Raw genomic sequence first — 72,089 nt, 5'->3', positions numbered from 1 at the left:
GCACTGCCATGTGCTAAAATGGCACTGTGAAAGCTAAAACCGTGATGGTCTGTGTTAAAGAGATAAGGAAGAACGCATACCTTTTGAAGGGGAGTGCCAGTTTCTTTAAACTAAGTGCCTGACTGATAACACTGTTTGTTTTTGTAGCCTGCTTAGTCCAGATAGTCTTTTCAGTGCTAGATAATCTTTTGAGCTCAGCCAAACCCAAATTCTGAGTAATTTCTTTAATAAAAAATGGGGGAAAAAAGATATGTCAAGACTTCTGAGCTCTGTATTTTGATCCTTCTTGAATGGGGGCAGAAGCAATTTTGCTCTCTTGTTTTTGGGACTGTTCTTCGTTTGTACAAAGAACTGTATGTCTGTTTACTGAACTGGTGAAGGATAAATAATTTTGGCAACAGAACAGGGAAAGACATGGGAAAGGTAATAGTTAATTACTTTGTAATGTGCCTGAAGCAAACAAAGCAACAGGTTTGTGCAGTGGGATTGTTTTCCCCAATGCCAAGTGCAGCTGAGGAAATAGGAATGTACTGAACCAAGTTTGGTCAGGAATATTGCCTCGAGTACACTTTGTCTCCCCCTCCTCACTCTAAGAACTGGTTAATTATTGAGCCTTGGGAGGTACTGTCAGGGTTGGAAAGATGGATGGGCAGAGGAAGAGGTGCCAGAGCTGGGGCTGGGCAAGGAGCTGCTCTGGAAGGCTCTGTCTGGAGCAGAGGGACAGTGCAGGAGCAGGGCAAGTCCATGCTCATCTGTCACTGGCTGCACTGAGGGCAGGCTCAGCTGCTCTGGGTCTTCTGACAGTTCTCTCTCAGCCCTTCTTCCTTCCCAAGGTGAGATTTGTGCTGCTCCATCCCTGTCCCTAACACAGCCCCCTCCTCTCAGCCACATCCTCTGCTCCCTTTCACTCTGCCTGATGCAATCCCTCCCTCATTAAGAAACCACCAAGGTATAGTGGAAACCAGATTGGCGTTTCCCTCTGCCCTTTATTAGCTACAGTCAGAGTTTGTTATCTCTGAGGCTTGCTCCCTTCACCAGTAGCTGCAGTATTTCTTCCTGAAGAGCTGAAGTACTCTAATCAAAAACATTTGAGTATCATGCTGCTGTTTCTGAGTGTCCTCAAAGTGGTCTGCTGGACAGTCATTTAACAGTGACCATTAAATGTTGTGTACTGGGGGAAACAAAGTCACTGCCATATTTCTATGCAAGCACCAGACTGTAGACTGTTAAAGATGCAGAGTTTTTATGGGTGGGGGAATGGTGTAGGGAAGAGACAGGAAGAAAGCATGGTAAGTATCCAACTCCATTCTCTTCCCAAGTGAGAACATGGTATCATCCAAATTGAGATCTTTCAATATTTTTTTTCATATAAATCCTCTGAGGGTGGCAGTTCAGTCTCTCTAAGGCAGCCTATTCTGGGGTGTTACTCTCCTGAACCTGTAAATTATTTTTCTAATGTTTGACCCGAGTTTCCATTTTTGCAGTTCTTTCTCATTATATCCCCGGTGGAAGTGCAAAATATTTTTTCTTTTCTTTGGTTGGTTTTTCTTTTTTTCTTTTATTTTTAAAGTACTTTTTTTCTGGCAGAGCCATGCTGCTCTTCCAGGGTATGCACTAGAAAGTGTTGTGGTGTGTGTGCTGGCTCAGGGAGTGGGTTAGACTGGAGTGACCTCTGGCATGAACAGATAATCTGCTTCAGATGAGCATTGCTGAATTAATGTGTATGGAACAGTGATTCCTGTGCCAATCTGTGATTCCCTGTTCCAAGGGAAGCTGCTACTGCTGTGCCATGTGCACACCTTGTGCATGATGAAATGCCAGACCTTTTGTGTTGTGGATATTCCCTTTGCAAGAGGCTGATGGTAGAACCATAAGAGTGTGTTACTTGAGAAAAAAAATGGACTTTCACAGGACCAGCTGCAGTCATTCAATTGCCAGGAGAACCAGAAGGACCAAATAGCAAAGGATGCTTTGGTCAGTTTCAAGAGAAAAGTCCTTTAGCTGTTCACTGTGACTTGAGATTACCCATACACAGGACAAATTTCTGTGATCCATGGATAAAGCTTTGCCCTGGAATTTTCTCACAGGTCTCAGTCCAGGCTCTTTGACCATTTTATTATGGTTCTGTCACCTTTGAATCAGTAGCCTGTAATCTCCTGAGCCAGGAGCCTGAGACGGCAGCCTGCAGCTCCTCTAGTGCAGCCCTGCAAGCCCTGCCAGCCTGTGATTAATCATCTCAGTTCACACAGTGAGCCAGAGAAAACTGCAGGGACCATCTGAAAACCAAGCACAGAGAGGAAAAGTCAAAATGAAGCTGAGGTAGAAGGTGATCCACAGGCCTGTGTGAAGCTGAGGGAGGGCAGAGAGGCAGAGTGGGTGGCAGGGGTGGGCTCTGTGTCTCCTGCAGCCTGATGCTGAGCCCTGGGGAGCCATGGGAGGGATGATGGCTGAGGAAGGAGGGTGCAGGGCATGGGGACACATACTTGAATGAGATTTTGTTGGCACTCTGCTGGCCTGATTGAGCTCTCACACCTCATGTTGGTCAGCATGTATCAGCTCCACAATGCTGCACCCACCCAAGGATTTTCTGGATCTCTTTGCCAGGCTCCCTTCTCCCAGTGCCAGCACAATATCTATGCACAATATCTCCCATTTCCAGTGGGACTTTGCATCAGTGGCAGGAGGGTCTGGGCAAGCATATTATGGACCTGTGCACAAGACCTGAAATCTGAGGTGGGAAGAGACCTGCAAATAGCAGAGAGAAGGTGCAAACAGGATTGAAAGGATCTGTGATTGGAGGGAACTGGTGATGTGGAGGATAATGGGGCAGATGGAGAACAAAATGGAACAGGCAATAAAACCTTCAAGGTTCTGTGCAGGGCCAGGGGTTGTACTCATTGATTCTTGTGGGTCCCTTCCAATTCAGGATATTCTGAGATTCTGTATAGGAAGTGCCATGAAACTCTGACCCAGACAGAGATGACAGAACCTGCATAAAGCCCCTGCTCATGCAAGTTAAACACAATTGTTTGGACAAATGTGTTCCACCATGAGGAGTTTATTTCAGTAAATGCTTCTGCCTTTATCCCAATTTTAGGACATTGCAGCTCAATTTATGGTGTTGCCAAACTGTGGGCCTTGCTTGTGAAAGGAGCCAGACTGCTTGCCCATAGCCTGACATGGGCTTTGTGGCTAAAGCTGACCCTGTTCCTCTCTCCACTTCTGGCTCCACAGCAAAGTTGTTCTCTCAGCTCAAAGGGATGGGACTGGCCATCAGGCACTGCCCTGCAGTACAGCTCTTACCCGTGTGAGGTGGAGCAGGGTGCTGCCATTGTCACAGACTGTGATATCTCTTCTGTTGAGGTGTGTTTTGTGCTGTCTCTGGCTTCTGAAGCACTTTGGGTACAGTTGGAACCCATTGTGGCCCAACCTGGTGTTCTCTCAGAACAGGAATGTGGCCCTGCCTGGCCATCCTTTAGAGGGCACTGACTGACTGACTGTGGTTCCATCATCTGCTGAATGTGCCCAGGGACTTGCTGCCACTGAGGGAAGGACCATTCCCCTTTCCTGCTCCTTTCTTCTGTTTTACTCAGGGCTTTCTCCCATTCTCCAGCCCATGCTGTCCTGACCACTTCCCTTTTAAGGGCTGGTTTGTTGTAGGGTTGTTTTTTTTATTTTTTGAACTGAGTTTATTTGAGATGTTTTAGTGATTTAGATCTGCTCCCAGAGTCAGAACTGACACAAGATAGCAGCAGGGTGTGTAGCCCAGAGACAAAGGGAAACTGTTCCAGTGCTGATAAAATGCTAAATGGCCTTATGGCCTCCTGTAGAATTATGTAATTTGCAGCAAAGTTCTAGAGAAATAATTAGCACTAATTTTGGTCACTCTGTTTTGCCTAAAAAAGGGGAGAGCAGAAGGAAAGGAGACAGATTTAAGGGATGAGTATTGGTGAAAGGACTGAAGAGAGAGATGATATAACATGAGGGGCTTCAGGTCCTGGGGCTGGGCATGGGAAGAGGATTTCAGTGACTGTCCAGAGCAAGGGGGATTTCACTAAGAGCTGTAAGGGGTGCCTAGGGCAGGATTAAATGTCCAGTATGTCTGGCTTGTGTCCCCTTTGTCCCACAGAAGGGCAGGGCCCAACTGGTGTGGAAAATAGATTATGTGTCTCTAGCTAAGCACCTGGGTCTCTCTGAAGACCTGAATTCCTCTCCCAGTGCTGCCACATTATTGGTGTTAGATAAAACACATTTCAGGGTTTTTTTTATCATGTAAAGTCATCAATTCAGACTCCTAGAACTGCCTCCATCCCTCTTGCCAGGTTTGCACCTTTCCCCTTGGGTTTTATATGAGTCTGCAAAGAAAGAAAGTCAGTGAGCAGAGGAAGAGGAGCACTGGGCTGGAAATGGAGCAGGAGCTCTCCTGCCAACCAAGACAAGCACAAAGCCAAATGACCCATCTGGAGATGGTCCTTGGCCCCTCCGCAGCTGGGGCTGTTCTCCCAGCTGAGAGTGACTCTGCTTCCCCTGCTGCAAGGGAGTCAAACCTGTCCACTTACCTGCCGACCCAAGGGGCAGGTAGCCAAATACCAGATAAAGCAGAATTAGCAAAAGATGTGACAGTATACAAATTCCCCACCCTTCCTAGGCAAGATGACAGTTCACTGCCTTTGACTGGGGAGCTGGAGCAATTGGAAGCAATTGTTATTTTGAGGCGTATGTTGAACTGGGACTGCTTGAGTCTCAGCCATCCCTGCAGAGGAGCAGAGCAAAAGCACTGGCTGCTGGAGCCTGTGGCACATGCTGCCTGCTTGTGAGAGGCATCTGAACATTTTGGTGCTTTTCTGCTTCTAGAAACGTTCAACCTGCTCTAAGCATCAGTGTCCATCCATGGATTGCATGAATCTGCCCAGCTTGTGGGTGTTCTAGTGAGAAATCCCAAATCCTTAGTTCTGGTGGTGTGTTATTCCCATGGAAGCTCACTGGAGAGCATCAGGATGAATGCCTGGTGAGGGCTTCCTGCCCCAGGTGCTGCATTTGGTGGATGCAGTGAGAGAGCCAGGCACTGCTGACTGGGCCCAGAGAAGGGAATTCCCAGTGGTTCATTGTAACATCAGCCTTGCTCCACCTGGGCCAGGACTGGGTGCCAAGGGTGTTGTACAGTGCAGCACAAGCTCTGCTCCACACTGAGCTGATGACTGGGAGAGAAAGGGAGGGCGAGGCATGGCACCAGGGTGTGTATAACCCATCCGAAAAGGGGCTGGAAGAAAAGGAGCATGGAGGGAATTACATCTAGCCCAACATTATAGACTTCACTCAAAACAAGAGCTTCAGAAACATCTCTGATGTTCTCTTTGCTTGGCCTGCATAGTCTGGGGACATCCTGAGTTGTTCTGAGGCAAACCCTTCCATCCTGGTTCCTACTGCACTCACAGGCAGCCTTCCCCCAGATCTGCACTTGCTCTGTACAAGTGACAGCAGCCTCTGAATAAGCAGAGGATGTTAGCCGTCATCCACTGAGGATGTGGCAAAGGCCTATGGACAAGCAATACTTGGAACATTGCTGAATGTTTAATCTTAATACTGGTTAAGATGAAAGATGAACCATTAAAAGGCCAGGAATTTTTAACTACTGTAGAATGAGCACAGTGAAACCCAAAACAAAAGGAAAATGAAATAGAAACAGCTATTAAAAATGTCATTGCATAGGCAATCCAAAGAAATATATAGATGTAGAAAAAAGAATGGTCTTTTCATATACTGCAAGCTGCCAGTTTTTGAAAGCATCATGAAACAAGCTGTTGAGCAGTGGAATGGATAAAACCAGGCTTCCAAAACACAGCTCTGCTGAGCTGCCTGGCCCATTCAATCTCACTGCCAGTGGTGCTGCTGCTGGGCCAGAGGCAGGTGGGGCAGGGGCACCCCAGCTGTGCCCCCGTGCTGAGGGGTGCCTGTGCTGAGTGGCACATCTCATCTGCCACCTGCCAGACCAAGCTCCTGCCAGGCGAGCTCAGCCTCCCTTCCCTGGGCAGGGCTGCTGCTATCTCTTGCTGCTATCTCTTTCTTCTATGCCCAGCTACCAATTTGCAGTAAATTTATCAGAACACCTCTGTATTTGAGGCACCTTGGCCAAATTTCATCAAGGTTACCTAGGGATACTGAGGAAGAAAGCAGGCAGTCAGGCATTGGGATTATACAAGTCTCTTGTCTTTATGAAATGCAGACTGAAAATAAATGCAGAGCTCAGAAGAGTAGGAAATGCCTCTGGCTGTTAGAGAGTGCCAGGGACTGAGACAAGTGCTGTGCTTTGTGCACAGAGGCACCCACAGCACTTCTGCCAAACATGGCACTGAAGTGGGCATGCAGCACCAGAGGGGATGTCCAGCCAGCACAGGGACAGGCATCCCAGTGCAGATCTGCTGCTGGGAATCTGCTGCTGCCCTCTTCTGCTGCCCTCAGCCTGGACTGTGCCTGCTGCATGTGAGCTGTGAGGGCCTTCCACAGGTCAGGTGCCCCGGTGCTGAGAGCAGGGGTGTTCAGGTTCTTCAGTGATCTTGAGTGTGAAAGCCTTGATGAACGTGGACTTGGATTTGGAGAGGCAAAAATGCAAAGCCAAATAACAGGTCTTTGATCACCACAAGGATCTGACTTAGTCATGGATATAGACTGCTTTCTTCTAACTGGCTAGGGGTTTTTTCCCAGGTGTTTTTCACTGTAAGAACAAGTCTGTTTCATCCAGCTGCTCCTTTCAGCTCTGCTGCTGATGTTTTTGTGCTCTCTGCCTGTGCTAGCTGCTGCATGGGCATGAATAAGCAGGTACAGCACATTGGCAGACTCTCAAGGGATCTGCAGCAAACAGGGAGCACGGTGATCCAAAATCATCTTCCATCTCATGCTGGCAAAGAACAAAGCCCAAGGGCACTGATGGCAGCTAGCATAGCTGGGCAGGGAGGGATGGGGAGTTCCAGCTCCTCCATGTCTTTCCTGACATCACTGCCTGTGGGGCTCATGCTGGGTGCTGTTCAGCAGTCCTGTGCTCCCTAGTGCTGCAGCCAGCTTCACCTGGCAGCAGCACAGCTTCCATGGAGTGAAAAGAAGGTTAACAACAGCCTCTGCTTCCTGCAGTAGTGCCACTGCAGCCAGGTTACTGCTCTTCCAAGTGACAGCTGTCACTTGTTCAGCTGATTTTCATAAAAGCAATTCCCTGTCCATCTTCATAAGAGCTGGCTGGCAGCTCAGACTTAACAGCTTCAATTTCTTCCCCGGGGCACAGACAAGATGATGCCAGATTATTATCCAAAAATTTCCCAAATCCAGGAGGAAGTCTTTGCACTGGGAGTCCTGGTGGACAGCAAGCTGTCCATGAGCCAGCAGAGCCCTTGAAGCCAAGAAGACCAAACTTATCCTGGAGTGCATTAGGATAGGGCACCAGGTCGTCAAGGGAGGTGATCCTGTCCCTCTGCTCAACCCTGGTGAGGCCTCACCTGGACTTCTGGGTCCAGTTCTGAGATTTCCAGTTCAAGAAAGACAAGGAAATACTGGAGAGGGTCCAGCAGAGGGTAATGGAGGTGATTCACAGAATCACAGGGTTGGTTAGGGTTGGAAGTTGCCTCTGGAGATCATCTATTGATTAGGGGTTTGGAGCACCTCAGTTATGAGGAAGGGCTGAAGGAGCTGGGCCTGTTTAGCCTGGAAAAGGAAAGGCTGAGGGGGACCTCACCTGCAGGTATCTGAAGGGAGGGTGTCAAGAGGATGGAGCCAGGCTCCTCCTGGTGGTGCCAAGCAACAGGACAAGAGGCAGCAGGAGGAAACTGGTGCACAGCAGGCTCTGTCAGAACATGGGGAGGAATTCCTTGCTGTGAGGGTGACAAAGCACCGGAACAGGCTGCCCAGAGGGGCCCAGAGGGTCTCCTTCTGGAATAATTCAAAAGCTTCCTGGACACAACCCTGAGTCATGTGCTTTGGAGACCCAGCTCATGCACAAGTGGAACTAAATGATCTCCAGTGGTCTCTTCCAACCTTGCCCATTCCGTGATTGTGGGAGGAATCCACAGCTACCCTTGGGCTACAGGAATGTGGAACAGAAAAACAGGGCTGGCTTCCCACGGCTCTTCACTCTCACTTTCTGAGTAATTCTGTCATTTTGAGAGTGGAAACAATCCTGTATTCTGCTCCAGAAAGATCAACCCCAGGAAGGCATGAGTGTCCCAAAACAGACCACTCCACAGGAAATTCTGCAGCTAATTAGCTTTGGCTTTCCTGATTTTCTGTTTAATTTTACATTTGCCTCACTTTTATAGATGAAGCCTTCTGCCACTGTAGCCAAATGGTGGCTGGAGCACCAAAATGAAAGGCTTTCTTTTCTGCATTTTGTTCCCCTGGAAAGGGATTTGCATCCATGCTTTACTCAACGTCCAGTTACTTGTAGCTGGTACTCATCTCTGCTCTTCAGTTTTCCTGCCTATCCCCTTTCCATCTTTGTTCTTATTGCTGGGTCCATGTGAAAGCCAGTATTTTTTAATAGCCAGAATGTACCACTAATTCCCACTGCCAGGGAGCAAACAGGAGCCCTGGCATGTTCTGCTTGGCTTATCAGAAAGCAGGGCTGCATGGTGAGGAGCTGCAGCAGGCAGGAACACACAACTGGTTGTGCAACTCCCTTCCCTGAAGGGGAGAGTTTGCTGTTCCCCAAACAGAGCAAGTCCCAGCAGCCAGCAGCACCCTGTGCTCCTTCCACACTGCTGTGCCCTGGCTGTGCCCTGGGGCAAGAAAACAGGGCAAGGAGATGGCCTGGAGATGCTGAGTCCTGGCCAAGACAGGAGGCTGCCAGCACCCTGTGCAGGCAGGGCACAGATTACAGATCTGGGCCGTGTCCCAGCCCCTCTGAGCAACCTGCAGGAAGTTCTGGGTGCGAGCTGAAGAGCCATGGGGAGAGTGAGCCCAGCTGAGCCCAGCTGAGCCCAACTGCCTGCGGGGGTGAGCCCCTCGCTGGTGTCACTGCCAGGGCTGGGGCTGTGCACTCTGCAGCTCCCCTCTCCCCTGCTCACACCCCTGCACCTGCAAATTGCTTCTCTTCATCTCCCTTTTCCCCCTTTGCAAGATGGTCAGAACAAGAGTCCCATCCAACAGTTTTATGTTCTCTAAGTTATTTTTTAAAATTAAATTATTGTATCATTTCTCACTCAGCCTCCTGAGAGATCCCTAGCTGTTGGCTTGGACCATTTGGAGCCCCTTGGTTGCTGCCCCATTCTCTGCTGGCACAGAAGTTTGTGGCCAGGCTGTGGTTGCAGAACACCAATCACCAGCTCTCAAGAGCCTGGCACAGTTTCCTGTGTCCCAGTCCTTCTCCTGCTAGCAGCCACCATACAGGTTGTTTGAAGCCACAGCCTGTTTTTAATAATTTCCTATTGTAACTGTAGAGATTCTGAAGATTTTTTTCTCAGTCACTGAGGAAATCAGCCTGAAAGACAAACTGGGAGCAGAGGGGTCCCAGCCTGGTCTTATTTGGTGCAGAATGCCCCATGCCTCATCAAGGTGCTGGAGCACATGCTGCCTCCATTTGCTGCTCATGAACTGGATTGTTCTTTGAATCTCCACATGGGGATGATTCCCAGTCTGAAAACCAGTAGGTGTCACACCTTCCTTGTTATGACCTTCACACAGGGGGTGAAGTTTGGCTTGGTTGTGGGGCCAGGAGGGAGTATCTTCACTCAATACAGATCTTAGGCTAGGGACACAGGGTTTGAAGCAGTCAAGTTAGCAAGTTTGAGTCGTAGAATAGAATCAGAGAATAGGTTGTGTTAGAAGGAACCTCTTATAATCATCTTGTCCAGCCCTGCTGCCACAGACAGGGACATCTTCAAGTATATGGGGTTTCTCAGAACTCCAAGCTGACCTTGAATCTTTCCAAGGATGGGGCATCCATTACTTCTCTGCACAACTATTCTAGTGTTTTGCCACCCTCATCATAAAAAAAAAATCTTCATTATATCTTAAATTCCATTCCATGTGCTGAGCTGGGCTTGACCCTACACAAGGTAACACATTTCAGACTACCAAAGCTCCCAAACTGCTGTCCATCAGCTGAGCCATCAATTGTGACTATTGTGCTGTTCATGCTGCCAGTGAAGTGTGCCATTCTGAAACCCAAGATAAAGTGGGACTCACTCAAGAGCACTGGGCTGGGTCTGGATCTCTGTTTGTCCCTTATTACGAGGGTCTTGCAATCAAGTGCTCATGTACATCCATGTCTCCCAACATCTTTGAAAAAATGTGCAAGCAATAGAAAGGTGCTCAGGCTGTTTCCTTCACTATTCTCCATGAGCATAGTTGCACCCCTAACAAAGCTGTCCCAAAACAAATGAGTAGTTGGTGCCTTCTGTTCCCAGCTTTGGTGTGAGCCAGCCCACAGAGGCTCTCCTGGCTCTGCTGGCTCCCTTCCTACCATTCCTTAGTCCACTATCATAGCAGTGGCACAAAGGCTTTCTCCCTGCTGTGGACAGGGATGATCACACCCAGGGCTACATTTATACACCATTACCTCAAGTGTCAGGTAAAAACAGTTACCTTCTCCATCTCTTGCTCTGTGCTTTTCAGCTATTGCACCAGGAAGATCTGTGTTTCTCAGAAGAGCCTGGTTCTCCTCTGCTGTTTTGGCTGGGAACAGGGGGTGGTAGCCTGCCTGCTGCATCCCCATGAGTGCTCAGCCTGGGCCCTGCCCTGCCAGAGGGCTGACAGGGATTTTCTTGCTGTGCCCTGCCCTGTGTGTCACTGTCACCCACTGGGAGCCTGAAGGGGGTGGCCAGAGGCACTGGTGCCAAGATGCAACTCCCAGGCACTACAGCTGCTGCTATTTATAATTTCCCTGGCTGTGCCATGTGGATGGGATAATAGGATAGCTGTTCTGCTAGGCAAGCTGTATTTGTTTTTACCACTGATATATCTTGCTTTGTCATGGTTTCCTTACTTTAATAAGAAGCTATTTTTTTGTTTTGTTTTTAATTAAATGCCTCATGAATTTCTGTGAACAAGGAGGGTGAGGCCCATGTTGGAGCAACTTAAAATGTTTTCAGTGAAATCCAGTGTCACAGAGCAGAGGTGTAGAGACTGGAAACTGATCATGACTCACCACTCCATCCCTCTGAAGAACCACATCCAGAGATGGCAGTGTTTGCCACTTGATGGCTCCTCCTTCATGCATTGTTGGTGGTCTGATCCAGAGGTTACTGGCTCCTTACACTGACTTCTGTGGGAATGTTTTTGTGCTTTTCTGTCCCTTTGCTGGACCAAGGTTGGAGTGCTTCATGTGCCACATGACAGAGCCTGCCAGGTAGACCTGTCTAGTCATTAGTTTCTCTGACAGCAACAAGGTTTGAAACATTTCTCTGAAATCCAGTCACAGTCCAGAAGGGAATGAGATCCTACCTGCAAGAGCTTGCCTGGAGAGCTGAATGGAAAATTATAGCCCTATAACACCATTTACAAAAGACAGGTGCAAGACCTTTTTGGCTAATTAACACTCCCTACCTTGTCTTTTGAAAAGCAGAACTGTAATTTACAGGGAAGCTTGATCCAGAAGCTGGGATCTCAAAAATTGCATGTGTTTCTGTAAACATCTGATTCATGTTGAGGATTTGCTGCTAGTTTCTGCTTCTCTGTATCTCAGGACTGAATGTGGGAGGATGGGCTCTGCTTCCCCTGAAGTCCAAGCTGTGTGTGTCTGACACCTCTCTCATTTCACCTGTACAGCCATTAGTCCAGCTTGAGTCCAGCCCGTGTTTATTGGACAGGCTGAACTCAAGCTGATGGTCACAAGTCTGTGTCCTGAGAGGATCTTTCTCCCAGTGGTGGCAGAGTTCTCCCTGCAGACCTGGGCAGCTTGGCACCCCAAAACAACATGGGTTGGAAAGCCACATTTAGGGTGTGTAACAAAAAAGGAAATTTAAGAAAGCTGTCTCTCCTAACTTGTTGCCCTGTGATGTCTTGCATGCAGGTGACCATAGCAATCCAGAGGAGCTTATTTTTTTAAAAAAAAAGCTGATTACTGCTTTCTTGAGCTCTCCTTCAGCCTCCATTTTTTCACAGCTGATTGTTGTCCCTGTTCTGTGAGTAATGACTCAATGACCCACAGATCTCACTGCCCTTACTGCTCCTCTGGCTTCCTTCCTGTTGCTTCACACCCGTTAGAGGTTTTAGAGAGAAGGTAAAAGCAGAACAGAAAGGCTACCCTTAAATGCTGATCTCCTTTTGCTGATCTCCAAATGGCCATGTTCTGCAACCTTCAGGGAGAAAGGAAGATGTCACCAGGCTTTTAAACTCACTTCATTTTCCTGGCAGCACTGTCCCTCTGCCCAGGGGAAGCTTGCATCTCTTGGGTCTCCTGCCATCCACTTTCTTGTGAACAGGGTGGGGGGCTGCTCTTCTTTCTGTGTCAAAATGTGCAAAGTGATGACTCTTGAGGACAGCTTCTCCTCTAAACCGTGTGGTGCCCTGAAGGAATGTCCAAGATTGCTCCCAGTTGGATAGGAATAACTGCACCAAAATGCCTCAGGCTGCTCCCCCCAGCCCATGGTCCATCCCCTCAGACATGTCCCCAGGGCACTGCCCCTCTCTCTGCAGGCTGCCAGGCTTGCAGGCACCCGTGCCCCTGGGCCAGAGCTGGGCTGGGTGCAGGTGAAGGGGAGGCTGACATTACCCCTCCTGTGGTTCAGGAGGCTCAGCCCAGGGCTCCTGCCTGGCTGGAGCTGCCCTTCAGAGGCCACCAGCTGCATGTCCCTGCACCATCACACTGCTGGGGATGAGAGGGAATGAGGTGTGTGGGAGCAAAGACAGCCCTGAGTGCCGGGAAATCACTGTGTTCATGCTCATAACTCTGCCACCAGTTGTGGCCAGTGAATGTATAACCCCAGAGCCAATTTTTTACTATGCCAGCATGTGAGCTCCTTTTTCAGCAAGATGATGTGGCCCCTGGGAGGCTCCAGCACTGATGAAGCAGCTGTCTTGCTGGATTTCCCCTCCTGCTGCTGATGAAAACCACAGCTTCCTCCCACACCCCTCCAGCCCTGCCCTGTCCTGCTCCCTGGGGTGGCTGGATGCCTGCTCATCTCCCCAGGGCTGCCTCCAGCCCCTGGCAGAAATACCAAGTCCCCACTCCATTTTTGTGCTCCCAATCTCTTGCATCCCCAGGTGAAGGACAAGAAAAAAGCTGTTCCAGATGGTAAGAGCTAAATGCACTGGGAGAAGTCTTGGTGTGGCACGAGGGGAAAGGGTTCAGGGCTCCTGACAGCACCTGGGCACCTTGCTGTTGGTCCTGCACCAAGCAGAGGTGCTGGAGTGATGGGCAGGCACGTGGCAGCTCTCCATCCCTCTTACTTGATGATTTCTTCATGCTGGGTAACCTGGTACCTGGCTATGTTCAGAAGGGTGCTGGTGGCAAACACGTGTGCTCCATCAAGAGTGATGCTGCCTCTCTTCTTCCCAGTGTGGGGACAGTGAGGCCAGATCAATCAATTAGCACTGATTAACGAGGAAGGAAAGGAAAGCTGGCTCAGGTAACATATCCATGCACTCTGAGTACCAGAGCAGAGTGTGCAGGTCAGGGTGCCCCTCAGTCAGGGCCTCAGACACATGGAGTGAGCTGGTCCTGGCTGCTTCTAAGGAGAGAGCAAGCACAAAATCATCAGGGTTGGGCAGGGCTGGCCTTGGGCAGGAAGGGGTAGGGCCCAGGTGCAGAGGGCCAGGGTCAGTGAAGCACAGTCACCCCTCAGGGTGCTGGCTTATAGGGCTGCCTTGGGAACATGCCTTGTCTCAGTTCCCCCTGCTTCTCAGACATTGACACTTCATCACTTTGATTCCTCTTTTTCAGCATCCCAGCCTGCACAGTGGCAAAGGCAGTGCTGCAGCAGCTTCAGGTTTGCTTGGCTGTTTTCAGTGCCATGTGGCTGCTTGGTTGCAGTGCCAAGCCATGGGGCTGCTCTGACCTCAGGTGCTCAGCCCTGCTCCCAGAGAGCAGAGTTGCCTCCTGTCTGTTGAGCTGGTGTCAGATTCACTTTGCCATAGACCCAGGGCTGGGACACTTCTCCTCAGCAGGGAGCTCTGGTGTGCTTTGTCCAGTTGAAATTGGAGGCATTGCTGCTGGGAAGTGCTGCCTGCTTGGGTGAATGGGACCTGTATGCACTCCTGAGGAGGATCATTAAGGAATATGGGAAAATCCACTGTCTGCCCAGACTGAGAGGCCTCTGAATGTTTGTTTGTCCTTCACACCCCAAGCTCTGAGTGCAGCAGCAGCACTCCCTCAGCTCACAGCTTGCATCTGAAGCCTGCAAGTCTTTGGCTACAGTTGCATCTTGCAAGGGAAAAGCAGAGACAGACCTTGTGAAAGTGCCTTTCCCGTAATGGGGCCATCAATGTGAGTTCAGCATTGCTGAATGGGAATAACCTGGTATCTCTTCTGTGCTGCCTTACAAACAGTGCCAAAGTGCTGACTTTTTTATAACACAATATTTTGTCACTTCATTATTAGTGGGAGCAAGACTTACAACCGCTAGGCTTGCAAGCCCTCCTACCTCCAGAGAAGCTGCCTGTACCTGGCACTTAGGCAGAGGCAGCCTGAGAGAGCCCCACAGTGCTCTGCCTTCCCCAGCATAACAGGGGTAAGGCTTGGGAAAGCTGGAAAGAACAACACAGTGTGTTTGCTGCAGTGTTTTAAGCACAAAGACACACCATGCTGTGATTATTTTCCACGTGGATGTGAAGACCTGAAAGATGGTGTAATTTATGGTTATGTTAAAACTGCAATGCATGAGCTGCTAATGTGGCCCACGAACAGCACTGAAGTTTAAGGAGTGCTCAAGGGCAGATTCCTCTTGATCCTCCAATCTGTGTGGCATTTGGTGAGGTCTGCATGGAGATGCATTACTCACCCTCTGCTTTCAGAGGGAGAAATTGCTCTGGGCTTCCCCATGAGTGTCATGGGCCTGAGTGGGTGGGGACTGAGAGCAGGTCACAAGAACAGTCCTTGCAGTGCCATATATCCCTCTGTCAGCCTAATGAAAGCCTAATAATTAGGATTGCCATTCTCTTTATTTTTAATTATGAGGTAGCACTTTATTGTAGTGGGCAAAAGTAACTCTGTAATTAGCTTGTGTGATTACTCAGTTATTAGCCAGTCTCTGATGCTGCAGACACCCAGGAGAACCCTTGGCAGGCTGTCACAGGGCTGTGTGGGTTGGATGGGACCCCTGGCAAATTTCCCCATCCTGCTACTGAGACCATGCACAGACCTGGCAGGGACGAGGACAGCACGAGGCTCCAAGCACGAGGGGATGGCCTTCAGCAGTGAGGAGCTGCCATCCAAAAGAATTTAACTCAGCTTCTCTGGGCTGCTGAGACCTCACCATCCTGCATCAGCAGTGCCCCCAGGGTGGTTTCTTTCACCTGCACAGGTACAGGCTGGATTTCTTTCACCTCAGTCTGGTTTCTTTCACCTGCACAGGTACAGGCTGAATTTCCCAGCTCCCAGGCCCCACTACCCCATGCCCACTGGGAGAGGCTCCTGCCAGAGGGCATTGCTTAGCACTGCAGTGCACAGCAGTATCAAACTGTTGAGGGCATGGGCTGAGAAGCTAATGCATTTATAAAACAAATTACTTAAGACACAAAGAATGAAGGGGTGCAGAGGACTGCTGTGAGCAGCCCTGCGCTTCTCAGCCATCTGAATCCTAGCCTGGGCAGCTTGCACTGGTGCCTGGGTTGCTCCTCCCCAGGGGCAGGAGGTGGCATCACCTCTGCCCAGGCAGGCTGCAGCCTGCCTGCCTTGCTTGGATCTGAAGGACTGAGCAGTTTATGTGCTCACTGCAGTGAGAACCAAAGAATCTTTACTGGGCATGGGGGAGGAGAGTGCAGGGAGCAGCTGGGCATGGGCCTGGCTGCCCGCTGCATGCAGGCTCACAGCTGTGCTGGAAACACCCTGGATGGGCCAAGTTTTCCTTCTGCTGGGCAGATGCAAACGCTGCTCTCAGCTTAGCTGCCACTGCTGCCTGCATCCCACGCTATGCTGGCTTGTGGGGGGTTTCTTGTCCCCTCCTCTCACCCCCGCCGGGTTTGCTGCTTTAGCTGAGCCGTTCGGGGGCCGGCTGGTATTTCAGTCACTGCAGAAATTAGTAACTGATTTATGTAACATCTCGTGGGACTGACTGCAGGGTCTTCACAGAGAGACAACTGAGAACAATATGCCATCACCAGAATGAGAAAAAGGGGCCCAGAGCACACCGCACAGTGAACTGTGGAATCCCGCTGCAAAGCCAGATGCCACCCTGCTGTCGTGGCACCTGTACCTGTGTGCCATGGCCATGTCCTGTTCCACTGCAGCTCAGCTCTGCAGGCCACATTGCCACGTCCTTCCTTGGGCTCACCTGAGCCGATTCTCACCTTGAAAAGGAGTTCCTGGTCTCTTCTGTTTCTCCAGCTGTCAGGCCAGGCCCAGCACAGCACTCAGCACCGGGTGCTGTGTCACCCAGGCCTGCTCAGGCTGGCATCACTCGCAGCAGCACCTCCCCTGCTGCCCCTGCCCAGCAGACACAGGAGCTGGGGTTCAGCAGGACCTGGGTGCTGTAGGCTCTTCCTCCTCCTGGCTCCCTGCTGAGACTTTGTTGTCTGTCTCTCACCTCTGGTCATCAATGCTCATGGTGGGGCAGGAGGGATGGTCACCCCACGCGTGCATGGGCAGAACAATTCTGGGACATCGGACCCTGCAGCTCTCCCTGACTCTCCTGGGGCTGAAGCTTTCAGCTTGGATGGTGCAGGGGTTATTCTGAGCATGCACATGTCCCTGGGCCACTGTCCCTGGTGGCAGACCTGACATCCCCCTGCAGGAATGGAAACCCCACTGGTTCAGCAGCGGCGGGCGGGAGGGCTGAGCAACATGCCAGCATCCCTCTCAGCAGCTGTGATTCAGTAGCAAAGGTAATAACAAAGAAATGCTTGCAAAATAAAAATGCTTTTGATGTGAATAGAAATGTTTATAATAATCTGGATTTTTTTCATGTAAATAAGGCTCAGAAAGTGTGTTTTGTCAAAGTGACACACAGCGAGCTCTAGTAGGTGTACCCATCTCAGCATAAAAGGAACAGAAGCCACTCACTTGATGAACCTGAAAGCTTTCTTAGAATTACAAAAGGAATAAATGATCTTAATCATATTAACTCCTGGGTGGTCGCCTGAGTCTTTGTGAGCCGTATTCATCACATCCCAGTGTAGTTCTAAACTCTCACAAAAGGCAACTTCAGATGATCTCGTGGTCTCCTTTTCAGCGGTGTAAGTTATTGCTAACACCCCAAAGGCTGGGATTTAACTCAACATAAGCGTGTCCATTTCAGCAAACCTCAGCATGGGAAGACAAGTGCTGCTCTCTCCTGGCAGGCTCCCAGGGCCTCTTGCACAGCCTCAGCATCCACCGGGGTCTCACAGCTGGGGAGGGGACCAGGGGCGCTGCAGGAGCTGGGCCTTTCACTTGTGCCATGCAAACAGCTGGACAGGAGAGAGGCCCCTCCTCGTGCCTCCCACAGGTGCCACCCTTCAGGACAGTGGCTCCTGCCCAAGGTCACAGCACAGCATTGGCCAAGCAGCTGCAATCCTAACATCAACTGCTGAAGCTGCTATATCATCATGTTTATAAAGCATGAAAAACAATGTCTGGATTGTACCTTTCCCTTCAGCTGTGTGCTTTCAAAGGCAGTTTCCCAGACTGTCTTGGTCTCAGGTGAGATGTGCCACTAAATTTTTGCCATACTGACATTGATTCAGCAGCTGTTGCCAGTCTTCTTGATCATGAAATGAAAGTTCTTCACCAAAGGACTAATTCAAATGCCAAATGAATTAGGCTTTTTTTATCTTACTGCACAGGTACTTCAGGAATTTAGGAATATTAAGAACCCCTAGAGACTACCTTCTTTTCAGTTACCATGGCTCATCTTGACAAGCAGCAACCCCCTCACTCACAGGCAATGCCAGAGTTTTGGTTTTTGATGAGGCCAGTGGGAACAATCCTGTGGTGTTTCTGGAAGAGGTGCTGGAGTCTGGGCACCTCAGTGTGGTGGGTGAAGTGTTGTGAAGGGCAATGGAAATCAAATTAATCCCCCACTTTCCCTTTCCCATCCCCTTTCCTGCAACCAAGCTGGTAGGAGATGGCAAACACTGTAAAATTCAGTTTATTCACCCAAGATCCTGGCTATGTGTTGTGGAGAGATTATCAAGTGAAAATGCACTAAGAGATGCCCAGTGTTAATGATCCAAACTTGGTCTGATACAGTGTTTGGGTTGTTTCCCTACAAACCTTTCATGGCTTCTGTCTCCAGCTCATGCTTCTGTCTCCAGCTCATGCTGGTTACTGCAGCATGCCCCCAAAATCATAATCCTGCAGCAAATGTTGAGATCTCACGAGCATGTTGTTTTCATTAAGTAACAACACAACATGAGGATGAGATAAACTCTTACGAAAACCCTTTAATATGTATTGTTTATAAACAGAAAGTTCACCTTCCTCTTTCCTTTTGGGGAAAAAAATGGTGAAGCAAAGTGCTTTTTTATTGCCTAACCTAGTTTCTTTTCAGGAATAGAAAAAAACTGTAAACATTTTTAGCCTTGATTTATATCTTACACAGGAGTAGTGTGTACAAGACAGGATCCAGCAGTGAGTGACCTCTGCTTCACACAGGAGTGGCTCATGGATGAATCAGTCTGGCTTAGATCATAAATGCTCCCACAAAATACAGCTTTGCTCCACGGGATGGAGCAGCCGAGTCCCCTGCATGTGGCTGATGCAAGTGGACAGGATCAGGCTCTGCATGCAGGGCTGTGATCACAAAGGGTGGTCCCCAGTCTTGGTGCCAATGCTGTGCCTCATGCCCTCACAATCAGGGATCTCACTACAGAAAACACAGCTTGAGTTTCAGCTCATCAGTTTTCTGAATGTGAAACCACACAAAGAGATGCAGAGGATAATGCAGGGAAAGAAACAGCAGGACTGTAAATCTTACCCTGCAGTGTCAGCTACAACTTTTGCCATGATGCTTTTGCTCTCCATTTGCAGCATGCACTTTCTGCCTTGTTGAGCTTCCAGTACAGTTCCTCTGAAGGACAACAGCAAGGCCTGTGCTGATCTCAGGAACAGCCAGTTCCCTGCCTGGGATCAGTGCAGCATAGCACAAGGACCAGCCTCTGTACCTGCCTGTACCTGCTCCCCCTCCCTCACCTGTGTGGGCCTGCAGGGGCCACCTGGGCTCCTTTCCTTCATTTTGCAGGGGAGAGGAGGTCAGGTCCTGGCAAGCACCACTCCATGCAGGTAGCACCCACATGCTTCAAACAGTTTGGGATTAATGAAAAAATGTGTCGAGGTCCCAATTTGCAGGTTTGCTGAATGCTTTTTCTGCTTGAATTACTTACTCTCAGCGGCACTTGGATTTGCACGTATGACAGGTTGAATCAAAGGTTAATTGTCTGCACAGCTCCTCTGTTTATCTAGAGACTATGATTTTGGCAAGAAACAGCTTCTTGAGGCCCTGGGGTGTCTGTAGGCACATGGGTCACTGCAGGCACCAACCCTGTCAAGGGGTGGCTCTGCTGCCCTCCTGCTTCAGCCACATAAGCACAGAATTGAAAGGAACCTGGAGGATTTTGCAGGAGTTGCTTTAACCATTGCTTGGAAGTGAGGGAATTTGTTATAGAACAGCAGCATTAAGAATCTCCCTGCTCCTCGGATTGTCGTCTCCAGCCCTGCAGAGGGTGCCCTTCCGCAGCGAGCCTGGCACTGAGGGGGCAAGGCTGCACACACACAGCGGAGCAGGCAGGGGCAGGATGCAGAGGGCCGCTCCTCTGACTCCAGCCATCACACACGGCCTCACCTGCCCACCACGGGAGGCAAGGGCATCTCCAGGAGAGGCCCGTGCCTCTTACACACAGCAGTAGTCACCCATGTAGAGGGACCCATTCTGTTCTGTTGGCTTTAGAGGGGGCCACAGGGATTAGCAGCACCCTGCACATTGAAGCTTGCTCCTGGAGACAGGTGGAGGGGACACTCCTGCTCTGCCTTCTCCATCTACAGTACCAAGTCCAAAGGTTAGATGCTTTACAGCTCAGCACCATGGCCTCCTCTGTGGTTTGATGCTGAGGAATACTGTCCAGGGGTCTTTGGGCTCAAAACTGCTCCATTAGTCTGGATGTGTGCTGAAATGTGGAGCCTGACATCTTTCTAGTCCATGACTTACCACACCAGCCACTTGCTGCCATGAGACAGATAATGACTTACCACACCAGCCACTTGCTGCCATGAGACAGATAATGATGCTGTCCTATAACCGAGGCAAAAAGCAAGATTTTGGGTGTTCTGGACAGAAAACATGTTGCTGCTCTACCAGAAGAGCTAGAATTCTTTATTGAATACAAGAAATGAAGTTTCAGTTTGAACTGCCAACAGTGCTCATTTACAGGCACCAAGGCTTTAGTACTTAGGTCTCTGGACATTTCTCCACTGAGGTTACACATAGCAGATGGAGCTGCCAGACAGTAATAGACAGATAAATGAACTTCAGCATTGCGTTCAGCCTCTGGAGGAATTCTGCAGATGCACTCAACAACAGCTGAGTGCACAAGTCCCCAGGGCACATGTTTGCTATGCCCTGTAGAGCCCAGCACACCATTTGCTACCATAATCAACAGCAGAAGCATTTCTTGAGAGATTTTCCTCTTCTTGCAGATAATTCTGCATCCTCTGAGAATTCTGAGAAACAACACACCCTTTTCTCAGTGCTTCTTCCTCAGCCACAGAATAGTCAGACCTCAGGCCTCCTCAGAGGCAGCTGAAGGTGGGTGTCATATACTTTCAACAGTAGCTCTTAAGTAACTACAAAAATACTTGGATTTTCATCAACAACATAAGTAACATTTTCATTTTTTTAAATGTGGATTTTATTTCTTGCTGTAACACACCATAAATTGCATTACGGAGTCTGGTAACTTGTTGATTTGTTATTTTGGTGGGTTTTGTGTTTATCAGATGCATATAGTCTTACAAGAAGGGGTTTCAGTCTATGACACAACTGGAAGCCTTAGCACATGCCACATGATAGAAAAGACATAATTAAAGAGGATCTTGTCAAAAAAAAACCCAGTATCAGAGTCAATTCTGAAGGACTTGCAAGTAAAAGAAAAATGTATCTTCAGAGTGTAACAGACATTTCTTGAATCAAGAGAAGGTCATCTGGCTCATCTCCTGGACATTTCATTTCATCATGAAGAATTCTTAACTGATTGTTTAATTTGTTCCAGAACCTTGTTAGGGAGACTGTGATGTAGCTTTTGCTCCATATGTGACATGGAGTCTCTTCCAAATTCAGCTTACACACCCTCAAAAATATCTGTGATTTTGTATAAGGTTTTAATTGCATCTTGAAGTTCCTTGTTTGAATAGTAAATGCTGTAATTGAACATTTCAATTAAAAAGATCTCTTACATGAGCTTAAGTCAAACCTTGCAGCCCTGCAGACAGAATTCCATTCTTCAGCCAGGGAACAGGAGCAGGAGCAAGGCAATCAGCCACATTGAATTTCTCTGCCAATGTCTCAGGTGTGACCTTTAAGGACAGCTTTTAAGGGCAAAGAAGAGTTTAGGCTCCCTCATTATCATTCCAAAAGAATATAATTTCCTATTATCATCCCAGAACACAGAGAGCAGCAGTGAGGCTCGGTGCGACTGCAGCACAGAGAGCTGGCCCCTCTCTCTGGCTGCCCTTTGTGGGTGAGCTGTGTCCCCTGCAGCCAGCTCTGGAGGCCTGCAGGAATCCATCCAGCTCCTTGGGGTTCATCCCTCAGTGCCTTCCCCAGTGAGGAGGAGCTGACAGGCAGGGGAAGGAGACTGGCCACATTCAACTTCCAGGTTCAAAGGAACTGAATTCCTGAGGACCAGTGTGGAATAGTGCTTCAGTGCAGACAGTGATGGCCATGTCCTTGTGCTTTCCTGCCAGCTCAGGACTGGCTCTCCCCTCCCTGGCTGACTTGTCATTCACACTGTCAGCCTTGGACAGAATGTCCATGTCCCAGACATTAATGACCATAATGCATGAACTGGCTAAGCTGCACAACTGCCTCAGGCATCCTCTGTGCTGGCCTGCTGGGAGGGGAACTCCATGGCTCTGCTGGAATTTGCTCTGTGTTTCAGGGAAGTGAGGCACAGCTGGGGTGCAGCCCTGGGGGCTCTCCTGTGGTCAGCAGCAGGTGCTCAGCACACACACTGCCCACTCCAGGTGCTCATGGAGACCGAGAAGCAGCACAATCTCACAAGAACCAAGAGAATGAGCTCTTGAACTTCTTTGGGGAAGAAGATTCTTCATCCTTTTGCAACAAAATACCATATATACAGAATTACCAGTGAACAGGCAATTCAGTAATTTGCCACCTTGCTTCATCCATTTGATAAAGAGAAATATTGAAATCCAGAGATAGAAAATCCAGATCTTTTTTAGTCTAAAGTTTTTACGGTAAAGTTTCTTTTTAAGTCAACTACTAGGCTAAAACCAGCCCAGCAACTTCTGTTTCTCACCCCTTTGTTATCAATCCCAAGGTATTATAGGATAAAGGAGAAGGTGACTCATGAATCAGGGTGGCTCTTTAGAGGTATGAGGCACAGTCTCACACACAGGAGGCTGTGAACTCATCACAGACTTCATCCAGGTGATCACTGGAAGCCAACCTTCCCCATATACATTTTCTATCACCACCAAATGGCCATCTAGGCATCAATTTTAGATTTTCATCTGACTTCCAGGGGTTTCCCTAATTAAGTGCAGTATGACTAGAAAGCATCCTGGATATCTCCTTTACATTTCCATGGGTTTAGAACATGAGGTACTACAAAAATATTGAATAAGGGACTTTGGAGGTTTTTTCCCTGCTATTATTGTGTTTGTCCCACTGTAGGAACACTGTCCACTGCACCCCAATCATTAGAACTATTTCCTTCCCCCTCCTGAAAATCCATCACCTTCTGCTTTCCAAACCCCACACCTCTCTCCCAATCTGCTGAACGCTGCTGAGCAGCCCCAGGGCTCCCTTAGGCAGTTTGTCTGCCAGGGCAGCTGCTCCTGACAGCAGGAACCAGGGAAGGCAGCTGGGTGGGCAGCAGGCAGGTAGCTCCCACATGATGGCTGCAATTGGCAATGTCAAGTCCAATTTTCATTTTACTTTGCAAGCTTATTCAAAACCTTGGGCCTTGTATACACAGCAGCTTTCAGAGTAGAAAAAGAATTGTTCCTGGTATGTACTGTACCACTGAAACAGCTGCTGCAGCAGAACTCCCCCAGCTGACCAACCCCTCAGGATAATCCTGTTGAGCTCCTGCAGTAATGGAAGAGGAGAAACTGTTGAGTCTGTGATGACATGCCCCAGCACTCATCAGGCACTGGCAGGTTTTTTTAGTGAAGAAAACTCCAAATCAATTAGGCACTCCTTTAAAACTCTTATGTGTGCAGCATTTGGTATCTTCACTCCAACGATGATGTCATTTTTACTGGTTCCTCTAGGACCTTAATTGTGACCTAAATTTCTACTGTGGATAGCAGTACAACCAAAACCAGATTTTCATCAACATCTCATCAGTTTTGTCAGTAACACAGGCCTGATATATGATTAACAGACAAATTTTTAATTTAGAAAAAGGTGTAAAAAAAGAAAAAAAGGTAGAAATCTAACTGTGCTTTTGAAGGTCACATTTAATGACCCTGATCCCATTTTGCATTAAGTCCAGATCATTTTTCTAGGTTGCTCTCTGTCTAAAAATTCTCATGTGTGTGTCCATGTGTGAGCAGCTTGTGAAACACCTCCCAGTTCTACAACATGAAGGTCCCACTGCATGTGCTACTCAAATGGTCCCAGCTCTGAGGGCTGGCCTAGAAGTTGGGTTGTGTAATCTCTTATGTGCTTCAAGGTTCAATTTTTGCTGCCTCACTTCCCTATCTCTCTCAGCACGTCTTCTTCCTTCCTTTTGCTGTAGTCTTGCCATCAGCATTTTCTTTGCTCACCTCACCAAAGTGCCTGTTTGCATTCTTTGGAAAATAACTGTTTATCTTTCAGAATACTTAACACCACAGACTTATCCTCCCTACAACTTAAACATAAACGGTTTCTATAGCCCAGCTGTGCAACCTGCTGTTTTGCTGGGGCTATAACATACAATGAATTTCAAGCATGACAAAAACAGACTGGAAAAAGATGGACAGTCAACGAAATTTGCTATGCAAATGTCAGACTTATTTATACTACTGATAGGCAGCAGGAAGTAAAGTCCATCCTCTTTTCTCAGAAAGTCAAGCTATGCTGGACCTGCTTCATTTTGGAGAAGGAACTTGCACATTGCTGATGTTTGCTGCCTTAGAAAATAGACCTGCATTCTGCTTCCCTGTTACAGGGTAGGCACCTTGCTTCAGTGATTTTCTGCTCTAGTGCAAGAGCCTGTCAGCCCTCCATGTCACTGCTCCTCCACACATGGCACGGTGAGCACATGGAGATGAATGGTCTGGAGTCACACTGCAATGCCTGACATCACTTGGGTGAGAGCTCAGCTGTAAGCACTGAGGAGTTAACCTTCCTCCACCTGGAATGGAACTGTGAAGCTGCATAAAGAAAAACTGCCATGCTTTGCTGAAGTTCAGTGTTTTTACAAAGCTTACTGGAATCCCCTTTGGCCACCCCACGAACATCCTTGGGCCAGAAAAATTCTCATTCATGAAATGCCACTTGCTGGCAATCCAGAGACAGCCTCACTGACCTAGAAGGGTTCTCCAGTTTGTTTGGCAGTAGGAGTGGAATTAGATGTGCTGATGCTAAATGGCTTAGCATTAGCAGCAAAACAGCTTAAATACCCTGTCCCAGAAGGTTAAACTGTAATGAGCCTCTTAAAAAACTCTCAGTGCGATGGGCAAGCACTTGGCTCTGTAGCACAAGGCTGGGGATCAGTCTTCCTCTCCCCTCCTTGTGTGGCTGGCAATACAGCAGCAGAAAGCATCAGAGGAAAACATTTCCAAGTGTTACTTTTGAAACATAAAGAAATAAAATTATCACACTTAGATGTAAAAAAAAATTCTTTCCTCTTTAAGGAAACTAAAAGATGCAACAGTAGGGACTTGGCTTTGCAAATTTACACATTGACAAGCTGACGTGTCTGTCCTACAGGTCACCTGGGGTCCACACCAGTCTGCTAGGATGGCAGCTCAGGTGTATGATATTCAGATTTTATTTGGGTGGCAAGCTCATCTACAGCTAATGCACTGCCAGTGGATGCTTCCAGTACACAGATACCACTTTAGTCACCAAAATATGCTGATTCCTGATTAAATGCTCCAACTTTAAAGCACCACAGTACAGTTTACAAAGGGACCAGGATTAAAAGCACGGAGAAGAAAGACAATAAAGCAAACAAACAGTAAAGGAGTAATTTCTCCCACTCAAACTGATGTTTCCTGCCACACAAGAAGAAAATGTCTGGTCAACAAAATAATTTGCTAAGTTGATTCAGAGGAGCACATCTAGAGTAAGAAAGAAACCACCATAAAACACACTCAACCCTACGAAAGAACAAAACAAAAAGAAGGTCGTCTATGGCTGAAAACACTGTTTTCCAATCCCTTTTCAAAACAAGCCTCAGACATGTAATCCAGGGCATGACATTCTGAAGTTCTGTCCTTGAAAGCTTTTCTTTTTGCCCTCTTCCTCCCAGTCAGGAGTCACACAAAGTAATGAGTTGCAATGAATTACAGCATTCCAGATCTGCATCAAGCAGCTGAGTTAGGGGGAACCTGTTTCAGCCTCCTTCCAGGCTACTTTCAGCCACTACAGTCTGGTAACATCTGGAGGCCTGGCCAGGAGGGCAAAACAACCATCTGAGCAGTGACCTTAAAAGGTTTCTGGAAAAAAAAAAATTTCTGGAAAAAATAAATCTGTAGAACAGCTCTACCAGAAAGTTCTTCAAAGATATCTAAAACTGCCTTGTTTTCTACAGGAACCTTGGGTGTTCCAGAAATGTGGGTTCCTGAGAGGCAAACAAAACTGCATGGCTTGCAGAGTGACCCTCCAAAGCCCTTAGCAACTCCTACTTTCAAGCCATAATTGTTGCTGTGTTTTGCCTGGAACCAGAATCTGAAGTTTTTTGTCCCTAGTTCTAAAAAAGCAATTTGGCGTGTGGCATGACTGACTTGGCTCTACCCTGTATTTCACTGCTAATAACTGTTAGCCCACTGGAAAACCAGAGGTGCATCCCTCACCTAATGGAGATAAGGGATGCCCAGTTAGAGCCTTGCTCCAGGATCCAGGAGTCCTCCCACTCCAGCCAGTGCTGATGGGATGGCTCCTGCCCCTTGTGTCCCTGCTCATCTGTGAAGCAAATCCATACCTCTAGAATATTCTAGATTTGTACAAGAATATAAATTTGTTTGTTTCAAGCACATGGTTAAAGATAGAAGTGCTTTGCATCTACTGAAGCCACACCTCAGCCTTGCTGAGGAGAGAAGGTAATTTGACTCTCAGCTCCCAAGAACTGGTGATAATGTGAAGTGCTGACTCCAGGAAAATCACACCAACCCTGAGACTAAACCAGGAGAGCTGCTTCAGCTTTCCTGCTTTCAGCTGGAAACTGAATTACACAGGACAGAAAGTCTTCAGAACACTTTTTTGTCACTCATCTTTCAGAAGCAGAGTTTGGAGACAGCAGAACACAATGTAAAGAACATTGAATTGAGCTTAATTATCTGTATTCATATTGAAGTTGCGTCTTATCATGAATTATTTCTGTATTTTTCAAAGATCAAGTAGTTGCTATGACACTTTGCACTTGGTAGGTTTAAAAAAGGGTTTTTGTTGTTATTTCAAATCCAGCTACAAGAGGACAAAAAACAAAAAAAGAAAGCAATCCTTAGGTCAAAATGCTTGGGGTCTCACTTATCCCAACTAGCAGCTCCTACTGCTACATCTAACAGGCAATGCCAGTTTTTCAAAGGTTTGGGTAGGCAAAACACCGTTTTTAGTGAAATCCATGGGATTAATGCAAGGTCTCTGAATACAGCTCAAAGGTAACAGTGATTGTTTAGAACAGCTCTCCTCACATGAGTTTTGAGGTACCTTAAAACCATACCAGTAGCAAACAACTCCTCTGTTTAAAGGGCATTTTGAGTAACCATTTTCAGAAAGGCTGAAATTCCCTATATTTCAACAAATTTTAACTGTACTTTGGAAGAAAATAAAACTACTTACCATTAAAAAAAATTCCAAGAGTTGGGAAAAGTGGCTACATCTTGACTTCCAGTAAATTTTCTTGTTCCAAGGGCTGTCTGTCCTTCCTTCCTTCCTTCCATCCTCTGTCCAGAGTCAGGACGCAGCAGCCTGCCAGGAGCTGGCTGAGCTGTGATTCAGTGGCAGTAAGGAATCCTACCCCCCACCCAGTGCCTGCTGCACAGCTGCCTCAGCAGAGGGCAGCCAGCTGAGTCACCTGCCTTGCCACAAGCGCTACCTGGGCTGCCAGGGCTGCTTCTGCAGAGCCCTGCGCTTGCACCTTTAAAGCTTCTGCATGGCCATGTGTCATCCTGGCAGGTTTCCCCATCACAGGGGCACAAGGCTGCCACAGAGCCTTGGCTGCCCCACGTGCAATGGGGGCTTCCCTCCTGTGTTTGCCTGCTCAAGCTGTGCTGCCCAGCCCCTGTCTGGCCCTGTGCAGACAGATCCCACAGGAGGGTGTGCACTGTGTGGTGTTAGTCCTGCACTCAACACTCGTAGCACGTCAGGCCCACAGAAGCATTTTCTGCTCAGCAAAGCAGGAGGCAGCACTGCCACACTTTAGGGGCTTCACAGTCAGAACAAAGCCTGAAAGCACGTGAAACCCCATTTGTAGTCAGAGAAGGCTGATTACACAATACAGGACATTTTTCATCATCACATACTGTGGATCACTTGAGTGGAAGAATGGGGGAAATTAAGGCTCCATGTGAACTTTCTGTGGTATTTAAAAGATCAGCATAACTGCTGAGATCAGAGAAGGCTTTCACCCACTGCACCATTCAGTGACCTATGTAAAGATACCTTCAATATTTTGTGCTCAAAGGCACAAGAGTAAAGTATTCCTTATGCTGTGTTCCACTTGCATGATTACATGTGCTTCTTAATTTTCAGGAATACCTTGATTTCTCCAGGCACATAGAATTACTTCACAGAACCCTGTTACTCAGAACTTTCTTACAGCTGGATAAAGGCTTAAAAATTTTAAAAAGGGGATTTTTCAAGGCACATTGTTTCATCCAGTCTAAGTATTTACCATGCTAGCTGAAAGCCACATCCTTCCAGTAAGGGACGCAGGCAACGTCTTCATTAAAGTATGTCTAAGACAGAACTCACATATGCTGCAGAGCTGTGCTCCTTTCTAAAAGTGGATCAGATATCCCCACCGGAATTTTTTTAGTCATGGTCTGTCAACTTCCCTCCCTTCCATATTGGAATGTAGCCCTTTGTTTTGTAAATGTATGTGATGACTGCTTTTTCCTTTTGACAAGTGCTTTCATGTATTAAAGAAGTCATTGTTACTTTTTCCCTGGTGACTGAGAGATGCACCAAGCTCTCCTCAGAAAGCCTTGTTAACCCCTGCCCTCCACACACTTCCCTTTCTCCTGTTCTTAATTGGATTCTAATTTTTATTATGTACTGTAACAGATTATCACCTTCCATTTCTAGGAATGGTGACTATGTCCCTAACTACTTTTATAAAGGTGTAAAATTATCCTAACCATTTTTTCTACTTATCTTGATCCTTAAATACCAGAATAAAGGCTCAGATGCTTCTGGAAATGGAACATCATGGCCCAAATGCAGTGATGTAATTAAAAATAGAGGAATACCTAATTTGTAAAAGTAAGATCAGTAAATTGCTAAAGTCAATTCCATGTGCAAATGGGTAAGGCCACTGAGTTCATGTTCAGTGAGGTGGTTCAACTGTTTCCTCCAGGTATCAAGATTAACCTGGTAACTTTTAAACCCAGTGAAGTGTATGTAAACCTAGAAAATACTTACACTGTGCTTACAGGTGCAGCTCAGTCAAAAAAAAGCCACATAAGCTTCCCTCCTGTTGACTACTAAGTGTAACATTAATATTTGAATACAATTCCATTACCTTCCAAGATCCTCAGTACTTGACAGGGATATGACACTTTGAAAATCAGTGTCAATTTCTCCCTGTAACTATTTCAGTTTCACACCAAGTATCCACAAATGCTGTAGTTAGTCTGAATACCATGGATGCACACGTCCCTGGGGATGGGGAATGCAAGAGCATCATTGCTTCATCACTCTGGACTTTTCCACCAACTGAACTAATGTCTGAAACCTCTGTACAATACAGAAGCTCCTGCTCAGTTCTCTTTTAAAGACTCAACAGCAGCAAGCAAGAGTTTTCCAAATAAATAAAACTATTCCAAAAGTCAGCTCTTAAAGAAGCTTTTAGCGCCTTTTGCTCTAACTCTGGGGACCATCTATGTTAAGGTATCTCCAGAGCTCCAGTCAAGAACAGACAGAAAGCTCAACCTAAAAGTTCTAAACTAATTAATTAGAACAATCTTAAAATCTGACATGGGGTATTCAATCTCAACTTCCCTAAAATGAACTAAATACCTAAATATGTATTACAAATTTCCATAACAGAAATACAGTTTCATATCGAATTTCTGTCTAGTACTGCCATTCCTCTTAAAGGTGCAGGAAGACAGATGACATGAAATCTACACCCAAGGTAGTTGAAAAGTCCATTCATAAAACTTTTATTCCACTTACATCAACTTAATACACATGTTCTGAACAGTTATGCTTGGATTGTTCATGAAAATTTCATAAGACATTAAACAAAGCTAGCCATCATCTCAAGTTATTTCCCTGTTAACTATTTTTACAGCACATGCATGTTAGGCAAGTATCAAAAAAAAAAATCACAAAAGCAAAAAACCTAAAAAAGTTAAATACATGGGTTTTTGTTTTACTGCTGTGCTCGATATACAGTGTCATTATGAATATCAAGCAATTCATTTTTTACTGCATCTTTACTTGTACATTTGTTCTTAGGTTGCTTAAACCATTTAAATACAAATAAAATGTGTAGCAAAAATAATGAAAGCAACAGCAGGTAACTTTACAAATAATGGAATGTGAACCGTTTCTCTGTCCTTTTCTAGAGAAAGCTGACTGGGTTATCAAACTGCCTTAAGGAACACTTCAGCTGCAATCAAAGATGTACACTTGATTGGAATATTCCACAGATGTCACATGTTCCCCTGACATGCAATATCTATGGGACATCAGTTTCTTCACAGCCATGTGTGCTCCAGCTTGGATATTCAGACTAACTACACCTGTGGCTGCAACATTGATTATCCCTTTTTTCCATCGTGACAGACCAATATGCAAGCAGTCATCTTTGCCTGACATAGAAAGCTGTTTTAACACTGGCCTTGTGGGAAGCCACAATGTACCAAAAGTACTATGCCAAACGTGTAAAACTTGTATAAAAATTTCACAACCCTATATTGGCCACCTCAGATGAAAACAGATAAATTCCCCAAATGTTAACTGGCTCTATTCCCCTAATATTAAACAAAACCACATGGGAAATATAGAAATCCAAATAGAAGTAACATAAACCTGTCAAATCGTAAACAAAAACTATTTGTGGGACAGCATGGATGACAAATGGTCTACTGTTTAAATTTCAGAATGAGGCAGATGGAAATTGGAAGGCTGGTTAATTCTCCCCTCCTTCTCCTGCTTCAGCTTCGTCTCCCTGGGTATCGGATGTCCACAACTGTTTAGGAAAGAAAACAGAGTAACAGGTACATTATTATACATTTATTACTAATAATTAGTAAGTAATTTTTAGAAAGAAGGTCTATGTCTTAATAATAGCAACTTCTAACAGGTTCTACTAAGCACTGTGGAGAAAAATAAGGCACACAGTACCATGAATCCATTTCTTGGCTATGGAAGATGGAAATTCAGTTCTAGGCAACCCAACCCTACACTGCATTTAATGAGCAAGTTTATGAACAGTGAAAACCCAAGTATCAAACTCACAGGGCTCACTGAAATGCAACTAACAAGCAGGCAAGAATCAGGCCTACAGAGCAGGTAAGTGAGAATCAGCAGAACTAACAGCAATTTCTTTCTCCTCAAGCAAGTTTTACATGCCTTTCTGAAGGAAAAGCTTCAGCAAAATTATCTCTCCACATCCAGTGCTACAGCAAATGTTACTTTTTCTTCAGAACAGGCATATGAAGGTTTTCTCTGTTTTTTTAAAAGCCCAAAATATTTCATAAAAGTCTCTATCCCCTGGCTCTGTTCAGTTAGTTGTGCTCCCCTTTAGCAACTTTCAGAACACTGAGCTGCCAACTTGGCGGGCAGGGCAAGGATGGAAGAAAATCAGGCTAAGCATGCACTATGCACAAAATGTTATTTTCAGCTCCATAAAATCATACTAAGGAACCATATATCAAGATTAAGTACCAGCTAAGGAAACTGAGCATCAGTTCCAGAGTAACAGTCAGTGCCAAGAAATTATTTCATGAACCAAATTATCTCCATGCTGGCTGCTTCCAAACTATTCCCAGCCCAATATCATTTGTCATCTCTCACTTTATGGAGTTAGAGAAGCATTAACCAAGTGATTCATGCTCTATAGTATAAGGTGGTAAAATGTAAAACCAACCATTCTCTTCACTGACAGTCCTGTACCAATGAAGTCTTACAGAATGCCTTTATTTTTAAAATCTATCCTCCGAAACATTTCATGCTTTGAGGAGCAGAAGGCAACAATGAAACCTGTACAAGACCAGTAGCCTTGTCATTGCTCTGAACATAATTCATGGCATCTGCACCTACTCTTCCTTGCTGAAGGCATTAAGCAACAAGCTATTTTACTGAAGATAACAGCACACACACCAATAGTCTGCTTCTAGACCTGCCCTGCAATCTTTAGTACATTATTGTATTACTAGATTACCCGAATTCAGTGCTATTCTTGTAAGGAGAATTAATAAGAACAATTCTATCATATTTTATCAGAATTCAGAAATCAGAGGTTTGTATCCTAAATCATCACCCCTAGAATACAGTCACAAGAGTAATTTAGGATGGAAAAGATCTTCAAGATGATGAAGTCCAACCTTTAACACTGCCAAGTCCACCATGTCCCCAAATACTACATCTACACAAATTAAATAATTTCAGGGATGGTGACTCAACACTTCCCTGGGCCACCTTGCTTGACGACCCTTTTAGTGATGAAAATTTGCCTCATGTCCAATCTAAAATGCACATTCATTAACACAAAAGGGCCTGAGTGCTAAGAAAGGGGCATTACTAATTTTACCAATTGAGACACTGAGATCAGTTTAACCAATCTGCTCGGGGTGGGAGGGAAATGCCTAGGAAGGACTGCCTTTTATTTAATAAAAGAAAACAAAATTTCATAACACAGCAAAGAAATTACCTAGCAATTTCAGTAAAACAGATTTTGATGATATGTTAAACAGTCCTCTGAACACTTTTCTGCCTTCAGTCTCCACATAATGAACACTTCTTTAGCCATACAAGACCCGAGGTAAGATAACCAACAACTGAGGAAAGTGCAACTGCACAGAACTGATCAACATGCTAAATCTCTGTCTAAAGCCCACCTACCTCACACTTTCCCACTTGCATAACTAGCAAAACAGACCTTTTTTATATTTATGAAATTCACTGTAGTCTGTCAGTCACACACATATCAAAAGATATTTTCTACCTCAAGTAGTTGTGGATAAACATGGAATCAATGCACTCGTACAGATCACACAAAGCATTTAAGGCAAGACACATCACTCATTTAAGATTATAGAATCTTGCATCTGTTTACAGCTTTCTCCTTGCAATGGAAAGCTCACATCAATTTTCAGACCTACTACCCTAATTCACACACTATAGTAGCTCAGTCTGACTTCTGTTCTTGTGTGAAACAATTTGCTTTCCAACTGCTATGACAATCTTTACATTATTTCTACTGGGAAGTTAGCAATTAAAGTCAGCTTCTCTCCCGTTTCAAAACCGCTCATTCAGAGGGCAGCTCTTGAGCAATCCCACTCAAGGGGATAGTACACAGACACTTGAGAGCAATGCCAACCCTCGATCTGTCTCCAATACAGAGGTTGAGAAATCACTTCCATTTGTTTTGTAAGCAACAAATGGAACAATAACAAGTAGTTTTTGCAGCAGTGTTAAGCTGCCATTCCCATGGAAAAGACTCCAAAACACAAGAGAAATTAAATGTTAGATGCAAAAGCAGAAAGTATGGCAACTCCAGTTTTTTACAACTGCACAATTTTACTTGCAGTTATTTTTAAAGCAGTGCAGCTATTTTGCAAAGGTCTCTGATATCAGAAGCACAAAGTGTTAACAAGGGGCTACATGAGGCAACAATAAATATTTCTTATTTTTTAATTTCTTGCTTGCAGCTCTTCTCCCCACAGATCAAGGAGTGAATTAAGCCATCTAATTACACTCTTGCATGTTTGCTCACATTTAAGTTTCATTTGCTTTAGATGTTTATCTTTGTCAGTTTTAAAGTTCAAAGTACGATAAAAAAATCTCACACGCAAGATGCAGATTTTGATTATTCTGACAACTTACACCACAGCTGTGAGTCCAAGGAGGAAAAAAAAAAATTAATTAAGACAGTTATGTTACAACTGCCATGGAAATAGCCTGGCTAACATCAATTTCCATTTCAGCTTTACCAAAATTAAAGCCAAACAAAAAACCTCTAAACCACAAGTCCTTAAATGGACTCGCTAGCTTTGTTTCCAGTTTTCATGTAGAATCTCTTCCTTGCAGATATTTTAATGCAGAATAAGCAATATGAAATTTGACATAAGCTTTAAGAGGCAAATGAAACTGTATTCTCAAATGCTGCTTAACACTGGGTAGTGGGTTTGATAGTCACAGTTCAGACTCATCATTTAAACATGCTAGATTCCTTGAATAAAATAATCTGGAAAATGTGGTTAATTTGTCAGAAAATCATGTTAATTTTAGTATAGACCAAAAAAAAAAAAATCAACAAAACCAAAAAACAACCAAAGCAAAACAAGAAAAAAAAAAACCCAACAAACTAGGCAGGAAAAATATTTAGCTCAGAAGGATGATGTACTATAGACTTGTTTCTGAGTGACAGACACAGCTCCATGGCCAGGAACAAAAAGGACACCTTCAAGTGCCAGAAGACCAATTCTGTAATCTATTTGCAAACTTTGATGATACTCACTGTCAAATTGTCTCTCAGTAACTGCATTATTAGCGTGCTGTCTTTGTATGACTCTTCACTTAATGTATCAAGTTCAGCAATTGCTTCATCAAAAGCCTAGTGTTATAAAAACAAACAACTCCATTAGCCATGTGACAAAAGGTTATGCAAATAATTTCAAAGGAATTTCCCCCTCTTTGACTTACCGTCTTTGCAAGGGAACAGGCCTTCTCCGGGGAATTGAGAATCTCATAATAGAACACAGAGAAGTTCAGAGCCAGACCTAATCTGATGGGATGTGTTGGTTGCATCTCCTTTTTACTGATTTCAAAAGCTTCTTGATATGCCTGTTGTGATTGCTCCACTATCCCTTTGGGGAAAAAACAAACACAAACAAAACCCACAACAAGTCAGTAATTCATGCACTGTATGCAGGATACAATCAGGACTGTGTTCACACTTGCATGAAGAAACCATGTCAGGAGTGAACACCTGTGAATGAGCACTTCACCTAACAAGTGGCTATTTAATAAAAATTTTATTAAATTACATTTTCAAATTATTAAAAAGGAGGGAAGTTGTTACTGACCAAATTACAGGTTTGAGTCTCTTCCCAATGCCCTGTGACTACTTGTATTTACACGATTGCAGCAGTTTTGTAGCACTGAAGATAAAACCCACCATATACTTGATACAGTACCACAATATCAATGTCTTTAAACACTGCAGTGCATTAGAGAGCCACATTTTAGTCACAGGAAACACTGATGACCTTTGCCTGTCATGCTGAACCCTTTCAGAAACAGACATCTATGAGTCTCCATTCAAACTGCTCGGCAAAGATGGTGTGGCATACCTTAAATCAAATTAAATATGTATTTTTAAAAGCTTCCAACATAGTTCTATTTCCAGTGCAGATATGGAAAGCATTTTTACCTAACTTAGAAGTTCCAGTACCTATAAACTTTGAGGGAGAAAAATTAATAATTTGGGTCCTTTATTTTAGAGATGAATCTCTCGTCACTCTTAACTGGTTCAGTTGTACAAGTTATTAAGACTTGGCAAAAACCAGCAACCACAATGTGTATATGAAGACTGAAGAGCTCAACAACAGTTTCCTTTCTCACTGAAGGCACACGACCTTAGAGCAGGTTCTGCCTGCACAAGTCAGAGATCACGGCCCAACACAGCCCACAGGCTGCAGGGGCCAGGGAGCCGCTGGATGCTGAGCACAAAGGGGCACTTGTTCCTCAGCTCTCCACCAGCATCTGAGAAAAAGGTGGGCAGAAAGTCATCCAATTCAGATGCAAAATGGATTCCAACCCTAACATTTCTGGATCAAACCAGAAATGCATCCAGCCTGATGTCTGCAAGAGTGTAGTCACAGGCATTCAAAAACAAAGAAAGGAATTATAAGGTAGACTCAAAAATACAGCAGGATTTAAGTAAGGAGTTTTCAGACTCCAAGTCTGAAAACAACTGAATACTAATACTCAGGATATGTCTATGCAATCACCATTTGTTCACCTTTAGATAGTTACAAAAAATAAAGCATCACATTGCTCTCTTCCACATGGAAGAGTGAAGACATGCACTGCACAGTTCATCAACAGTGCTCTCTCTGCACTCACCACTAATAATGGAAGGCTCCAGATTAAAGAGATGCCCTAATGTGGAATATATGACCAGAAGCTAGTACATTGCAGTTGAGAAGAACTAGGTTTACTGCAAGTTAAATTTAGAAATTGTGAGAAATATTTAACTCCTCTCACAATGGAAAAGCCTTAGAAAATGGTGCTGTTTATCAAAGGCAAAATAAGAAAAATGAAAAACAACTAACCTCAGGAAATGAAGCTGGGAATTTTATTTTCTAGTAATTTTTCTTTAACATAATTTCAAAGCAAAAAGTGTATTTTTTCTCCCTATTTGAGAAAACAGTTACCTTTTGAGTGACAACTCAGAGCACTTAGTGCATAATTCAACGTATTCTGTTAATTTTTAAATCAGTCACACAGTATTAAAAAGTTTTTAACCTTGAATTCTTTAGGAAGTGCAGCTCCAAAGTTAAAGGATAAAATGGAGTGAGGTACCTGCTTGGCATTCCTGTCTCCTAGACTGCCGTAAGGAAGCCCCAGCCGATAAAATAAACAATGTGGTTTATGAAGATAAAAATCCAATTCCTACTATTGAGAGCTTTATATTGTTGCTGTATTTAGTGCTCCAACTCAAAAGCCATTCTTTCCTACACTATAGTTATCAACTGCTCTTCTTCAAGGTCACAGACAACATACAGGAAAAACACATGACATGAAACACTGGAGGAGGGGGATGAATTGAAAAATTGGAAACCCACCACAAACTGCTCAGCCAGGAGACTGGGTTAAAAAAAAATAAACTTTAAAAGCACTTTAAACAAAGATTTTCACAGTCTAATTTTAGACCCTGTTACTTAATCCTCAACAGAAAGAAACTTTGAGACTCAAAATATTGTACCTCCTATGCATTTGAACAGAGATCACTAAAATTACCAAAGGAAAACATGGTAACTCTGTATAACAGATCTAAAGTACTGGTAACACATACAATTCTGCAGTCATCAGAACTGGCTCAGTTTGCATGCAGTAAACAGCAGAAATCAAATCCAGCCTTACATACTAAGTATGAGGATCTCTGTGTATCTCCCTATTATCCAGCACGCTGGGAAAACTGGGCTTCACTGTGTAATGTGGATATAACACATGCCAGTAAAGATCTATCCCCCTGAAATTATTCCATGTCTGTCTCACATCTCTGCCAGGCTCAATCTAGTGTGAGGTCCCACAGCCGCTGTTCTGCGCACACTGGGGGGTTTAGCCACGGGCTGCAGGTGCTGCTGAGGGCAGAGTGCGGCTGCACAGCCCAGCACTCCTCACCCCTGTGGCTTCCTGCATCCCCAGGGCAGCCCAAGGCAGTCTGACACAGCAGGCTGGCTCTGTGCTGCTCCTCAGGGCACACTACTGCCAGCAGCCCTGAAGTGGCTGCAGCAAACAGCCTGGCACTGTTTGCAGCGAGCTGCATCTTGCTAATGCATTGCTCTCAACTGAAGGGGACTCTGCACGGAAGCAGCAATGCTGTCAGCGTGGCTCCCACCACAGCAGGAAAGGAACTCAAAATGATGAGTACCTAATATTAACTTTTTAAACTAAAATTAGGTGAAAGCAACTTACCTACAATTGTTACAAGCTGCTTACATGAAAATATAAGAAATTTGAGAAAACAGAATACATTTGGACATTAAACTATCATGTTTACAGAAGAAACTTTCCTAACAGTAAGATTAATTTTATTAAACCTTTTCTCCTCCAGGTTGTTTCTAGTATCTTTGCTCATTGAACCTATGCAGACTTCTTATATTCTGTAGAAATGCAGGAGGAATGGCAAGATTAAGTCTAACAGGTAAAACCCCTAAGATTCAGCCAGACAGAAATGCATAAACCAGTGCTTCAGTGGTAAACCAGATACATGCATATGGAAGTTGGAGACAATTTCAAGATTTTGTGCCTCAGTGTTGGTTTTGTGCCTCCATCAGCACGTACGTGAACACTTCTGTAACTCATTTGAAACCCAACAATCTATGATATTCCTTCAGAAAACAGGAAGCCTATTACTAAAGAAATTTACATGCAAATCAGAATTACTCTAAAATGAGGGTTGTGTCACTACCCCACCAAAAACAATCTAACTGGACAATGTTTATCTACAAGGTGACATACAATACCTTTCTTGTCATCTCCGGCAGCAACCTCAGCCAAGTAACGGTAGTAGTCTCCTTTCATTTTCAAATAGAAAACTTTGCTTTCTGCTTGAGAAGCATTGGGGATCAAGAACTTTTCCAACAGAGACTAAAAGGGAAACAAAGAACACAGTGTTTTGAACATATGGTGAACCAACAATTCAATTATATTTCCATTTATTTCAAAGTCAAGACAGCTTTACTTCTTATTTTCTTCACATCCTACATAACACAGTCAGCTAGAGAACGTGTTCTGGATTCCAATTCTAGATTTAAAAAGAATGCTGCATTGTGTGCCTTGATGGGGAGAAGGAGGCTGTGTCAATTTAGCAGATGAGTTTTGTATGAACAAAGGATGGCTTTTTATAAATCACTATACAGAACTCTGGCAGAAATAAGGTAGTCCAAAGACTCTGGGCAGAGGGTACACCATGGAAGAAAGCTTGCATCCCCAAGATACAATAAAAGGATTTGATATCATCAGTCGCCAAATCAGAGACCTAAATATTTTGCATACACAGGCAATAAATAAGCTTCCTTAGCCCAGCTCCCATTAACTTTAATGCTCCACTGGCATTCCCAGCAAGAAACCACAAGGTGAACCTGTATTCTTGCATTTCCAGACAGCTAACAATCTGACATTCAGCTCTGTAGCACTTCTATCTGACTTTATGTGCTGTCCTAACAGGTATTTCCATTATCTTCTAAAGCAAAGTAACTCTCTAGAGTCACTCCACCAAATTCTCCCCATGGGCTGACATTTAAGACCAGGTTTTTCTAGATTATTCTAACTGCTTGTTAACATAGCAAGTTAACATAGTTGAGGCAGTCATGTAATTTAGCAAGAATTCTATTATGATGAAAAAAAAAAATCACTAGCTTCAACACATTCAGTCAAATTAAGGTACAAGCTTGTCAAACTTTGTGATATTGAGTGCATGAAGTCAGACTCTAAAAGAAAAGCCAGTTATTTAAAAGTCAAAAAAGGTACAGCATGCCTGAATAGTCAGAATTCAATCAGAAGCTGTTACATATATTTGGTGAAGGCTATGCAGAGAATAATTTTTAAAAGAGGCTTTAGTACAGATTTTTGGCCATTTTTCCCATATAAATTAGATGAGAGATATTGCAGTTTTGCTTCACTTTTTTAGCTTTTACTTCCAAGGATACCACAGAAACAGAAAAACTAATTTAGTTCCAGCTTACAGAAATGATGGCTGCTTAACAGCACTTTCCTCTCAAGGAATCCATCCAGCCGGTTAAATGAATGTCTCACAGGACACTGCTGGGACAGGCTGCAACCACTGCACTGTGACATGGACACCTGTGGTACCTGCTCTGCCTACCAGCCCAACTATTAAGCTACAGAAAACTGTAATTCACAGAAAGAGCAAGAAGAGCAAGTCTGGTCTTGGTTTTTGTTGTTTTCTTTAATCAAAGTACTGCTAATTCATTTATATAAATAATGAATATTTATTGGTCGACTCAAACTTACATGAAACTCCTCAAAATGAAGCTATCCATCACAGCATCTCTCTCATTTCTATTGCAGCAGACAGATAATAAAGAAATCAGGCTGACAGACATGAAAGTCAGACAAGGTTCAGCCATGCCTATGCTACAATGAGACAAAACCTGTAAGTGGACTTTCTTTAGTGGCTTCAAGATAGTGGATATATTTGTTAACTTTAACATCAGGCCTTTTCAGTACTGAGGGACTTGTATATAGCTTCATTTTATAACCACACAGGGAGACACTGAAAAATCCTGCATGTCCTCACTTCCCATCCAAATGACAGCAGAGACAATTCCTTGGCAACAGAAGGAACTCAACACAAGCCAGTCAGCAGCAGAAGTATTTTTCTGGAGACAGTCAAAAAGGCTGCTGAGCTGCCTCCTGCCAAAGGCACCCTTCTGAGGGCATCCCACCACGCCAGGAGAAGGGTTCAGAGCCAGCTCTGTCCCAGTGAGGCTGGGATGTAGCAGGAGGCCAGCAGCTTTATGGGTCACACACCTCAGCTCTCTGTGACTCCTTACACACTCTGTCCTCACCACTAGAGAGCTTCAGGGTTTGCAGCTACGACATTTTCATGAGTGCCAAGGACCTCCAGTGACAACTACTGAGAACAAGGCTCCTTATCAGTTTTTTCTGTGAGACTTCAATTAAACCAGGTGTGTCAGTTTGAACCGACACTTCTGGCACCGTGGGGAGTTGCCCTTCTTCTGCATCCACCATTAATTGGCCAGACCAAAATATTTTTAGTGACTCCAAACACAGAAATTATTCCTCATCCCTACAGAAGGTAATTTGATTAAAATGTACAGCCCTACTCATTCACACAGCAGGAACGAAGCTCCAAGATTTAAACTTCGCTTAAGATCACAAATGAGGTGAAGTTGTTTGTAAACTGCATGGGTGAATTGCACCAGTAGACAGATAGGAGGGAAGACTACTAATTATCTTTTTAAACAGACCAACACCAGCAGGGCAAAATGAGCTTGAACACTGTAAATCTTGTACTGCAAGAAGTTCTAAAGCCATACTGAATTTCAAAGACTGATGAACTGAGAAAATCCCTTTGAACAGCTATTCACAGAATATAGCCAATGCAGAGACTCCAAGTCAAACTGCGCCGGGAGCTTACTCATATTTGGATGAAAGAGTCTATTCTACACAAACAACACGTAGGACTGGTGTGCCACGTATCTCTGGAAGAATTTTATTTATGCCAAATACTTCATAAACAGCAACAATAAACCCTGCAAGCAGGTGAATATTTAAAAGCTAGCATGTGAAATGATTGAAAGGAGATCCCTACCCTATTATTTATTTGGTCGTATAAATTCAGTTTCTTCTGTTTGTATTAGTCCACATATTTCAGAATCTATTTTCTTTTACTGGCAGAAGTAGACAGAGATCACTCCTTTAAAGTTAGCCTGAAGATTCAGAGTACAGATTTATCCAAAAGAGTGGCTGTGAAAGCATAACCTGCATGGACACAGTACAACTACAGAAAGCCAGACAGGTAAGACCAATGAGGCTACTAACCTTCTATCTGCCAACACAACAGCTTATGGGGAATACTGTTTATCTTGTGGGTTTTTCTAAAAGGTTTAACTGCAAAGCATCTCTGGAGGATACATTTTTTCCACAAGGAGGAATATCTAGGTATTTAAGTTCTGTTGATAGGTTGTTTTTGCACAGCTGATGTAGTACCAGCAATACATGGCCACCTTCTGTCTCCCTTACGAGTTGATAGGGCAGTGTTTATCAGTATAGACCTGATCACCATGCAGGCCACTGAAGCTGGAGCAGCTAGTCCCAGACTGGCTCAGTTAGGTGATCTGCATTTACTGAGCTGATGTGATCTGCATCACTGCAATGCATACAGCACCCTGACAACTGCAGTCCATGCAGCCCATGTCTATTATTAGATTATGTGTAGTTAAGGTCTCATGCTTGTTCATGATGTTCCTTGCTACCATGTGAAACTCCCATCCAGGCTGGATATATACTAACACATGGGCAGTTAATTACAGCATCTGGTAGGAGCAGTTTTCTGAACAAAACTAAACAGTCCCTGCCTTTGAAACCCCCCAAGGAGACAGCAGTAATTGTCAGAGCTTTTAATTTGACAGCAAGAATCTAACTGCTGTGAAACAAACCATACCATAGTAGTCAACTAGGCAGATCCAGCAGCATTTTAGAGCACTTTTCAGCCCAAACCTGCTACACCTTGTACAAGTGCTTCTAGCACTTGTACAAGGTGTAGCAGGTTTGGGCTGAAAAGACTTACTTTCTGTAAGTCTTTTCAGAAAGATTTAATGGGAATTACTTTTTTTAAAAAAAAGGATGTACTAAATCTGACTATCAACTCTTACTAATATGCTGGCTGTTCAAAGATCAGGCTTCAGCACTTCACACCTGCAATTCTGGCCATGAGGAAGCCAACAGCTTTCTGCCTCTCTGCACTGGCCAACAAACACACTCAAACTCAGATGATGTCAGCTGTGCCCACATACCACTGGCAGGATTTGGAACATTCCCTCACCCTCAGCAAGTACTAGAGAAAAGTCTTGGTCTCCAAAGACATACCAGACACTGTCAGCACACAACTTGAATTATCCTGATGGTGAATTCAATCCTGGCTTATTTTAAACATTAACTGGAGAGAGATTGACTTCTTTCATTCTTACACATATTCTACTGCCTGAACAGGATACAGTCAACAGGTGGCAACATGAAGTACATCACATTTTGAGCCACTTTGATGAAAGGCTTTTCATCAAGGCTCCTGTGGTTTTGCAAGATCAAGTCTGAAAGGTTAAGAGTTATCAGACTTAGCAATGTGAAAGAAGCCTAACAAGTAGTTACCAATAAACCCCAATAGCCAACCTTCTCCTAAAATTCTGCCTGCTTCTTACTGCAAGTGGACATGCTTCAGCTGTCCAACTGTGGTGAGCCCTGCAGTTGAAGACTAGAAGCCAACACAAATACTTGAAGAGTCCTTTCCTTGAAGCCTAAAACCACTCTTGTTTTAAAAGCATTTGCATCTTTGGCAAATTACATCTGTGGGCCAGAAATATATTCCCAAATCCACCATAAGAACATAAAATTAATTTTATTTTAATGCTCAGTTTTGCCTTGTTGCTTCTAGTTCAGTGCTTATTTCTCTTTATTAAAGGCTTGGTCTCTGTACATGTTATTGCCTAGAAACTTTAGATAATTATTAATGCACTAGAGATGATTGCATCAACAGCTCGATTTTCTATTTATAGATTTCTCTCTTGACAAGCAGGAAAATAAGAACAGTCATCAGATTCTAGGAAAATGTAGGAGCAATTAGTGGATAATACACAGTTAAAGTACTTGGAATGAGAAGCCTTACTTTTAAATATGGAAAAATTAATTATTGAGATATTGAATTGAATAAAAACACTACAACTATAGGAGAAATAAAAAATATATTATTCTTGCACAAAAGAACCAAGGTGCAGAATGGGAAAACTCAAAAGAGAATACACTGATAAACTTTAGGTACTTTAAATACTATCAGTTCTTCTCTGAAATAATCTGGCTTTTTGCTTACTAAATAAGTAGCCTTTTTTTTTTCATTCAGTATCAAAAGACACCTAACAATAGTTATGCTTTTTCTAATTTTGAGAATGAATTACACAAGAGTACTAGCTGAACTTCAACTCACTTGTCACCCGACCCATGGTATATGACATAGGGATGAAGATGACATGGAAGAACTCTTGTTTTTTAAATTCATGAAGGACAAGAAAAGCTGTCACTATTAGTGGCTGCTGAGGCACTGGAGATCTCTGCTGAAACATCTGCTGAAGAAGGAAAGCAGCCTGCTCCCTGTTCTCAGTACCAGTTATTCTTTCTTCCCATCAAACTGGCTGCCCACAGAAAAAGCAGCAGAAGTTTGAGAAAGGTGACAAGGCTGGCTGGAAGACATGAAGTGAGAAGCACGACCCTCAGCAGGAGCGGAATTCAGAATTTGGGACAATGGATCTTAAAGGGGAAGGGAAGAATTTGACTGTGAGTAATTTGCAGCGTTTATGCAACAGGGGGAGATGTGGAATTGCTAAGAGCAGAAGAAAGGTACACTTGATTTTCAGTTTCACTGTAGTCAATCTGGTGAAGATCTAAAAAGGAAATGAGCAGAGGAAATGAAGTCTGAGTAGCAAGACAGTAACTGAAAAAAGATCTAAAAGGACTAATGGACAGAAGAAAATCCCATATGACAGAAAAAATGGCAAGAAATTTTAGTTTATACAGAAAAGTACTAGTAAACCAGTCTAAATGTGCTCCTTTAGAAAAGAGAACAAAAGCAGCATCACTATGGGCAGGTGAAGGAAACATGGAAGAACTCCCTGAAAAATCATCTTCATGCTGAGACACATGCTGGGAGAGATACAAGTCAGTTGGAAGCAGATGTAGGCACAAAAATGCATACAGGGTGCTTGGCATGGACACACCACTGGTCAGCAAAGCAAGAAGCACACAGCACCTGAGACAATGAGGAGCAGAATCTCAGTTCACACGCTTACAGCCACACATGTAGCTCCCTTTGCAGATCTGCCTTCCCCAACTCAGACCACCATGCCCTTTATTAGCTAGTTTCTTCCACTGTTTTGCTTTCCAATTTGTGTTTATGGCAAGGGAGGCAAGTGTGCCTTATATCAGGATACACTCTTGAGATAATTCAAAAGATTCCTCAGGTGTTTCCTGCCAATCCTTATTGTTTTCTACCAAAGCATGCGTAACAAACATGACAGTGAGGGAATCAAATTCTGAAGCACAGGTAAAAATACCTCCCCAGTTTGGTAACCCACTCTGAGGAAACTCATATGAAAGGCAGCAGCTGTAAAGACACTTAATATAAAAACATTAGGATTGAAGTCTTAATATTTTTGATGCATCGCTATAGATCTTAATAAACAGTTTCCACTGAGGATCAAAGTCAGTATGTAATTTTTACCTGGGCCTTTTTTTCTCAGCACCACCTCATTAAACTGCTTCTTAAATACTGGGGACTTGCATCAAAATAAAATGGTACCAGATGCATCAATCATTATTCCTTTCACAACATCCTCTGTGAAACTTGAGATAATAAAAAACCGAAACCAACTGACTTGGTTAAGAATTTCTGCCCAGGATGTAGGTCTCAGCTACAGCTACTGCAGCTGTACTCCAAACCAGAACATGTCTTGAGACTCCACAGTTTTGGTCTCTAAACAAATACTAATAAAACTCCCCATAAATATGATGCAACACTTTTTATCCTTGCTCAGAAATAGAAGCAGGAGCCATTTATCTTTTAGCAGCTCGCACTCTGAGCAGATTTCAAACCTCCTGAAGCAGAATATGGATTGACTAGGGGTTCACTATACATACAGTGTTAATAAAAACATTCTATCAGGAAAAATGCCATTTTAGCAATGTAAACCTTATCTGCACTAGGAGAAAATGACCAGTTGAAAGATCAGATTACCTTTGTTGAATCTTTTGTAACATAATCACAAAGGGTAATATCCAGAAAAAAATCCTACCACCAACTGAAAACTTTTCTCAGCCTCATGTGAGATGCCTTATAGAATCACAGAATCAAGTAGGTTGGAAAAGACCTCTGAGATCACGGAGTCCAACATATTATATCTGATAAAAAAATTTAAGAATTTACTGTTGGTCTCAGCAGAACATGACTTTTTTATTACTTCCCTTTGAAGAAGCACTGCCAATCTTCTGTCAGTTTTCAAGAAAAATAATCTACTGCACAAAAGTTAACATCCAGTTAAAAAAAAACTTTAAGAAATAATCACAATCTTAATTCTGTTCAATCAACTTCAATAGCACAAGCTTTCCCAAGCTATTTAAAAATGGTAGGTAACTACTGCCTGAATGGACAAGCAGCTTCAGAGGCAGGAGCTGACACGTGCCCACAGCAGAGTACAAGTAAAGTGTTTGAGAACCTGTTTCAGAAACGCGCTCCTGTCACGTGCGGGGTAACGACACAGAAGTTTCCAGATAAAACCAGAGACAGTGCAGCATTTGTCTGTACAGATGTGCAGAGATAATGCACTAACTCTGCTCATATTCTAAATTTTATGTTCCTATCACTAACAGCTTCCACATGCACAAGAAGCTGATACATCAGCAATGCAGTGTTTCTGCTTCTTAGATTTCTAAGCAACCAACCAGTGAAACAAATGCAATTATCAGCTTCACAAAATTGTAAGTACATGCAATGAAGTTCTTCCTTCAGCAGCACAAAGAAGATGAAGAGTTACCTGTCACAGATGACTAAGCTATCAACTTACTTTATTTTGCTGTTTAGAACTGAGTATCAGCAGTAGGTACATAAAGTACTTGAACAATGAAGGCTGCTGTCAAATAAAGCAAGTTGTTACTCTGATGCTTTTGAACAGTATAAGCACTCTGTACCTTTTTACTGTAAATCAAAGCAAATTATTAAACATTAATGCCAAATGACATTAGTACAGCAGGCTAGTGGTTATAATAAAGGTTTCTCCTACTTGCAATAAATGCAAGAGGATGCAGATACATGTACATGTGTTTACACATGTGCAAGCAGAGTTAATGTAAGAAGTAGCTGCATTTATGCAGAGCACCTTAGCTGACTTTATGATAAATGGGAGCATTAAATATATGTGTCAACATTATGGATGCCCTTCTTGCTAAGATTAGAATAAATTAAAAACAACACAAGTAATCTCATATTTAAACTGATCCATGAATGATGATTTAATTAAAGATTCAACAGTTTTGCAACAGTCTAATCACTCACAAAAGTAAAGGAAATTAGTCTAGCTTAGGCACTGCTTTCACTGCAGGCAAATAACAACAACCACCAAAAAAAAACCCAACAAAAACCAAAATAAAAAACCAACAGCCAAAAAACCCCCCAAACCTTAAAGGGTGTAGCTACAATCAGGGAAGTGAGTGAAATAATGAGGTTGATACCAATTGCCTCTGCTTCCTACCTTCAATTCATATGAGCAATGATACCAACCAAACCCTCACTGAAAAAGCCAGGCTTGTAGAGTTAGACAAAAGCTTAAATTATAACCACTCTTCTAAGTCAGCAAATCCTGGCTACATTTTGCTCTGCAATATATAAAAGTTCATTCACAGAAGCATTTGTGAACCAGAGTACTCACATATTTTTACAGATGTCACTAACACATTACCAATAACTATCTTTTAGCGCAAATTTTAACAACTTGAGATGACATCTTGAGTTTTATGTCCAGGTTTGAGCTCCACAGCACAAGCAAAACAAAGATATACTGAAGGGACTATGGGGCTGGAGCCCATGAGGGACAAGGCAAGACAGAGAGATGGGTTTCTGCAGCCCAGAGAATTCCAGCAGATCTTACTGCTGTGTTCAGCTGCCTAGAGACAGTGGAACCAGACTCTTCCTTCAGGTCTACAGTGACATCACGGGAGAGAGCAGACAAGCTGGAACTTGAGAAGCTCTGATTCCACACAAGTATTCTTTCCTTAACAACATGAACAAATATTAAAACAGCCTGTGGAATCTCCATGCTTAAAGATTATAAAAATGTCACTGACAAGGCCTTGAGCAAAATGATCAAACTAGATCTGTTCTGACCAGAGGTGAACACAATGACCTCCCTTCTAACCTCAATTCTTCTGGGCACCTAACTCCCAGATTTCAACACATTAGTCACCCCTTTCTGACTGACATTCCTGCAAATAGAAGGTTCTACAAATGTCTCCCCTTTTTTCTGAAAAAAATGACACAGAACTCAAAGACAAAGTGCAGTAAAAAATAAAAAATTAAGCAAGCCTGAGGGAATCACAGAACTGAAGGTACTGATTTTCAGTCAGAACACAATTTTCTGTTAGCAGCAGATACCATCATAGCAAGAAGGTTGTGTGGTAACCTCAGTCTACGGGTTAGCTGTGCACTTTAACTATCAGGAGGACACACTGAGCATGCAGTGGCTGAGTTTTAAAAAGACAATTCTCACATGTGCATGTCCAAATCATACGGCTTCCTGTAGGAGAGAAGACCAAATTTCCCAACCCTCTCATTAAGAATTATTAAACATTTTATAGAACTTAACAGAGTAACTTATTAGATGTTTGCAGGCAATAGAAAATAGTTCCACAGTAATTTGAGAATAATGGCAATAGGCATTAATTCTGTGGTATGCTCTTTAAAAAGCCATTTAGATGCATTTGGAATGGAATTACACCCCCTTCCCCTAGTGAACTGCAGCCCCATGACAGGTTACTAAACATTCTACTCCCCCTCTCAAGCAACATACATAAAAAAGATATGTAAACCTAAAGTCACTAATCTGAGATACAACTGAACCTTCTGCTCTCACAATTACGACTTCTAAAAAGCAAAGCATCCATAACAAGTGCAAAGAAGTCTCAAGTATGAGCACACAAGGAGTACGTTTTTAGGCTTCTGAGGTGAAATTAGGAAAAAATAATGTAGTGAAGAAAGCAAACAATTCATCTTACTGGACAGTCCTAAACAACACCATTAACCTGCTGCTTTTCTGGCAGGAAAGGAGTGGGCGAAAAGTGCTGAGCAGCACCAATGTGTAACAGTAACTCCAGAAGGCTGAAGGGCAGCCAAGGTTTGCACAAGTTCTCCAGACCTTAACAACTAAAAGGGAAAAGAAATGGTGAAAGGGTGCTTGGGTACTGCCAGAGGAGATGTACTTAGGGTACTGCCAGAGGAGATGTACTTAGGGTATTTCTGCAGTGAACTTGGAGGGGGAAGACTGGGCATTGGGCAAGGACATGGGAACTGTCACATACTGTGCACTTGGAGCACATGCAGGGATGGCTGCAGGATGTGCCAGCCTGGAAGAGTGCAACTGTCTGCAATTATATCCATACTAATGCACAGATAGCCAGTCATATTTTCAACTATTAGTTTACATTTAGCTCATGTAAGAGACTTCCTGAAAGCTACCAGAGCTCTTGAGAACATCTAACATACATGCAGTACAGGGTGTTAGCTATTCAAAGACCTCTCCATTCTTCTCTGTACTTCAGAACCCTTGTTAGCTGAAAAACTCAGCTCACTGCAGATTTAATTTGAATCACTTCAGTTACAACTCACTTCTCTGCTGACGGCAGTTTAAAGAAAATCCACACCTGTTATATTAATAACAATTTTTATTATGGAAATGACAAATCAAAGTTGACTATAGATCATTATACTGGCACTTCAGACAGACCCTCCTTTCTACTATAAAAACTGAAACAGAACTTGAAGCACACACTTAGCTAACATGAGGAAAAGTATTTATCTAAAGCCTAATTTCCTGTATCAATTGGAAATTTTCTATAATACTCAAAGCACTTTTCAGATGCTCAAGTATGGCAATGTACTTCCTTACACAGAGCATCACACACACTGCATTACTACTGAAGAATCTGGAAATATACTCTTCATGGCCACAGTGCAAGGAACTTGTACTACACTCAATGTGTCATAATTATTTGATGTTTACCAGCACTACCAGACCAACTCCAAACTAGAGCTGGTTATATTATGCTTTAATATATTTAAATGCATATCTGACAGAATTGGTGCTGGAACAAGATATTTAAGAGGTCTCTTCTTTGTACAGCAGCACTCTGAGGCTGCAGGAAACAAGGATGAGCTCAACTCTTTTGTAGAGTTGTAGATGTACTACAGGGCAGGCTGAAGAAAAAAGACTCAGGAAGTGGCAAGGATGCAGATGCCGTCTTTTCTTGTTGAAAACAAACATTTGTACCTGACCACATAACTATTAAAACTTTTATCATTGGGCCCAAGAGGGATGAAGCAAGAAAGAAGTTTGTCATTAATTGCTCCTACTCTCTCTGTAAATTAGTAGAAGAGATGGAAACAAAGCCCAGGTGGAGTTTGGTACATTTGGTGTCTATAGGATTAGAGGAGCTATTTCTTCCAGTACACTAGATTTCATTCCAATAAATGAGGGAAGAGAGCGGGAAGCTGCAGAGGAGCCAGCTTTGGCCACACTCTTCTAGTGACAAACACATTCTCTAAATTGCCTTCCTCCCTTCAACACTGAAGTTAGGACTGCAGTCATACTCAGCTGTGATGTAACACCCCTGGGCATTAAACATTACTTAAGACACTAGCAGAAAACTGAAGACACAACAATAGCTCAAATAGAGCCACAGCTTCAATAAAAGATACAGAAGTTGCAGAGCTGCTTTTGTACTCTAATTCATAAGGCTCATGATTAAAAGCTTTGAAAGTTTAACATCTCAGGTCTTATTAAATAATGGTATACATCACACCAATTAAGATTGGGGAAGCCCCACTTTTCACTTCTGTAAACAGTTATAGATTAGATTATGCTGCATAAAAATGACAGAGTTCCTCTGAAAATAACCCCAAAAACTAAACCAAACCCTAGTTCTACATTTGCATGTAGCATTGTACAGACTCCTGTGTTCATGGTAAACAAATAAATCTTACCACAGTTCTTTTTTTTCTCTGTTAAAGCAATAGTCACCCACATTTCTAGGTAAGAATGAACATGCATAGGATACTTCAAGAAAGAAAACAAGAGTATAGTTTTAAACATAAATCTAAATCTTCAAAGCAATTGGCAACATCAAAGGTAGCACATGCCATTTAAAAGTATTTTTATATCCTATCATTTGAATACAAAAGTTGTAATTTTTTTCTTTTTAAATGCCAGTCTAAAAAAGTAGTTTTATTACTGCTAATCACTGCTTAAGGCATTGTTTCTTCTGGACAGTAATTTTTCTTTAATGTATTAAGAAAACTTGGACTGCTGATGTTAAAAATTAGTCAGTCATTAGCTTCTTAAAAATAGTAGCCTGTCAAAGAACAGTAACTTCTTTGAATTTGTATGTCTCATTAAGACAAAGAGAAATTCAAGTCCATTTTGAGATTCACAAGATTTAACAAGATTCTCCACCCATATTCCTCCCCTCCCAGGCACTCTAGTTGCAGCAAACTCAAAAGCTGGGTTTTGTTTTAGTTTCTGTATTTAGCGTGCACAATAAAAGCTAGTTTCACCTTAACGTGGTTCCCATTATCAGACAAAAAAATTAATTGCAAACACTAAATTCTTCTAAGGTTTATAAGCCCAGATTTAATAAAAAGAATTTCTTAAACCAAAATGTAGCTTACAAAAGAATTTCAGACCCTAAACTGTAAGCATCCACCCCACCCCAACTTTCCCATTAGTAAAAAAATTAAAGAAAGAAATAACAACCATTTAGAATGCCAGATTTGATGCCAAATGATCCTCATTTCCTTGGCTTGAATAGATGAGCCACCACTTTACAACGCAAGTACTAGTAAATCAGTTCTTTCCTATGAGTAAGTTCTGCATTTTATTTTCAGAGTAGAAGTTACAAGAGCTATCCTTACACGAGATAAAACATACAAAATTGGGTGTTTTACAATAACCATAGCAGCCAGCCTGAACTGGAAGCCAAGGCTCAGTTATCCATGCTGACTCTTACAAACCCTTAGAGAACCAGCCTTCTAGAAGCTATCACCACCTGTATAATTTAGTTAACTCACACATCAAGCAAAATTTATGCTTCTCATTGATCTTAACATTCACATGGTATCAGACCTTCAGGCACTTAGCTATTTAACATTCCCTCATGCTGCATGTCATTCTGTCACCGGCAGGTGATCCCTTGTCACATATGGCATGACAGCCAGCAGCATCCACAGTGCAGTGGACAACTCTATTGCTGACATACCCTCTACCTCACAAGTGGCTGTAGGACTGAACAGCTGCTCCTTGTGTGCTCACTGAAGCACCACAGGAGTGTGCAGTTGAAAAAAACTGACAATCCGGAATAAGCATTTGGAAGAGGTTTGGATTTCATAAACCAACCTCCCAGTGAAAATACAGTGTTGCTTGCTGTACACATGCACATATTAAGATAACTACAAGTCTCAGAAAATGCCTAACTTGAACACCCTTTGAGTTTGCTACAAAAAAGATTTAAGTTTAAGCAGGTATCACAGCATTTCTACTGCCTCTTCCTGCAAGCAATTTTCTGCACGGCTGAGTCATAACTAACATTACATCATCTTACCCAGGGAGGGGCACAATTTCCGTAGAGTAAGAACTACCTCTTACAACCACAGCAGCATATTAAAATTGCAGAAATTGAAGAGATCTTAGGATACAAATACTGCATTAAAGGGGAAGGGGCACTGGGGGGGAAGAAACCCCCAAACTACACCTGTACACAGTTCAGTCTCAGGGAAATATGTTAACCTTTCATAAATTCTACTACTTTATGTACAATGTTTCTACATGCCTCCAAGTTTATTAGCATTCACAACTATCATTTGTATATAAATAAGCAGCACATTAGAGGGAAAGAAAAACTCAGACATTTTTTTAAACCTTATTGTCAGAAATAGCACAGGAGACCACAGCTTTACTGACAGACTAGAAATAGTCCCAGAGGCCCAACACCATTTACTTTGCAATTCTAAGTAAAAATGGATCAACAGTTTCATTATTTCTCACCAGCACATCATTGCAGATGTCTCTTAGCTCGGTCTCAATTTTCTCTCTGTATTCTCGAGCCATCTGCTGTTTTTTCTCAGCGCCTTCCGTCTTTTGTTCAATACTTGAGACGACTCTCCAGGATGACCTACGGGCTCCTACAACATTTTTATAGGCAACAGAGAGAAGATTCCTCTCTTCATTGGACAACTCAGCTCCTTGCTCAGTCACAGATTTCATGCAACTTGCCATGTCATCATATCTTTCAGCCTGCTCAGCCAGTTTGGCCTTCTGCACCAGCTCATTTTTATCCATGTTGATATTTCTAAAGAGGAAAAATAGTGAGGCATTATTCAGACATTGGTCAAGGACAAAGGCATTTTAACTTCATCAGCAGAGCAACGTGTATTCTCTAGTTTGGAACTGTAAGAAGTACAACTGAAATCCAGCACAGAGGGCATACTAGCAGCACTGGCTGCTCAAACACATGGACACATGGAGTACAGAGTCAGGGCCACTGATTCATCGTGAAAAACTGTAAACTTTCAGAAGTATGTTATTTTAATAAACACAAACAAAAGCATCCAAAGGTGAACCAAAACAAAATAATTTCTATCTTATGCAAAAAAATTATCCTAATTCTTGCCACCACTCTTTCGTAAGACTACATTATCAGTGCAGCAAAATTGACAAAGAAAACATCCAATAGTAAGCTTTCCACAGGAGACAACCCAATAAAGGTTGGACAAAGAATAGCAAGGAACACTCTGAGCCTTAACAGAATTGGTTACATGCAGAGGTACTTCATAGAAACATCTGCAAATTAAATCCCACACTGGATGTTAAGAAGTCACAGTGCAACAAATATCTCAATTGTGAGCTGTACACCTTCCCACAATGCTAACTCCCTTTGCCAAAATGGGAATCCCCATTATGGGATGTTCTGTGTCAGGTATTTCTGCTCGGCCCGGGAGGCTGTACTTTCACAAACAAAAGAAAATTTTACTACTTAAAAATAAGACCTCAACATCAGTATTTCAGATAGCACAACTGTTCAGAAATGCTTCATAATCTCTCCTATCGGCACTTAAAAAAATTTTAAAAAATGGAACTCTGCTAAACAGAGGTATTGAGAATTTCTTTTGACAGAGGAAGAAAAAATACTTCTCCCTGACTCCCCACCCTTCTGTGTATCCTAACTTGATCATTTGGACGAATTGATAATGTGCCTTGCGGATACATTATCCTTTAAAGTTTAACAAGATTATTAAAGCATGAACCAGTTTTGGTCATGAGTACTTTATCCATTTCTGTATGTTCCCCACACCCCAATCAAATATTTTCATTTTTAACCACTTTTGCTATTATACATGACGTTAGGAGAAACAATGGCAGGGCTATGTTCCGTCTTCGGGAATAAATTAAGCACATTTTAACACTGCAGATAACTGCAAGTTTTAACGGCTGCCGTCCCCAGCAGGGAGGCACAAACCGAGCGTTGGCTGCCGAACGAACGCCCGTTGAACAGCTCGCCCACACCGCGCGCCGCGGGGTTAAGGAGCCATTTTAAAGCAACCGTATGGCGGCGATTTACCGCTCGCCGTGACCAGGCCAAACGTACTCGCAATGCCGGCCCCGCCGCCAGCCCTCGGGGCACCGCAGGCTGCCGCGGCAGCATCCCCGGGCGGGCGGGTCGCCTGTCGCCCCCGCGGGCTGGGCGCTGCCGCGGCTCCGGCACGGCGAGCGCGGTGACAGCAGAAAATGGAGCGGCCCGGGGGCGGGCGGAGCGGAGGGCGGGGCGGGCGGGCGGCCCCGGGGCGCTGCGGCCGCCCCTCCCTCCCTCCTTCCCTCCCTGCGCCGCGCCCGCCGCGGGGACACCGAGCGCCGCGCCCGCCGCCTTTGTCACGGCGGGTGGGCGCCGGAGCCCGGCCCGCCCCGATCCCGCTCCCCTCCGCCCAGCGCCCCCGGGGAAGGATGCCGCGTCCCCGCCCCGGAATAGGGAAAGCCCGCGGGTCCATCCCCGGGGGATTCGGCGCGGGGGAGGGGAGCGGCGGAGGAGGAGCCCCCTCCAGTCCCGGGGGAGCCGCCGCTCTCGCCCGGACCCCTCGGCCGGGGCGGGGAGGATGGGCGGAGGATGGGGGGGAAGGCCTGGGCGTTGAGGATGGGGGGGGGGTTGGGGGGGCTAGGCGGAGGGAGGGAAGCGAGAGCGGCCGAGGGGCGGCCGCCCCGACTCCTCCGCGCCCGGGCAGGGCTCCCGGCCGGAGACCACACCCGGTAGCGCCGGCCGCCCGCACCCCGGCCCCCGCCCGGCGGGGGCGGCACTGCCCTCCCTGCGGGCATGGGGTCGCCCTCACCTGTCGCCCCCTCCGCCGGCGATTCCCTCTTTTTCCCCGGCGGAGAAAGGCCCTCGTCGCACCGCGCAGCGGCCCCCGCGACCTGTTCCCTCCCCGCTGAGCCGCGCCGGGGGGAGCAGGGCGATGTCCCCCGGCCGCTCCGCTCAGTGCTCCCAACTGCCGCGAGCCAGAGGAGCCGGTTCTGGGCGGCGGCCCCGTTACCTGTGCGCGGCGGGCGGGCGGGCGGGCACGGGAGCGTCGGTGCGGGCAGGCGGCCGGCGCGGACTGTGCGGCTCTGGCGCTCGCGGCGCTGCAGCCTCGCTCCCTCCCTCCCTCTCCCGGCGCCGCGCACGGGGCGTCTCCGCCAATCACCGCGCCGCTCCGCGCGGGCCGCGCGCCGTCCGTGACGTCAAGCGGCGCCATGGCAACGGAGCGCGAGGGCGCGCGCGAACCTTCCCTTCCCCCTCCGCGGTCACGCCCAGAGCCGGTGGCGGCCCCACCCGCGGGCGCGCGCCTGCACCCCCGCCCCCACCCTCGAGCCGAGCGAGGCGTCCCGGGGCTGACGCGGGTTCGGGTCGCGTTCCGCCCCTCCCCTCCCGCAGCACCGGCCCCAGCCCCACGGGGACACCCCCGCGCCCGCCCGTGGGCGGTGGAGCGGTGCCCGCGCGTGCGGCACGGAGCGGGGGCGGCAGCACCGCCTCCTCGTGCGGCCGCGGGGTGTGCGCGGATGTCACCGCCGCCCCCCGCGCAGCCCGGGCGGGCTCTCCAGGCTTTGTGCCGCCCTGAGTCTCCCCAGTACGCCAGGCGAGCCCCGTGCGTGGCTGGGTGGCCGAGCCCCCAGGGTGGTGGGGGGCCAGGAGTGTCCCGGCACACGCGCGGCTGGGGGACGGCTCCGCATCGAGCCGCACCCCGGAGCCTCATCCTGCACCGGGAGCGCGACCCATGCTGGGGGTAAAAACGAGAGTGCCGGAAGAGGACGGGGATGGCGGCAGGGCCCGGGGAGACCCCCGGGGCTGGCGGATGGGCGCTCGGCGGCTCCGCAGGCGCAGGACGGTCCCTCTGGAAGCCTCTCCCTTGGAAAGGCAAGCGGGCATTTCGGACAGCACCACCCAAACGTTGATGCGAACATGCTGACAGGAGTAGGAAGAGGATTAATAAACATTGCTCTTGTTGGAAATGCTTTTTCAGTTTCTGAAAAGCCCACCCTGTTTCCTAAAGGTCTTGGGAGTCAGCATTCACTTGTCCCCTCACTGAACAGCATGCCCCAGGCTGAATCCTTGCTCAAGTATGCAGTGTCCTGACCTCTCCTGCTTTCTCCTGGGCTCTGGGATCAGCACTGTCTCACAGAATTAGAAATAAAATGGAGAATAATAAGATGGAGAAAGCACCTCGATATATTTTTTGAAAAGGGCCAGGTAGGCTAAAGGTTCTCGTGTAGATCCATGTTGTATCTGGCACTGCCATGGGCCAGGAGCATCTCCGGAGCGGGAGGGGCATTCCCGGCCGGGGCTGGCTGCCGGCTGCCGTGCCTGGGGAGACCCCGCAGCTCCCGCTCCGTGCAAACCCCACGGGAAACCTCGGCTCCGGTCACGTGCCCGGCGCTGTGTCCCGGCTGTGCGGCCGGAGCGGGCGGGAGGGGCTCCCGGAGCGGCTCCCGGAGCGGTCCCGCCGCATCGCCGGCACCCGCCCGGCTCATTGCTCGGAACGACTGGCGCAGTACGGGCCTTCGTTTGTGTCTACAGCCATGCCTGCCTGCCTCTGTGGGGCAGAGTGAGGGAGTGGCGAGGGAAGAGTGAGGTGCTTGCTTCTGGCGAGCATGAGAAAGTTCTGGATGTGTTTGTGTTCTGGGGTGGCCGCGAGCAGGTTGGTTCGGTACCACAGAGCAGCACCTGCAGCTTCTCCCGCAGATGCTCTGCCTCCTGCTCTTGCCTGCACGCCTCTCTCTGTCTTTTGCAGGCAGCTCCAGGACAGCTTCCCAGAGTGGCCTTGCACCCTGCAGGGACAAAGTGACTGTGGACCTGAGAGTGAAATAAAGTGATCAGAACGCGGTCACTTTCATCTTCACAACAGTGATCCTGTATTTTGACTGAATATCAGAAAGGTGGTATCCTCATGTCAAAGTTGACTTTTTAAGAACCAGGCTTTTTTTCATTATACCATATAAATAACAGTTAGTTCCTCCGTGGTGGCATTTTACCTGCAGAGTTTGTTTCTGGATTTCTTACTACCCTTCCTCATGGCCTAAGATGTATTTTGGGGTTTGTCATAATGTACTCCACGTAAGTTTTGCCCATCAACCTCTGTTATCTTAGACATTAACAGTGGGATATTTTAAACATTACTTTGCATCAGTTCTAGTTCCTTCAATTAACTCCAAGGTTTAATGAATTTCACTCATGTTCCTATGGAATATTGTTGGAAAGCTTGTGAAAAGAGCTAAAAAAAAGCAAAATAGGCAATATTGTGCAGAGTGAAGCTTACCAGAATTTACTAGCTGTATCAGGTGAGAACATCACTGTTGCTTAATTTAAATGTGAAGGATATAACCTTCCTCTTTGGTTTCCAAATGATGCTTCATTGGAGTATACAGGTACAGAGGGGGGGTTTTGAAACAAACATTGTATGGCTTATGTTCATAATGTATTCCAATACACGATGCTTCATCTTAAATGTTTTTATTTTTTACCATTATTTTCCACTTTAGGAAGCAATAGGAGGAGAGCTTTAGAGCTGAACTTGAACACAGATGGTATGATGGCACAGCATTTGCTGCATCTTGTTTCAAGTTATGTTACAGAGTTCATTTTTAACATAAGCTAAAAACCCTTATTTTGTAGAAAAGTCTCATTGAAATGGCAACCACCCAAATATAGAGCATACGTTTTCTGAGGTACTTGAATATTTTCTGGCAACATGATGAAAAATTAATTGATGCAAGAAAAATTACAATCCTTAAAAGTGCATAAAGAACCCAGACTGGAGCTTGCATTAGAATGAAGCACAAGTGTGTATTGCATTTTGATATTTCCAGGAAATACAGGGGAATCCCGTGTGAAGTAGGCTGCAGTACTGTAGGCAGCGTTAATAGTTTTGCGGAAGGAAAACATCAGCCTTTCCATTCTGTCCTTTCCATTATTTTTGGTTGTGGAGTGAACGGAACATCTCCTGCAGCACCCCTAATTGCCACTAACCGTGGTTGTGTTTGCTAACAGCCCCGTGCGTCAATGGCCGCTGCACTCTTTCCCCTTGCAGTGGGCTATTTTTGCCAAACACCATTCCCACTGCTCTCGATTCATGAACGCTGCCATTTGGAACAGATCCGAGGCATTAGCTGTTACTCACCTTTGCATGTGCTGTCTTTTAAACAGATACTCGCCTGCTGTCTTTTATTCTTACATTTCCTGCACTTTTCCCCCACTGTGGAATGGTTTGTTTTGTCTTGCTTATTGCAGTTTTGACCAGGGAACTCGGTCTCTTAAAACCCTGGGCTTTTAGCAGCTTTCCTGTTCTTCAGATGCATTTTCTCTGTTGCTCTCCTCACAGCTTTTTGTTCGATGACTTGCACTTTCACTATCTCAGACTGTCAGGCGGCAGCCAGCAGCAAAAACTCATTTGTAGAGTTAGAAACATTTGCATATGAAAGTACATATATGCATGTTTATTTACACTCATCCTTACTTTACTTTCTTACATGAGAAGAAGAAATTCAGAGATGGGGAGGGGAAAAAATTATTCCAGATACATTTTATTTCTCCTTTAAATCAGCTTTTAGTTCTTCTTCCTTCCCATCCTTTCTCCACAAGTGCTTAGTTTTTCTTTCTTGTGCTTAAGCAGAATAAATTACAAATAGATGAGTACAAGGTTGGGTTATCCCCGTACTAGAAGAGGATGGCAGGATTTTTGGGGGTCACCCCCACTAGACCAGGAACAACAACCCAGGAAATCCATAAGAATATATCTTAGAAGTTGGTGAATGCTGTCAGGACTGGAAGGCTCTGTGGTGGTGACTCTTGGTGCTAACCAGGCTGCTGCTAGAATATGGAGATGTTCTGAGTTACTGTTGGTTGGTGTTTGTGTTGTTTTTGGGTTTTTTTCCTGGGAACAGAAAAATGAGCAAAGGCAGCCTAGCAAAGGGCATTTCCCCAGAGACCAGGAGATGATTCTGCAAATTTACGGCCTGCAGAGGGAAGAAAAGGAGAGCTGGCAGCTCTGTTGTGTGCTCTCCTACTGTTAAGAGCTACATTTCCAAAAGCTGCTTGCTTAAAATCCTGACTGTTGTGATTTTGTTATATACCTTTCTGGGCTGATTCTCAGGCTACATGATCATGTACATATGGGTGGATTTTTGTGCAGCCTTTGTGTGCTTCTGTAGGGTTTTGAATTTCTTTCTCCCACTTATCAAGAGTAAGATCCTTCAATTAATACAGCCTTTCTGGAATAAAACATTTATTGACATTTTTAGGTATATATTGTACCTATCTTTATTTTTTTCCCTTGGCCACTGCCTGTGATTTGCAAGCCAAACTTCAAGCTTTGCAGAAGGGAATAAGATCTTTTGTTCAACTCCTTTGTAGCCTGATTGTTCTTTTGGATCAATGGATAATCTTCATCCTCAGGACACTTGTAGGTTGACCCACCTGAAAGACTTAAGTGAAGTATGCATGCATTTAGAATGTTCTTTTCTTTTTTGTTCCCTCCCCCATCCCCAGTGTTGTAAAATGAGTCAGATTCTGACTCTCTGTCTGGTGCCAGTGATAAATCATGAATTGGGAATAAGGCTACTATTTTCCATCACTGAGTGGAAAGTAGTTGGAGCTGCTGGATCTCACAAGGCCTTTCTCTCTGCCTCATCAAACATTCTGTAGTCTCCTCATCTGTTTGTAGTCTAGTTTTTCAATAAAAATTACAAATCTAGCCAAAACATCAGTGTACCAGTGAGTTCTGCATAAGTAATACTTTACCTTGGGTTCAAATCCTTAAATGATTTTGTGTATGGATGGATTTAGGTGTATATATATTGGAGAGTTAGTGCATGGTTGGAAGTGTACCTAAGGGTCATTCCTCCAGTTCACCTGCCACTACAATGTGAAGATACTTTCCACCAAAATTATTTTAAAATGTTTGCAAACATCTTGTCAACAGTGACAAGTATCCAAGGAGGACAGGATACCCAACAAATAAATGGCATAGACATGATGAATTGTAGGTTACCACATTCCCTGATTCTGAAAAAAATTGTGAAATGGCAACTGCCTTCACAGAACTTGTCACCAAGTGATGAAGATAAATCAGCACTGCTCTTTGCTTCCTACTGACCTTTCTGAGAAAGGAAGCTGGATGCTGCTCTTCCTTGTTTAGAAAAAGCTCCTGAAACTTATGAAAGAGTGAGTTTGCAGAGAGGTAACTAAGAGCTGAATTTACTCTGAAGAACTTTATTTCTGACCCTCAGTATATGAGATGGAGGAAAACATCAGGAATTGGCTGCACTTCCAGGGCTGCAATAACTTCCCAATAATCCATTAGCTAAAAGGAAGTTTGAGAGGTCTGGGTGGTGAGGCTGTCACATACATATATGCATGTTTGTGTCTATGCATAGGTCCTGAATCTCATTTATTTCCTGTCATTGTAGTGTTCAAGTACAGTAGGGACATTGTGAAAGTGTGCAAATTCTTGAGCTGTTGAGAGCTCATTTTGAAAAAGGTATCAGGCTGTTGCATTGGGTGTATCTGTTTTCTCAGGGAAAATCCAGTTTGTTTCTGTACTTGCACTGATCTTACAATTAATAAAATTAGATATGAACTCAAAAGTTGCATGTAATAACAAAGTTCATCACTCATGAGTAAGGTTGATTAATCAGACTATTTTGAGGTGCAGCTAGGCAGTGAGTGTTTTAGGGATGCTGCTGCAGTCATGAGAATTTTGAAGAATCCAAATGAAATATCCCCACCATCAGCAACAAGAAGGAGATTTAACATGAATGTTTGCAAATACTTGGCTAGATAGAGGCCTGCAAGTAGAATATACATGGTTTATATATTATGATTTTATTATATTCTCCTTCCTATCTGATTGCCTGATGCTGAGGTATTTGCATGTCTTCCAAAGATACAGAGCCCATCACATCTCTTTGCTTCACCATTTCTCCCTGCAGGAAGAAAGAGGGATGGTGCCAGGATGGGCACTCTGTGCCCTGGGATGCAGGAAGGTGGTTGGGCACCTGCTCCTTGGGGAGCACTGACTGAACCTGAGTCCTCTGGGGCTGCAAGGATGAGTTTGAGTGAACTTAGCATGGCATTGATTAATTAACTGTGCATCAGTCTTATCCCAGTCCTTCACACAGGCTGGATTACTGAATCCAGAGTAACCCTGTTCATTTATAGATTAATAAAGTTCTTTACTTTTTGTGAAAATGGCCATTGGAGTTTGGGAACTCAGAATTCTTTAGCTTGTATTCATTCCCACTATGTGTAACTGCTCTTGAGTGAGCAGGATAACACTTAAAAAGTGTAGCCAGAAGAGACAGGATGTCTTGAAGCAAACTTGAGACTAACATCATCCTATTATACCTACTTTGATTTGTTTTTGGACTTATTTTTTATTTATTTGTTCTTACTAGCTACTGTTATTTTAATGTTGATTGTCAGGAGAAAGGCTCCATAATGTCTTGGTTCAAATCAGTTGTGCCACTTAATTTCAGAGTTTCTCATCTTGCATGCAGAATTTATCCTGAGTTTGTCTCTTATTTTTTAAAGCTAAATTATTTATTTTCTTAGCATTCTTTAGGAATAGAGCATAGTTGTTGGAGTTGAAGGGATGAGAAAAAAAATGCTAAGGTGCAAGTCTCATAGGGTGTGTTCTGAGGATTTCTGGAGGACCTAAAAATGAAACAGCATAGCTCCTCTAGGATACACACCAACTTCTAAACTCTAAACATTTACCATTAAAAGGATCAGTGGGTAACATATTGATCCTATATGTCTCTAAGGTAATCCAAGGAATTATTAATACAGTCAATTGTTTATCAGATAATAATTTGAAGTTAAAAAGAAAATGAGACAACACTTCAAAGGTCGTTTTATAAGGTGGTCCTTTTTAATTTCTGGAGTAAAAAAATCTCATTAATCACTTACTGGTATCTGAACAGTTTGATAGAGCTGTGGATGGAGGTAAATTTACTAATATATTTTACTTAGATTTCCACAAGCCCTTGGCAAAATTATCACAACAGGCTACTAAAGAAATTCAAATGTAGTTTTACAAGGAAAACTTAGGCCCCTAAATACATACTAAAGTGACTTTATTCAAGTTATAGGCATTAATAGCACTTCTAATCTTGAAGCTTTGCTTAATGCAGTAGGAATTTACATTTTCTACTGGTAAAATCGCTCAGTTCCCTTGTTTTCGTTGCCGAGCACGTGCAAAACCATTTTGACAGCTCCAAGCTGCTAAGCCCCAAAGAAATACATAAAATAAGCATTTTCTTGCAAGTTTCCTCACAACTGCCTGTCAGCTTCAGTTTTGCATCCCAGCAACCAATTTCAACTCACTTTATTTTATACTGACTACATTTATCAGAATTTATTTTATATTCTTGGTAGGATACTGAAGGAAGATCTCAGGGCCACATATTGCTGCCAAAGTGTTAGACAGCATTTAGCATGAACAGGGTCAGAAATTAAAACCTGGTGTTTTTTAGCCTGATTGCCTTTGAAGTTAGCTTTGTGAGATTGTGTTGTTTATCTCTCTGTACATTCAGCAGTTCCCCTGAAAAACTTTGGGACTGGGTTTCAAGCAAATTTGAAAGATGAGCTGAAATCTCAAGATAAATAAGGTCTGTGACAAAGTGCAGCTGTACAGAGGACAAAGCATGTAATGAAATGCCTGTGCTGAGGCAGAGGCAGGTGGGTGCAGCCCTTGCACAGTGCTGAGAGCCCCCAGCCCCATGGGCTCAGAGACTTTTGATTGAGCACGGCACATGCCCTATGGACAGTGGGCCTTGGAAGAGAACCTGAGGTTGTAATGGCAGAAGAGGTTTTAGGAGACAAGGAACTTAAGTCTATGAAAACAATCAATCAAACCCCACCTTGTTTCTTAAAGTTCTTACAGAACAGCTTGGTTCTCTTGCCCTGCCTCTTCTTCCTCCTTTTGGCCCTGAACACCTTTTTTCCTCCCAGGATCCCTGGAGTCTGTTACTATCTTTGTATTCCCTTTGCTCTCCTGGCTCAGCATCAATTTGTGTAACTTAACCACTGTAAGAATCCTGTCTGATTTAGAAATGAGGTCTCAAATATACACCCTGGTGTGAGCCACTTAATGGCTGGCTGTTTCTTCATCCAAGAAGTTCAGCCAGGCTGTTAGGATGTGCTCCTGTCAATAGTTGTAACAAAACTAATTGGTACTTACCCTTTTCCATCCTGACTGGAGAATCTCCTGCTTTGATATTTATACTCCTGAAACACTTGTGGATTCTTATCATGCCCCCTTGTCAGCTACCTGACATTTTGAAGACCCAGCTGTTGTGTGTGGGAGCTAATGAATCTAGTTTAAGAGAGGCTAACTACAATGAAGCAAATTATTACTTTTTAAATCTATACACACATTTCAAATAGTACATTGCAATGGTTTTATAATATTCTTATATGGAGTTTTGCAACTGTCCCACAGGTGTGTGCTGCTCTAAAAAGCATGTGAGAGTTGTATATTTTACAAATCAGCTTAGCTGGAGAAACCAAGAAAAATGCCCTGCCTCCTTTGTCTTTTCTGTCAGATTCTCCCACAAGATGGATAACTTATCTAGCCTGGAAATGTTTGTAGTTCTTCTCTGGTCAGTTATCTAAACAGGACACAATTGAGCTGATGTCAAAACAAAAACTACACACATGTATGGTACTGAGCTGTGATAAAAACTGCTCTTCTACACGACTTCCAGCTTGTGAAACCTGACTGGTTTTGCATAATAGATAAGCCCCAGGAAGTATAAAATTAGTGGGAGTACTTGCAATGTGGCCAAGTTACATTTTTACAGTTGTTTAGAGGTCAGCAGCAAATTGACATCTACACTCAGTCCTGCAGGGAAAGGCTCTGTAGGGAGAGAGCTCTCAGGCAAGTGTCCATATGATTTCCCTCTGGCCATATGGAAAAACCTGAGGCTGAAAAAGGGGCTCAGATCATATCAGCAAGCTAGTGCCAGAGTTACCAAGCCAATCTTGCTTGTCGTTTATCTGGGACAGACTTTGAAACCTAAACCCCAAAGAAAGATTTTTGAAGAAAAAAATCCAGGCCTAAGGTCTCACAGGGCAGGCACTCTTTTATTTTTCTCCCAACTTTTGGGTTCTCTTTTTTTGTATCACTTAACTTGAAAATTATGTTTCCATGAGAAAAAGGTTAAACTCCTGAACAAGACTACCAAGTTTATAGATGATATTATCTCTCAAATAGTTAATGTCTCACTTCTCAGTTAAACTATTTTGTTTTTTTCAAGCTTGGCAGACTTCTGAGTTGGCTAATTAGGAGTACAACTAGGCTGTAACCAGATGATCTCTATGATACAACAAGCAGCATGTGAGCAGCAATAATAGCAGTAGACTAACTTCAGAATGCTGCAAGTTGCTCTGAGCTTCACCAACAGATTTGTTGATCAGCTCCAGATTTTACAATGTCATTTTTCTTCTTTTACAGAAAAAACTGTCACCAGAGCTGGTTATAGCTCACGCCTGCAAATGCAAAAAGTTGTATGGAGACAACAGTGCACAGGAAGACTTGCTAGGCTATGGATTAAGCCAGTTATTCAGAGAAGATGGTGTGCACAAAGAAAGCTCAGAAATTCAAAAGCAGAGATTAGGTGCCTTTCTAAGGAGAATAGATGGAGGGACAAGATTTGGGGGAAAAAACCTGCTGAAGAAAATGTTCCACTTACTGTGAAAACAGAAAAGAAGGAGGGTAATAAAAGAATGAAGCTTATCTAGTTTCAAAATTGGGCTGAAGAAAAAGAAGTAGTAAAAAACACTACTACAGATGAGATCCATAGATAATCTCAGGGGATGTAGAAAGATTTGTACTGTATCCTGCAACTATCAGAAAGCATGTGGGGTAGAGGTTTCTTTAAGAGCAGTTTACAGGACAGAGTGGAGATTTGGAGGTGTCTATATAGAGCTATGGTTGATGTCCAGGCAGGAAGTTCTCAAAATGTCCTGAATTCCAGGTTTATATCTGTCTGTCAATGCAGTCTGTGCTACAGCTGCTCAACACTGATGAAGAAACTCTCTTACTCTCAACTTTTTGTTTTCTCCATCTCCCACTGGTACCTGGTGATGAGGAAAGCACAGTCAGGAGTTCTCATTCTGATGAAGCTTTTGAGTTCTCATAAGCACTTGGTCTGTGACACCAAAGCTACTCCTCAGCATCTGGACACAACTCATGGAAGATTTTTCCTCCAGGTTTTTGGGTGACAAGCTAGGCTGATGTACCTTCACCTCAGCTGTAAATGAATCCTCTCCTGGCACTTCCCAGGCAGATTTTGGAGTTTGTTGGCATGTCCTGCCCCTGGCTCACACATTCCCTGGCATCACTCTGACAGTCCTACAACAATTTATATCCCCAGCAGATCACTTCCTCAAGTAAATATAGCATAGCAGCTCAGAGGGTGGTCGAGGACTGCTCAATACATTCATTTGGATATATGTAGAACTCAAGTGCTCTTTTTCTGTGCCTTGGTGCTTTGCCACCAACCAAAAATTCCCGCTCTCCCTCCTGCTGTGATCTTCCTCCCACAAACCAGCCTTGCTGGTGATTTTGTCTTGCTCCTCCCTTCCCCAGCAAGCTTCTTGCTCTGACAAATTCTTCCTGGGCTACAATAGCTCCTGCCAGGTTCCTCCCAGTCTGTGGTCATGGCTACTGGGGTAGATGTGAGCATACCTGGCCCCAATGCCACAAACTCTCCCTTTGCACCCCTAACAGCCTGGAAACTGCTTCAAATTCATGAATCCATCCTGCATATAATTTGAAAGTGCATTTTCTTCAGAGGAAAAATAAATTGCAAGAAGAAAAGTGTCTCTACCTAAAAACAAGCCTGTGTTTTTTTGGGAATGGAAAAGAATCCCTAAGCAAGATGACAAAAACACACAGTATATTATTTTGATTACAGTTGTTCTAACTGAATATTTTACAGATCTGACAATTATTAAAAGGATTAAAAAATAAAGGAGGTACATTTTTTTTCCCCTAGTGTTTTTGAATCAATCTCCATGTTTGCTAGAGATCCTTTTCTATGGATTCCTTTTCTTTTTACCAAGGTCCTCAAGTAAGATAATGTTTTTCCTGGGGTTTTGGGGGGAATGTCTTAATTAATCTTGATGAGACATTTCTAGAGAAGGCTGGCTGCCACAAAACCATGGGTACTGCAGAGGCAGTGTTTCTGAGGTGTGGTACTGGTGGACACTTGTTCTGTAACTTTGTGGGGGATCTTTGCTGGACCAAGTGCATGCTTCTCTTCTCACATCACACCTGTTATGTCTTCCTTGGAGCATCTGTTCATTGCTGTCAAGGGACCCAGGCAGCTGGCTACCCACAATGCCAAAGGGAATGTCTTTTATCAGGTTGGGGGGCATTAACATGTGGTTTTCTTGTGGAGATGACAGCAGCAGGTTTCTGTGTATGTTTGTTTCTTCCCATCTTCTTTTTCATGATGAATTCGGTCTAGGTCTGATTTGTTATATAAGGAGGGGTTTGGTCTTTCACTGTACTGCTTACTGCTGCAAGGAGGGGGCTAGGGAACCCTGATACTCCTGGGAAAGGTATCCTGAATTTATTTTACACAGTGATCACCAGACAAGATGCAAAATAGTCCATAGGGCACAGAGCAGGAGCAAATCTTTTTACCCTTGTTTGTTTTGTGAGCTCTGGACTGCAGACCAGCAGGCTGCTTTGCTCTTAGGATCAATGCTCTGTTATTAATTTTCAGACAAATATTTAGCAGGAGCTAAAGATCCCCTTGTGGAGACTAATAGGAAGAGTGTGCCCTAAAGAAATGGATTTGCTTTCTCTGAGGTGGAGAAGTGGAGTCCTCCATGTCCTGGGTGGGTGCTCTTCCCACTGAAGTGCTGTGTTAAGGTGATGGGGAATAAGGTGATGGGGAAGAGAAAGTAGGCAGCTTCATTCACTGTTGGAAAGGAAAGCTTGCTCTTCTCACAGCTGTACCTTTGGAAGAAATAGCTCTTAATCTCTGGCAAAAAGCTTTTCTTTGTTTCAAGCTGGATGTGGACAGAATGAAGATGCACCACTGGAGAGGTGGTGCAGAGGGTCTGGATGCCTGTGCATGCAGCAGCAACAGCAGCAGCATTCCCAGGAAAAAACTGACGTGACTCTGATGGGGCTCTGTCACGCACAGCAAGCAAAAGGTGTAGGCAGAAAGTCTGTCCTGTGGGAAGTCCCAAAATCTTGCCAGAACTTGACATGAGGTGGGTGTGGAGGAAAGGGAGGTTTCCATGTTTTATGCTGAAAAAACACACATATTCACGAGTGTCCATGTGCATGGTCTGTATGGCTGTGCTTGGTTTAACCAGAGCCAGTCCTGCTTAGAGGGCAGCTGTGCATGGGATGGGCTGGGGGATGCTATTCCTGCTTCCCTAACAATCCAGGTAAACATGTCAACCTATGCTGAGATCCAGTCAGGCTATAAACACAGCAAGCTGGAATCCCTGGGAGAAACAGAAAGATAGATGACTTGCCTGCGGATAAACAAGACAGTGGCAAAAATAGTACCTGGTCTCTGGACTGAAAAACCTGGAATCAGCCTGGTTTGTCCTGTGCTGCCCACAGCTCACAGACAGATGTGACTGTATCAGGCTGAACTGGAATCTGTTAGATCTAATTAATTATAATATATTAAACAATTAAAATAATGAAGATCAGGCACAATCACATTCAAAACAAAGAGATTTAGCAAGATTAGGCTGTTAACACTGTACAGATGATGCCATTAATCTTGGGGGAGATCCAACATAAATGATACAATATCTAGCTAGCTGGGAAATGGTAAACTGGAGGTAATATCAGGTCCCCAGTGGAAGGAAGCACATGAATTTTCCCATTCAATTTTGCAACCTTATTTTTAGTCAAGAACAAAATACTGAACGTATCAAGACTTGTATATGTGTGCACATATACCCTAGGTGTGATGGCTGTGAGTCACACAACTTGTGGACTTCAAGGAGACAGGGAGTTCACAGCTTGAAATGCTCGGTTAATTATATATACTGCTGTACTTCCCATTTATGTTTGTAAGAGTTATTCTGTTATTTGTGATGACTTTAGCACTGGGGGACCTGACTTTGGCAACTCTGGGAGCAGAAATTGTTCCTTGTCCATAAAACAGGTACATCCCTTCAGGAGATGAGAGGGGGCTTGGGGCCCCATGCTCATTCTTCTTTTGGTTTTTCCAGGATCTCATTTCCAGGATGACTGTTGTCAGCAGTAACACATTTATAACTCTGATGTTTGTAAGAAGAGCTCTCTGTGTGGCTCACATGAGGCCATGTTCCCCCCTGGAAACCCAGGTCTGGTGGAAGGTCCTGGAGCCCAGGCACAAAGCCATGGGGAGCTGCAAAGTACCCCAAAGCTGTTTGTTGGAGACTGAGCATGGAGAAGAACATGTGATAGCTGCTAATGGAAAAGCAGGGGAATGTGACCAAAAGCCTGGCCTGCACTTCACAGGTAAAATGATTTTACCAGAAAAGGAGATTCTTGTTAAAGAGCCAAAGAACAAAGACATTTGAGGCCTCCTCTGGGAAATAAAGATGAGCAATCGGAACTACTGGTTTTCTTTGTATAATCGAATACTGTATTCCTGGAGGGATCTTTTTATTTGGTTCTTTGCTCTCTCTGGTTCCTCTCTACAATGTACACAAGCTGCAGTACAGAAAATAGAGATAGTCAAAGAGAGATAACACTGTTCTGAGAGAATTTAATTAATAAGTCCTTGTGGGACTGAATGGATAAGTATGGAAAGAATGGAGGAAGATGAGCAAAAATAAATCCTATTAATGTCTGACTGTATTAAATATTTCATTGAAAGAAAGCAAAAGATGCACCAAAACCAGTTTAGAGTTCTTGAAAAACCTAAAAATAATATTAGACAATGTCTTTTCTTGTTTCTTTTGATTTTGCTTTAGACAAACTTAGTATTGTTCCACTTTCAAGGAGGACACTTCAGCAATAGACATCTGAAGACCTCAGAAAGGACTGGGGAAACAGAACAGAGGGAAAGACTCCCTCTTTTTTTTAACCACCACCTTCCACAATTGCTCAGGAGACATCTATGAAGGCCTGCATGGGTGGATGCAGGGTGCACCAAGACACAAACACTGGGCACCCACTGCCCCGCAGCATGCAGCAGGCAGGCAGCAGTAATGCTCTTTAATTTCCGGCTGACCCATGAATGAAAGATTCTTGGCATACTGATCTTGACTCTCTTCTGTCCTGTCAGCTGTTACTTCCCAGTGCCCTTGGGCTGGCTGAATTTGCTCTTGCTGATGGCCTTTATATACTTCCCTGTCTCGGTGCTTGTGTTGAAACTGGGCATTTTAGGTTTTTCAGTAGATCTTGGAACTACAAATTAAAATCACATATCCCTGCTTTTATTAGAACGTTTACTGAGGTCCAGAAGTTGCTGGAAGCCTGATACTCTTCACCATTTACTGGCTGTAAATTATGTAGCTACCCATATTTTTAATTTCCTTTCATTTACTTGTGTGTGCAGGACCTCTGTCATGCCCAGCAGGAAGCTCTCCCCTGGGTACAGAGAGGCAATTCAGCATCTGTGCCAACTCCAGCTTGTAAAAGCCTGGCAGCTCTTGACAAACAAAGCCTAGAAATGTTGCTATTAAAAGCATTTATTGAATAAATCCATATGTGACAAAATGATAGCTGCAAAAAGCAGTAGAATTGTTTTTTAATGGATAAATCTTATTTGAAAGTTAAAGCTGAGCTGGGAAAGCTCAGAGAACAGTCACCTGAGGATAGAGCTTTGAGCAACGTGGGAAAAATTAGAACCAATATGAACAATATAGAAGATAATAGATTTGAGAACATCTGCTTTGAGTGGAAGCTTTTATGTAAAGAAAAGAGAGGATAAGCCTGGATTTAACTTTGGTATTTGAACGTTCTCACAAATAGAGACAGCAGAACAAGCCCTGGTTGCCTTTAGTAGGCGTGCAGCAGCCGGAGCAGCAGAGCCCTGCCCTGCCCAGGTCCTGCAGCTGCTCTGGGCAGGGCTGTGCTCCCAGCCCGGCACAGCACAGCTCCCAGGCACAGCCCTGCACCTCGGCCACAAACCCCAGCTGGGCTGTGACAGCCTGGGTGCTGAGGGAGGCAGGGCAGGAAACCTCCCTACAGGGCAGGGAGAGGAGCAGAGGAACCTGATTGTGTAAAGGCCCTTGCAACAGCTGAAGAGCAGCTCTGCTGGGAATCCAGAATTACCATGGGACACCATCTTGGTTTTATGTCTCTGCTTAAAGTGTCTTTGCTTTGGCCTTTCCTGGGTGATCAGAACTTGGTGTAGACAAGAAGCAGGAAAAAAGGGTCATTGTTTAAAAAGAGACATTGGGACAGTATTTGGCCATAAATTCCTCCCCCCCATCCTTCCCTCCCAACATTTGCTATCTGAATTGTTGCTTAGATACTGAATAGAATTAGTCCTGATGGGCTTTGGGTGGGTGATGGAATATTTCCTGTTGAGGGATGGGAAACACTTTCTTAGAGCTGCAGTGGCAGATGTGGAACCTAGAGGTGCAAAATATCCTTCCTGGGAAGAAGGAGTCTCCAGCAAGGACAGACAGCTCCTGTGACTGCTGCTGACATTCATGAATGCAGTATGGGAGTACTCAAAGTGATTCAGGAATTTCTTGGCTCACATAATATCCACATTAGGAAAATGTTTTGTATCATTTCAGAGATGGTCTAGCTTGTCCAGCTGCTTCAAAGAGGTTATTGGAGAAACCATGAAAACAGCATAGCAGGATTATAGAGGTTTATTGAGAGCTAGATAGAAATGACAGGGAGGACTGAAAAATGTTATGGAAGAATGAAAACAAATAACATCTGAAAGTACAACATCAGAACTGAATCTGCAGAGAACTCCTGGATGAATGTCACATGTGAACTTGTATTTAAAGAAGATACTTGAGAAGCAAGGAGTTCAATCTAGCAAGGAACATATTTTTCAAAATCAGATGTAGGGAAACAGTAAGAAGCACCTACTATGTTTGGAATGTTACACATACAGGTGCAACTGCCTAATTTAGAAATGAGTCTGATGTTCCTGCTCACAATCTAGGAGCAAGTGAATGTTTGTGTGCACTATTGCTGTAAATCAGTCTCATCACCTATGAATATCTTGCTTTTGGAAATATCAGTATGTTATGTGAAAAAAAACCAAATTTCTCTCTTCAGTTTCTTCCTAAAATAGGATGCCTAATGTTGGTAAAATTATTTCAAGATTTATCTCACTGGCTTTTCTATAGGAGCCGTTTCCCCATGTACTGCTTCCCACAGTGGTAGTGGTAGAGCTGTGACAGATCATCAAAGAACATCATGGGCTTGGTGCTTGCAAACCATTTTTAATCAGAAAGCATCTTAGTGAAACCCCCTCCCCCCTTCAGTTTCCAAAATTTGGGCTACTTAAACCTTCAGAGGTGTCTAGGATCCTTAATTTCTACTATACTTTACTCTTAAAAGAAAAAGAAGATGGATAAAAGAAATAAAGTCACATCAACACCTTATACAGGGGAGACTAGCTAGAAAATGGAGAACAGAAGCACATTGTCTTTAATTCACAGGTAACATTCCCTTTGCATTAAGAGTGAGTCAGGGTACCACTGTTGTATTCCATTTCTCAGCTAGCTGGAATGCCATGTAAGTAAAGCTCAGCTCTGCTGTATTGTCTTCTCTCCCTTGGCTGCTGGTTTTGTTGTTCTGGGGATGAACATGGGATGCTCTGCTCCCTGCCAGCCCCAGCCACCTCACGGTGGTTTCTGTCTCAGGAGGGGAGGCCTTGATTCCAGACATTTGGCAAAGTGCCTGCTGTATGGGACTCTATCACTAGGAAGAGTCAGGTGGCTCTGAGACATAGTATAGACTAGACTAAACTAGACTAGACTACACTAGAACAGTTCTGTTGGAAGGGACCTACAGAGATCATCTAGTCCAAGCAGATATGAGATATCAGCAAAGCCTTCTGCAGGGCTAGACAGTGTTTTGTCACCAAGTGCAGACATGCTGCAGATGCGGTCCCCAGAGAAGTGGACACTGCCACATGCTTCCCACACATGTGGGGTGAGTGCTGGCACGGCACAAGCACAGGACTTCAGGCTGTCACAGCAACACAAGGCATCAGCCCTGGCAAACAAGGCTCAGAGAATCACAGAATAAGCTCAGTTGGAAGGGACCCACAAGGATCCTTGAGTCCATCTCCTGGGCCTGCTCAGGAGCATCCCCAAGGGTCACACCATGAGTGTGAGAGCATTGCTCAAACACTTCCTGAGCTCTGCCAGCTTGGTGCCTGGTGCTCATGGCTGCAGTGGCTGGCACAGGGA

General features: G+C 44.3%; 1 protein-coding gene across 2 annotated transcripts; it reads right to left on the bottom strand.

Moving 5' to 3' along the window:
• Positions 1 to 29,808: 29,808 nt before the first annotated feature.
• Positions 29,809 to 54,843, bottom strand: YWHAZ (tyrosine 3-monooxygenase/tryptophan 5-monooxygenase activation protein zeta). 2 transcript variants are annotated; one of them, XM_058818974.1, is made up of 6 exons: positions 54,724 to 54,843; positions 52,190 to 52,493; positions 38,099 to 38,222; positions 34,548 to 34,711; positions 34,363 to 34,458; positions 29,809 to 30,870 (listed from the first exon to the last, which is right to left on the bottom strand). In XM_058818974.1, the coding sequence occupies exons 2-6, from the start codon at positions 52,481 to 52,483 to the stop codon at positions 30,811 to 30,813; spliced, it is 738 nt and encodes a 245-aa protein (XP_058674957.1). In that variant the 5' UTR covers positions 52,484 to 52,493; positions 54,724 to 54,843; the 3' UTR covers positions 29,809 to 30,810. The 2 variants fall into 2 exon arrangements, with proteins under 2 accessions (XP_058674957.1, XP_058674967.1); XM_058818984.1 differs by having other exon boundaries at positions 54,523 to 54,762.
• Positions 54,844 to 72,089: the final 17,246 nt, after the last annotated feature.

Source organism: Ammospiza caudacuta, chromosome 1, assembly GCF_027887145.1.
Source record: "Ammospiza caudacuta isolate bAmmCau1 chromosome 1, bAmmCau1.pri, whole genome shotgun sequence".
NCBI classification, from domain to species: domain Eukaryota; kingdom Metazoa; phylum Chordata; class Aves; order Passeriformes; family Passerellidae; genus Ammospiza; species Ammospiza caudacuta.
Note: the sequence above shows the minus strand (reverse complement) of the source record. Positions and strands in the feature narration are given on the sequence as shown.

Bases quoted from the DNA above. Each gene is read 5' to 3' on its own strand.
- YWHAZ (XM_058818974.1), bottom strand. From the start codon at position 52,483: ATGGATAAAAATGAGCTGGTGCAGAAGGCCAAACTGGCTGAGCAGGCT. The intron at 38,223-52,189 runs GTGAGAAATAAT...TTTCCCTTTTAG, and splicing joins ACATCTGCAATGATGTGCTG to TCTCTGTTGGAAAAGTTCTT. The intron at 34,459-34,547 runs GTAAGTCAAAGA...TTATAACACTAG, and splicing joins CCTGTTCCCTTGCAAAGACG to GCTTTTGATGAAGCAATTGC.